The 72,089-nt window shown below is 41.7% G+C and overlaps 2 protein-coding genes across 2 annotated transcripts; one reads left to right on the forward strand and one right to left on the reverse strand.

Moving 5' to 3' along the window:
* The first annotated feature begins 31,271 nt into the window (after window positions 1-31,271).
* On the forward strand, window positions 31,272-39,438 carry LOC147856441 (protein kinase family protein / protein phosphatase 2C (PP2C) family protein). Its single transcript, XM_087329344.1, has 12 exons — window positions 31,272-31,451; window positions 34,662-34,779; window positions 34,881-35,047; window positions 35,169-35,236; window positions 35,322-35,545; window positions 36,014-36,065; window positions 36,139-36,655; window positions 37,247-37,319; window positions 37,518-37,737; window positions 37,840-37,944; window positions 38,955-39,050; window positions 39,171-39,438. The coding sequence occupies exons 1-12, from the start codon at window positions 31,346-31,348 to the stop codon at window positions 39,363-39,365; spliced, it is 1,941 nt and encodes a 646-aa protein (XP_087185470.1). The 5' UTR covers window positions 31,272-31,345; the 3' UTR covers window positions 39,366-39,438.
* A 1,126-nt stretch (window positions 39,439-40,564) lies between these two features.
* LOC147856442 (L-type lectin-domain containing receptor kinase S.4-like) lies at window positions 40,565-43,084 on the reverse strand. Its single transcript, XM_087329341.1, has one exon. The coding sequence runs from the start codon at window positions 42,907-42,909 to the stop codon at window positions 40,876-40,878; it is 2,034 nt and encodes a 677-aa protein (XP_087185467.1). The 5' UTR covers window positions 42,910-43,084; the 3' UTR covers window positions 40,565-40,875.
* Window positions 43,085-72,089: the final 29,005 nt, after the last annotated feature.

The following is a 72,089-nucleotide window of genomic DNA, read 5'->3' on the forward strand; positions in this document are numbered from 1 at the left end:
GAACCGGTCCGGATACAGATTGGCATACCGAATCCGGTTTGTCCGTTCACATCTCATAAACTACTTAATTATAATCTATTTCGAATAAACAATCCCTTTCACATTCTGGTCTTTAACTCCTTTGCCGGCCGGGTAACACTCCATGCCCTACAACATGGAGTAGTGTTGCCCCTTGAGACTTCGAGGTCTCCATATCCTGGAACTTATGTCTTTCACTATCACGAGCTTTTTGACGAAAGCTGTTATAGGTTTTAGGGTTAGGGTTAAGGACGATGATAATCATGATAAAGATAGACATGGTGGTTATGATGATGATGGAGAGTATGGGATTGATGGCGAGAGAGATCATGTGCATTGAGAAGCATTGCGGGGTGGGGGGTGGTGCCTAGAATGGCTCGACCCCCCTCCCAAGGGGATTCAACGTTGAGGGGGAGAGAGAGAGAAAGAGAGATGACAAGAGAGAGAGATTGAGAGAGAAAATGATTATTCATGTTTCATTCATTCCCCATAAGGGGTTAAATAGTACAAGAGGGGGTAGATACATAGGGGTGTAAGCCCCATTGAGCATTCATACTGTGTTGGGAGACAGGTCCCTCTGGATGGGAAGGGAGAAGAACAGTGCCGACCGAGTACCCGGTTACGGAGAGCCGGATGATACAGACCCGGTGAAGACCGGATGAGGAGTACCTGGCTACGGAGAGCCGGATGATACAGACCCGGTGAAGACCGGATGAGGAGTACCCGGCTACGGAGAGCCGGATGATACAGACTCGGTGAAGACAGGATGAGGAGTACCTAGCTACGGAGAGCCGGATGATATAGACCCGGTGAAGACCGGATGAGGAGTACCCGGCTACGGAGAGCCGGATTGTATAGACCCGGTGAAGAACCGGATGAAGAGACATATTCGTAAATATGTTTCTAAGAGTCCATCGAGGCTATATTTGTAAATAGCCAAAAAGTCATATTAGTATAAATATGACTTAGGGCAAACTTTTAGACTGTTGTTGTTGTTATTCTTGTTGGTGCAAGAATAGAGTGAGTGTGTAACAGTGTACAAAGAGAGAGAGAGAGAGCAAGAGGTCGTTGCCTCTGTTGTAACCGCCGCCTGTGGCGAGGATCGTGAGCACGAGGTCGTTGCCTCCGTGAACTCACTGTTGTACATTCTAGCATAGTGATAGTTTGCAGCCTGTGGGCTGCCGTGGTTTATTTCCCTCTTTGGGTTTTCCACGTAAACGTCCTGTGTACTCTTCTCCTCTTTGTGTCGTGCTTTCATTTCCCGTTTTTTCTGTGCATGAATCTAAGCTTGGTTGTGGCCGAGCGTTGCATATAGGGGAGCGTACAGTTCCTAACATATTGGACAGTCACTCACACCTCCTCGTATCCATCCACATGCACACACGTGTGCATGTGTTCACATACGTATAGACTCACAACTACATTTATGCCCCCTACACATACACAACAACATCATGATAACATTCGACCCTCGCTCATCACACTTGACTCTCCGTACATCTCGTATGGGGTAACACAATATGGCACACCCGTGGGAAAGTGCCTTGCACGTCGATCCCACATGCCTTGATGATGATATTTCTTCGACCGAAACTTCCATCGGTCCTTTCATTGATCGACTCCCTCGATTGGAGTGCTTGACTCGAACATCTTTGTCGGTCAGCAAAACTTCCGCGACAGGAACATTCTCGTTCTGTCGACTTATGAACTTCGTAAAATCATTGGGGTCGTCAAAAATATGTTGTATGTATGTGTGTTCTTCCGTTAATTTTTGTGTGGGTTGTCGTGGTCGATCACGTCCATTTCTTTAGGTGGATAAGTTTTTAAATTTAGGTATTTTTAGCCTGAAATTTTCTAAACGAATGACAATGCCCTTAGGTTTTGAAAACTGTATATGTACCCTTATGTTTTTATAAAATTATGTACCCTCAAGGTTTTTATAATTATATTCGATACCCCTATCTCCTTTTCCCCCCTCTCTTTTCTTTCTTTCTTCATTCCTTTTTTTTTTTCCTGTTTTGCCTCTCCCGCTCTTTTCTGTCTGTCCATCTTTTTCCTGTCTCTCTTCTTTCTCTTCCTGTATGCGGATCTCGTCTTGTCTCTATCAGAGACAGTTCTTGTTTCTCTCTCTTCTGCGTCCTTCTTGTTCACGATCCCTTCTCCTTCTCCTTCTTCTTCTTCTTCTTCTTCTTCTTCTTCTTCGCATTTCTCTTCTCTCTTCTTCTTCTGTGACCACCACTATTTCTTCGTTGTGTGTCCATTGCTTGTTCTACGTCTGTCCATTGTTCAACACATCCAATCACCGCCACTTCATCCGACAACCTTCTTACAATCGGACCGCCGGTTCGGCCGCTCTAGCTGTTGTCTGGCCGCCCCCTGTCGCCGTCTTTGTCACCGTCTTTGTCCAACATGTCTCTATTTCCGTCTCTAGCTCCATTGCCGTTGCCATCTCCATCTATTGTCGTTGGCTGACTTCTCTATCGTTGTTAACGGTCTTGTTGGCCGAGGTTCATTGCTTGGCTGCTCTATTCGGTCTTCATACGGATGACGTTAGACTGCCGTTGTGGTCGTTGTTGTCCGGCCATTCAGGCTCTCCGGCTCCTATCCGGCCGCTCCCGACCATTCTGTGCGCTCTGACTGTTGTCCGGTCAGTTTGGCCGCTTCGACTGTTATCCGGCCAATTTGGCCGCTCTTCGTTTTCCAATCCGGTAGTCCTATTTGGCCCATTTCGACGTGTCTATAGCCGTTGCTCATCCGTCTTTGTTCGGGCCTGTCTGGACACTCCGGTCGCTTCTCCATCTCTGTCTCGTGTCGCCATTCTAGTTGTTATCGATCGTTCTTCCACTCCTATCCGGCCACACCAGCTTCTCTTTTGCCGCTGTGCGGCCACATTGGCCACTTTTGTGCATTTCAGCCGCTCATCTGGATGTCTGTCCGTTGTCTTTTGGCTGTGCGTCTGGTCCGTCTTCTCGGTCATCTGTCCGGTTCTTTCCTACCCGTTTTGTTTTGATATTGGGTAGTCAGTCGTCTATGTCTTTTGGGCGTTGTCAGTTTTTCTGGCCGTCAATGTCTCGTCAACGACAACATCTCCTTCTCTGTCTACGTTGGCCCTTCTATGTTAACCAACTTTGGGTCTGGTTCCGATTCCGGTTCCGACTCTCTCTGTGTTGCTTTGTTTGGAACCATCTCTCGTGCATTCTCAGCACATTTTGCCGGCCTTCGCTCCACACACTACGCCTTCCACTGCAGTCTCCGGGTGGGCTTCTCTTTCCAGTCGTGCTGGCGCCGGTTCCCTCTGCGTCGTTGTTTGTCCAACCGTGCATCTTGCACCACGCATTCGAAACACACACATTGTCGCTAACTGCTTTCGGAACCATGCACATTGACACATTGACTCGCACAAAACGTTGTTTCTATTTCTCGTCCACTCGCACATACTTTCGCCGAACATTGTCGTCGTCATTTGCACATTTCTGCCATTTCTTGCACTTAGTCGCTATGGCTTGCCCATCCGTGTGTCATTCTTCGACTCCGTCTCCAAAGGGGGGTCGCCTTAGTGGTCGTCAAAAGGTGTTGTATGTTTTAGGGTTAGGGTTAAGGACGATGATAATCATGATAAAGATAGACATGGCGGTTATGATGATGATGGAGAGTATGGGATTGATGGCGAGAGAGATCATGTGCATTGAGAAGCATTGCGGGGTGGGGGGTGGTGCCTAGAATGGCTCCACCCCCCTCCCAAGGGGATTCAACGTTGAGGGGGAGAGAGAGAGAAAGAGAGATGACAAGAGAGAGAGAGATTGAGAGAGAAAATGATTATTCATGTTTCTTTCATTCCCCATAAGGGGTTAAATAGTACAAGAGGGGGTAGATACATAGGGGTGTAAGCCCCATTGAGCATTCATACTGGACAGTCACTCACACCTCCTCGTATCCATCCACATGCACACATGTGTGCATGTGTTCACATACGTATAGACTCACAACTACATTTATGCCCCCTACACATACACAACAACATCATGATAACATTCGACCCTCGCTCATCACACTTGACTCTCCGTAAATCTCGTACGGGGTAACAAAAGCAATTCTACTACCTCTCACTCTAGTTATAGCAGTGGCCACCATACTAGCTCATCCAACTCTCGTAACACTACTTCGACAAATTAGCAGCGTATTGATGTGGTACCATACTCCTTAGAGAACATTTGCTCGGATGCATGTCAATAAATAGTGGGTGAATGTGATGTGGACTTTAGAATCAAATTCTTTTGAGGGATAAGGATGAGTGAAGATGGTGTGGGGGGTGAAGCAGAATATTATGAGTAGGTGAAGAAATTATTTACACTAAATTTGTGTTGTCTATTATACAAGATGTTTGATGGAAATCGGTGAGATGGCAAGATGATTAACGAGTTTGAGTTGTTGCAGAAGATTTATGTTGATCATTACGATGACTGATGTTGGTGTGGTGGTAGGGATTGAAGCATATGGATTTTTTTGTGGGATAAGGATGAGTGAAGATGGTGTGGGGGGTTGAAGCATGTGAAGATGGTGTGGGGATAAAGATGAGTGAAGCTAGCACTTGCGTAGACATGCGAACATATGGAACATGGTGGTAATTGGCATGGTTGATGCGGACTTAATGAAGAAATGTTTTGTGAGATAAGGATGAGTGAAGATGGTGTGGGGGTCAAAGCACATTTTTTGAGGTTGTGATAAAGCAAACGTTGTCATGGCTAATGTCAATGTAAAAATAGCTCACAATAGATAATGGAAGGTACACAAAACATGGTTAAAAGCAAAGCCAGATGGGAATCAACACTTAGAAAGATTGGACTGTAAAAATAAAAAAATAAAAGAGAGAGAGAGAGAGAGAGAGAGAGGATTACATGAGAAAAGCCCTATTTAGGGAGTGTTTTGACTACTATATATGCCAAAGGTGGTGCACTAGAGAAGCCTATAAAGTGTTTATGGAGCTTCAAGTTCGAGATGTTGTCTCATGGTGTGCTATTATTTTGCTTTCATGGCTATGTATGCTAAATGTGGCGAATTCAGAAAAGCAGAAATAGTCCAGTATCAATTTCGCAAGGATGTTGAAATGTTTAGAAGTGATGCATTGTGACTACTTGTATTTGAAAGCATGTTGGGGAATCTCTAAGGGTTAACGAAGCCATGATGAGATAATTTGTAAAAGTTTATTGGAAGACAATGTTATGCTTGAGGGAATGCTGCTTTCGTTGACATGTATGCCAAATGTAACAATTTGGAAAAAACTCGCTTATTTTTTTTATGAACTTCATAGTCAAGATTTGGTCTCATGGTATTGGATATGTAGGCTAAATGTGATCAACTATGAAAAGTACATAGAGTGCTCAAGGGGCTTCTGGTTCAGGATGTATGTGGTTTCTTGGAATGCATCCCAACATAGATCTGGCCAGAAAGCATGGACTCTTTTTTAACACAAGGCAAAATGACGGTAAGCATGGATATGATAAGGAGACACTCATGTGCTATGAGAAAATGTGAGTTGAAGGTGTGCCATTGGATGATATTACACTGGCTTGTGTCTTGAAAGCTTGTGTTAGCAATGGAGACACTACGGATGTTTCATGAACATATGTTGAAATTATCCTCACAGGATTAGAAAAGGAGCTCCTTACCAGTGGTACTTTGGTAACTAATGTTTATGCTAAATATAGCCTACTTGCAGAAACTCAACATGTGTCTCTCAACTCACAAGTAAAGATGTAGTATTGTGGAATGCATTAATTTCAAGATTTATTGAATGTGGGGATGTTGAGAAGGTAATCTGTTGTAACAAAAAGGTGTTTCTCAAGTCATTATACCATTACTTTGCAACGTGAAATCATACAATAGTATAGTATTCATCAAGCAAATGCATGCTGCAATAATTAAGAAAGGATTCGACGCATATCTTCTTATTGGTAGTACATTGGTTGATATGTATGTTCAAATTGGATTGATTGAAGTAACACGTCAAGTTTTTGACAACTTGCTAGTCAAAGATATGATCCTATGGACTGCATTAATAATTGGTTATGTAGAATATGAGCATGGTGAGGAAGAACTAAACCTCATGAAGGAGATGCAAACACATAATATGCTGCCAAATACATGTGTGTTTGTTTCTGGCTTGAAAGTTTGTGGTGTTACTCAAGACATCAATCAATGTAGTGTAATACATGCCGAGATTGTGAAGAAAGGCTTACATACTGAGACCCTCATTGTCAATACCATAGTGGGTATGTAGGCCAAATGTGGTTTCCTCCAAACAACATAGGAATTTTTTATGTTTCTGTGAAAGATGCAATTTAGTGAGAGAGACAACACTTTCCTTTTTTTGAACAATGCATGCCATATATGGAGAGTTTGTAAAATCTCAGAAAGTGCTTCAACAGGTTCCTATTTGAGATACAGTCTCTTGGACTGCACTTATTGGAGTTCACACAAACAAGTGCCTTATTGAGAAGTATGCTTGAAGGTTAACAAGTCTTTGCCATAAGACAAGCAAGAAGTCTTTTTGTTGGGAATCGACGCTTCGATTCACCTTCTTCTCTCGGCCACAACCGAGTAATCGCGGATCAATGCAGTAGAAAATAGGAACCACACGGAGAAACAAAAAAACGCGCGAGTACACAGGAATTAACGTGGAAAACCCAGACGGGAAAAACCACGGGAGCACAAGACTCCAACCCAACACTATACAGAGAAGTATACAATGACGAGCCGCAAGGCGACGACCTTGAGCTCGCTGTCCTCGCCACAGGCGGCGGAAATACACAGAGGCGTCTACCTCTTCCTCTCTCGCGCTCTATCTCTCTCACGACTGCTCTCTCTTCACTCCTCTAAAGTGAAAAACCAGAAAAATAAGAAGCAACACAAAAACTATTTGCCCTAAGTCATATTTATACTTATATGACTTTGGGCTATTTACAACTGTAGCCTCAGGGGCCCATAGCGAACATATTCACGGATATGTCCCTGCATCCGGATCGCTCACCGGGTACATTCGTCATCCGGTACCGAAGCCGGGGTCTTCGTCATCCGGATCCGAAACCGAAACCGGGCTTGTCGGCATCCATCTCAGATATCCGACCATCCCATCCGAAAGGGACCGAAATCCCAACAAACTCCCCCTTCACTTCGGCATGGGATGTCTCTCCAATCCGATCCTCTTCCGGCATGCTTCCAGCTTGTCGGGTGTGAGCACCTTGGTCAGCATATCCGACCCGTTCTCGTCCGTGTGGATCTTCGTCAACACGAACTCCTTGTCTTCTATCCTTTCCCGGATCCAGTGATATCTTCGCTGGATGTGCTTCGTCCGGGAGTGATAGGCCGCGTTCTTCGCAAGGTGGATTGCACTCTGACTATCGCAGTAGAGTCGGTACTCCTCCTGTTGGATACCGAGCTCTCTAATGAAGTCCTTCATCCATATTATTTCCTTGCCGGCTTCAACAGCCGCCATGTACTCCGCCTCCGTGGTTGACAACGCAACCGTCTTCTGCAGCCTCGACTGCCAGGAAACAGCTCCCCCTGCATACGTCATCACATACCCTGATGTGGACCGGCTGGTATCTGCATCAGCCGACATATCCGAATCGGTGAAGCCGTCGAGTTCGGGCTTACCGGAGCCGAATCGGAGGCACACGTTCGCCGTGCCCTTCAGGTATCGGAGTATCCACTTGGCCGCGTTCCAATGCTCTTTGCCGGGATTGCTCATGTACCGGCTCACCACTCCGACTGCATATCCGATGTCCGGTCTCGTACACACCATGGCGTACATCAAGCTCCCGACGGCTGAGGCATACAACACTTTCATCATATCCTCCTTTTCAGCCTTTGTCTTGGGACTTTGCTTGCTGGACAGCTTGCAGTTTGCCGGGAGGGTCGATCCGACCGGTCTTGCTTCCGACATGTTGAACCGGTGAAGCACCTTCGTCACGTACTTCTCCTGTGACAGCCACAACTGCTTCTTCTTCCGGTCCCGGATGATGTGCATCCCTAGTATTTGCCTCGCCGGACCCAGGTCCTTCATTGAGAAGGTTCGGTGAAGAGCCTTCTTCAGCATCCGTATCTTGACCTGGTCCCGTCCGACGATCAACATGTCGTCCACGTACAGGAGGAGTATTAGAAAGTCTCCTCCTTCGAACTTCTTCACAAACACGCAGTGGTCGGACTGCGTTTTGAGGTACCCTTCGTCGGTCATGAAGGAGTCGAACTTCCGGTACCATTGCCGGGGAGCCTGCTTCAGTCCGTAAAGGCTCTTCTTCAGCCGGCATACCAGGTGCTCCTTCCCTTTCTTCTCGAATCCTTCCGGTTGCTGCATGTAGATCTCTTCTTCGAGGTCACCGTGAAGGAATGCCGTCTTCACGTCCATCTGTTCTACCTCGAGGTCCATGCTTGCCGCTATGCTCAGCACCGTCCGGATGGAGGTCATCTTCACTACCGGGGCAAATATCTCGTCGAAGTCGACGCCCTTCTTCTGCTGAAACCCCTTCACCACGATCCTGGCTTTGTATCTCGGGGGTTTTCCGGCATCTCCCGGTTTCAGCTTGAACACCCACTTGTTTCGAAGTGCCCGCTTTCCTTTCGGCAACTCCACAAGTTCATATGTGTGGTTCTCATGCAGGGAATCCATCTCGTCCTGCATGGCACTCAACCACCTGCGGCTCTGAGTGTCATGTTTTGCTTCTTCAAAGCTCTCCGGCTCCCCCTCGTCGGTTAGCAGCACGTGCTCTGGTTCCGGAAATCTCCGGGGGGCCCTTCTCTCTCTTAGAGGATATCTCCGTTCCGGAGCTTCGGTAATCGGTTCTTCCGATTCTTCTTCATCCGAATCCATTTCGGGATCGGGGCCGGTTCCGGTATCATTTTCATCTTCTTCGGTCGGTTCAGTTTCTTCACCGTCTTCGGCCGGATCCTCGAGTGCTAACCGGTCCCTTGCCGGTCGGGACTGCTCCTCGTAGAGTTGATCTTCACCGGTCGACTTGGAGCTCTTCATCTTCTTCTCCGACTCCCAGTCGGCGAGTGTCTTGTCCTCCATGAAGATGATATCTCGACTCCTGAATATCTTCTTGTCGACCGGGTCCCATACTCGGTAGCCGAACTCGTCATCGCCGTAACCGAGGAATATGCATGGCCGGGTCTTTGGATCTAGCTTTCCTCTCCGGTCCTTTGCCACATGCACGTATGCGAGACACCCGAACACCTTCAGATGCCGGTAGGATACTTCCCTACCGGTCCACACTCTCTGCGGCGTGTCTCCGCCCAAAGGTACTGAGGGTGATCTGTTTATCACGTATGTCGCCGTCGACATCGCCTCAGCCCAAAAACCCTTGGGTAATTCCGCATGCGCCAGCATACTCCGGACCCTCTCCATTATGGTCCGATTCATCCTCTCGGCCAGCCCGTTCAGTTCCGGCGTCTTCGGCACAGTAAACTCGAGCCGGATTCCCTTCGAGCGACAGTACTCCTGGAACTGTCCCCGGTATTCCCCTCCGTTATCCGCTCGTATCGCTTTCAGCTTCTTGCCGGATTCTCTTTCCACTCTCGCGTGGAGTTCTTTGAAGACGGACAACACTTGGTCCTTTGTCTTCATCGGTGCCGTCCACAGTCTTCGGCTATGATCATCTATGAAAGTTACGAAGTACTGGGCTCCGCCATGTGACTTCGTTTCTACCTGACACACATCGGTGTGCACCAACTCCAATGGTGCGCTACGTCTCGTCGGTGGCCTTGAGTGGAAGGAGGTTCGGTTCTGCTTACCGGCCAGGCAATCGGTGCACTTCTCCAGGTGCACGTGCTTCACTGGAATAAGGTTGTCTTCTGCAAGCCTCTTCATCCCCTTCTCACTCATGTGGCACAGTCTTTTGTGCCACAGCTCACCGGCAGTGTCGGCTGCCACATTCAGCTCTTCCGGACATAACCAGGCATTCATCAGGTACAGTGTGTTGACCTTCCGGGCCCGAGCCACTATCAAGCTCCCCTTGCTGAACTTCATGACACCGTTCCGGATGCTACCCGTGTAGCCTTCATCATCTAGCCTCCCGGCCGAAATCAGGTTCAGTCGGACCTCCGGAACGTGTCGGACATTCTTCAGCAGCATTTTTCATCCGGTCGGGGTTGTCAACCACACGTCTCCTATGCCGGCAATCCGGCACGTACCTTCGTTTCCCATCCGAACACAGCCATGCTCGCCGGCTGTGTAGGATGAGAAGTATCTTCTCTCCGGGGTCAGGTGGAACGATGCTCCGGAATCGACCACCCAGGTCGTCTCATCGCCGGCAATGTTTAGTTCACCTTCTTCGGTGATGAGCATGATCTCCTCTTCACTTGCCGCGAGTGCCGTCGTTCCTTTCCGGTCCTGTCCTCGCCGATCCGAACCATTTCGGTCCGTGGCTCCCCGGTATGCACCGTTTCTCTCCGGTGACTTCTTCGAATCGGTGTTGTCGGTTCCATTGTCCTTTCGGTAATGCCGACAATTCTTTCGGAAGTGCCCGGGCTTCCCACAGTGGAAGCATGTGGGCCTTCCTCTTGACTGCGACCGGGTCCCCGACTTCTCCCGTCTTTGCGGACTCCGGTTCCATTGTCTTCCCCGATCCGATTCGGTAAACAACATCTTCGGGTCGGAGGCCGGTTCCTTATCTCTCCGACGCGCTTCTTCATTCAAAATACTTGTCTTTACCGTTTGTAAGGACAAGTTATCTTCGGTGCAGGAGGTGCTGAGAGTCACCACCAAGTTCTCCCAGCTTTCCGGCAATGTACACATTAGGATGATGGCTTGCATTGCATCCTCCAATGGGAACTTGATCGCCGCAAGCTGATTCACGAATCCCATGAACGTGCTTACGTGTTCCACCATACTCTCGCCGTCCCGGTACTTGAGATTCACAATCTTCCTCATCAGGGAGGTCTGGTTCAGCGCATTCTTCCTCTCGTAGAGGCCCGACAGCTTCCACCACATCTCATATGCGTTGGTGTCGTTCGCCACATGTTGTAGGACGCTTACATCGACATATTGTCGGATCGTCGCCACGGCTTTCCGGTTCAGGAGCTTCCACTCCGACTCAAGTACCCCCTTCGGTATTTCCGACCTGTCAATCGGTTCGTACAGGTCCCGAACAATCAGAAGATCCTCCATCTTGATCTTCCAGTCGGCGTAATTCTGTGCATTCAGCACCATCATCATCGGCTGCCCGCTGCCGCCGCCTTCCATTTTCTGCAACAGTCGCTCTGATACCAGTTTGTTGGGAATCAACGCTTCGATTCACCTTCTTCTCTCGGCCACAACCGAGTAATCGCGGATCAATGCAGTAGAAAATAGGAACCACACGGAGAAACAAAAAAACGCGCGAGTACACAGGAATTAACGTGGAAAACCCAGACGGGAAAAACCACGGGAGCACAAGACTCCAACCCAACACTATACAGAGAAGTATACAATGACGAGCTGCAAGGCGACGACCTTGAGCTCGCTGTCCTCGCCACAGGCGGCGGAAATACACAGAGGCGTCTACCTCTTCCTCTCTCGCGCTCTATCTCTCTCACGGCTGCTCTCTCTTCACTCCTCTAAAGTGAAAAACCAGAAAAATAAGAAGCAACACAAAAACTATTTGCCCTAAGTCATATTTATACTTATATGACTTTGGGCTATTTACAACTGTAGCCTCAGGGGCCCATAGCGAACATATTCACGGATATGTCCCTGCATCCGGATCGCTCACCGGGTACATTCGTCATCCGGTACCGAAGCCGGGGTCTTCGTCATCCGGATCCGAAACCGAAACCGGGCTTGTGGGCATCCATCTCAGATATCCGACCATCCCATCCGAAAGGGACCGAAATCCCAACACTTTTTGAATGGTCTAGTTTAATTTCCAGATATGCTTGAACGGAGAAACTGTGCAGAAAACATTTAGCACAATTATGGTTTCAAATATCGTCTCATGGAATGCACTAAAAAGAGTCTATAGAGACTATGGATATGCCGAGGAGGGGTTGTATTAGTTTTGAATAGATGCAACACAATATATGTATATAGTTTTCCTTTAATTTTAATACCAATGGAGGATATTTTTTATGGAAAAAAAACATAGTGGTTGAATGCATGTTAATAAAGTATCTCCTTGTTTGTTTGTTTGCTTGCTTGCATTTTGTCATTAGAAGGAGAATAGATTCTCCTTGTACCCTTTAGGAAACTCCTCTGAAGGAAGAGAACATAATGTTTAACAATTAACAAATAGATCTTGTAAAGGATATGGGATCATGTGTCAAATACACAAGATCATGAACACACATTCATTAATAATGTTTGACGACATTGTGTTGAATACACATTGCTTAATAATGCATGGTTAATGTGGAGACATGGAGTAAAAACATTCCGTTGTGAGATATGTGTTGAGCTAATATTATTGCTCATACTTAAATTTCCTTGCATTAAACATAACGTTCAAAGACATTGTCATTTTCTCTTTCACTGCCTATATCTTCATTGCTCATGCCTTAATCTCATCAAAGACATTTTTATGTTCACCTTTGGGAAGTCGTTGATTTTGTACTCACACAACTATCATCTTTTCCCTTCAAGAAGGGACTAGTGTCACACCTGGCAATGCACGTTTTTTTGCGACACTCGGCGAGGAGAAAGAAGGCACATTGATAAGTTTTTTTGTTTGAAGTAGTTGGCAAAAGTGAGGTGAAAAAGAATTTTTTATTCTTATTTTTACTTTTGATCTCTAAAGACTCTATTTACCATATAGAATAGGTCAAATAGGGTGTAAAGCAGTCGGTTCCATAAAATGTGGACCAAATAGACTCTGAAAATGGGCACACTTGCATTGTGTTTGGGACTTTGTCCAACACTAGTCTGTGAAGGCCGCCAACGTGTTGCTCACGTCCGGCTTCGTGGCCATGTTGGGCGACTTTGGGCTGCTACGCCTCCTCAAGGACGACAAACACATGACCCAAACCATGACGGCCGCCGACACTCCCGGATACACCGCACACGAGGCCGTGTTCACACGCACGCCGACCGACAAAGTGGACGTGTATAGCTACAACGTTGTCGTGAAGAATTTCGGCAATGGTGTGAAAATCGCATAAAACATACGAAATCGAGTATAAATAATATAAAACAATAATAGTACAAAAAGATGGAGGTCTTCAAGAGCTTTCAAGTGCACTTTACTACATAAGAAATGGACATCTAAGTCTCAAGTTTTGTGGGTAAGAAGTTTGCAAAGGAAAATAGAAAGATAAAACTGTGAGATATCCCACATAGACAGGACAAATAAGGATCTCACCATATATAAGGCAGAGCAAAAGCTATTATCTTTATGTCTATGTGAGGAGCACACATGTTCCAGAGATTTGGGCAGTTGCAGAAAGCCAACGTGAGACCCAAGAGATGGACGGTGGTGATACCCATGTAGGACACTCCATCTAGAGACTTAGGCAATTACGTTGAGAACCAACATGGGACCCAAGAGACAGATGGAGTGTCCCACATGTTCCAGAGATTTGGACAGTTGCAGAAAGCCAACGTGAGACCCAAGAAATGGACGGTGGTGATACCCATGTAGGACACTCCATCTAGAGACTTGGGCAATTGCGTTGAGAACCAACGTGGGACCCAAGAGACAAATGGTAGGAAAGGAATGTAAAATTGAAAGGTAAAAAATTAGAATGTAAAAAAGGAGTGATGTATTAATCAAGAAATTAAAAGTAAGAGATTCGTTATCCAATTGATGTATGAATCTTGTTCTTCAAATCTAAAGTCAAGAGTTCAATCTTAATCTCTTGCAATCTAAAGTCAAGCGTTCTATCTTATCTCAATCTCTCTCTTTTTTTCAATCTATCTTAATTCCTTTCTCGCTAAAGCTAGTGCAAACTTCGAGTCCTTCCGATCCAGAACCCCGATGGTTCTGCCTCACGATCCGCACTTAGTGACGGATCTTCACGACAACGTGCTCGCCCTAGAGGCGGCGTGTGGCCGCCAGGTCATCGACCTAAGTTTCGATGTAATCGAGGAGGAGCGGATGCTTCTCAATTGGGCGTGGTCGAAGCGAGAGAGCGGTTACCCTAATGGACGTGTTGGATCCTCGGATGGAGATGATAGATAGGTGGGGAGGTGAACACCACAATTTGGAGGTGCATCCTACATGTCGAGCTCAAGTGTTGCCATCCGATCCTCGAGGCACGACCCGAAATGCAACAAGTGCTCCATACCTTACAAAATGGAGTAGTGTTGCCCCGTGAGACTTCACGGCCTCCATAGCCTGGTTCTTATGTCCTTCACTATCACGGGCTTTTTTATGAAAGCAATTCTACTACCTCTCTCTCTAGTTATAGTGGTCACTTCGGGCCACTATACCAGTTCGTCCAACGGCTCTCGTAACACTACCTCGATAAGCTAACAATGTATATTTTTGTACCTAAGGATGTAAGTGAGTCAAACTTAGGTCTATAGTTACATAATTACGTCTACTAGATGTGGTATTGTACTCCTCCCTGTAGAACATTTCCTTGGATGCATGTCCATAAATATGTCCCCTTGTTTGTTTGTTTGGTCAGTGACAAAAAAATGTCGTTTTTTTGTCACTGAGCTTTAAGGAGAATGGATTCTCCTCTTACTCTTTAGGACACTCCTCCCATGCAAGACAACTTAGTGTTAAAAAATTAACAAATAAATGTTGTGAAGGATATGGGATCATGTGTCAATTACACAAGATCATGGACACACATTCATTAACAATGCTTGATAGACATTGTGTTGAAAACACATTGATTGTTAATGAGGAGATACACGTAGGCAAAACATTCCATTATGAGGTATGTGTCGAGCTAATATTATTGTGCATAGCTAAATTGCATTGCATTAAACAAATCGTTGCTATTTTCTCACACTTTCTATATCTTTGTTGCGCATGTCTTAATCTCATAAAAGACATTTTTTTGCTCGCCTTTCACTTGGGAAGCCACTCATGTTGTACTCACACAACACACAACTATCATCTTTTCCATTCAAGAAGGGAATAAGGAAGTTATCCAACCTTCAACATGTAATTCTTTAATTTTATTTTCTAACCTCTTTTTCCTTCTTAACATTTAGGGAATGTTTTCTTAGCAAAAAATGTGCACATCACATGCACATAAAATGCACATATTTGAGATACATTATTAATATCTTACAAATTTTTATTATGTAATCCAAAGCTTCTCCATGATTCCATGGCCAACCATTTTAATCATCCTTTTCAGTTATGTTTGTTCCTATAATATATTAATGATGAATAACTAGGAAGGCTTGAAGGAGGTTATGTTTCCATTGACTCCATATCTAGGAGGAGTTTAGAAACATACCAATGTCGTTGATAAACATAAGAGAAAGAGGCATTAATGAGACATTATATTAATAGCCACACAAAAGTACATCTATAGCATTATGGAAAGACAAAGCACAAAGATAAACGAGGACGTAGATGAATTGGTGCACTTATTAAACTCTTCTCATAAAGAGTTTTATAAGTACTCAATTGTGGGGAAAAGAGAAACTCCCAACTATAGAGCTTCCTAGATGAAGGTGATGGCTATGTGGTAGAGTGTAGCCGTGGTCCAAATGTTATATTTTATTTGCCAATATATATTTAAAATATTGTCGTCCCTTTTCTCTTCATTCTTTTCAATAATATATTGGTTTGACTTCCAATAACCTTAGTGTTTGTAAAACTCCTCTATATTGTTTCATAACTCTCGATATTGCATAATTAGAAGAACATTATACAACGTTGTAACACCATTGCTTTGATTTCTAGTGATTGAATCAATACATTAAGAGGTTCCAATCTACTTTCTGTTTTGGATTTAATAGTTGATGACAACATGAGCTCCCTCACCATACATTTGACTTGGTAACAATAATGTAGGGGGGAAGGGGTTCAATGATATGTCATCAAAGTGTGGCTTGAGATCATGGAAGTTGTTTATGAGTTGCAACTAATGCAATCATCTGGGATGCCAATATGGATTTTCCCAATTCTCCCTTCGTATTGACAATCCAAATAGATACATTTATACTATATTCAAAAATTGCCAAGGATGAGGTAGGATTGCAACTAAAAGGTGAGCATAGGTATATTGATTGTGCAATGTTCCTCATGTTGGTGACGATGTTGATCAACATAAGCCCTATGGTGTCCTTGTAGCACCTCAAGATATAGCAAGTCCTCAAGTCAAGCTTTGGCCACGATGAGATGCACTGTCAAGCTAATATACCATATGTACATGACATCCCCATTTATGAATGGTTGTACGAAAGACGAGGTATATATGGAGCAAATATTAGGTTTCAAGCTACATGATTAAAGAAAACATGTTATTAAGGTTTGAAAAGCTCAACGTGGGTTGAAACAGGCACTACTAGCTTGTTATGAGAAATGTATGGATTCCTCACAAAAAGGCAAATTTAAGATGCTTCTAACAGATTCAACCCTCCACACAAAACCAAAGGTTCACATATATGCTATGTGTGTAACAATTTGGTCTTCTTGAGCAACATTGGCGCCAATCGTGATCGAACTAAGGAAAAATAGAGTTTCAAGTTCAAGACAACGGGTTTAGGTCTATTGTAGTTTAGTTTGGGGCCAAAAGTGTATCCAAGGGACACAGAGATGTTTGTTGCTCAAACCAAATATGCTTGCACTTAATTTTGAATTTAGCCTTCGAGGTGGAGGGTTCTAAATGAGCATCTACACCGAATTGACGTGAAATGAACCTGGATTAACCAAGCTAGATGGGAGCAGAAAACTGGAGGGAGTAGGCCAGGGTGGCAGTTTGGTCAACGATTGCTTGTATTTGTGGAGAATGAGATTGGAGAATTGATCATGAATGTGCTGGAAATGCGCTCAACAACCTTTATGATATGTTCCCCCAAGGAATATGTCCAGAACTGTTGAGAATCAAGCTCAACCTAGTCTAGTGTGTGAACACACCCTTGAGAGTGTGCACTCAAAGGTCAAAAGTCACCACTCTTATCCACACATTAACTATGTGTCATAGAATCATATTCTATGACACATAACTAATGTGCTTTCACATTCCCCATTACCATGAGCTTCGGTAGTTAATGAAGAGAGAGAGTGACTATATAAGGCACTCTCCTCCTACTTTGTAAGAAGTTTGGTTAATCTCCTTTGTAATATACATTGTCTTGAGTATTATATTCTTGTTCAAATCTATCTATCTTGTGTTTCTCTCTCTCTCTCTCTCTCTCTCTCTCATACACACACACTCACAACACATATCTCTAGTCTATTCCGCTGCACAAGAATCGCCACCGATTCTTTACATGGTATCAGAGCGGTTTGGTAGCTCCATCTAGCCCATCCGCGTGTGTTGAGCTCTACACCGACGTTCAAGAAGAACCGGCTCATCACTATCGTAGTGCGACTACATAGCTCATATTCAAGAGAGAAGAAGGAAGAAATTTACATCGAACACCATGAATACTCAAATGGGGAGCGCTCTCCCTAGCGAGAAGTTGGACCGAAACAACTTCACATCTTGGGAGTACAAGATACACCAATACCTTGTCGGCCAAGGCTATTGGGGTTACATCAAGGGAGCACAAGAAAGCCGACCCGACCCGGAAGACGCTGACTACTCAACATGGGAGCAAGCGGCGAGTCAAGTAATGTATTTCTTGGCGACATGTGTTCACGACCACATGCTCGGTTACATTCGAGAAGTCAAGATGCTGAAGGGAGCGTGGGAAAATCTACGAAAGATTTTCGCCGCCAACACGACTGCAAGGAAGCTTCAACTCCGCCAAGAGTTGAACAACATCCAACAACGGGACATGTCCATCACAAGCTACACATTGAGGATCAGGGAGCTTTGTGACTTGCTCGGCTCAATAAGCGTCAATGTGGATGATGATGAGATGGTGCAAATATGCCTCGACGGCCTTGCACCACGGTTCGGCTCGATGAGAACCGTCGTCCTAGCAAGGGAGAATCCTCCCTCTTTCTTTGATCTTCAATCTATGTTATTGGTCGAAGAGAATCATGTTCGAACAAGGAGCAACACCTCGGAAGGCCACATGCTCTACACACATTCGAATGGAGGAAGAGAACGTGGCCGAGCAAGAGGCCAATTCGGCCAAGGACGAGGCAGCGAACAAGGTTCAACGTACAACAACAACTCCCAAATTCGGCAACAAGACGGAAGCCATCGAGGAACCTTCAGAAGAAGGGGGAGCTTCCATTCCGGTTCGAGTCGACAAAACTCGATTGAATGCGATTATTGCGGAAAAATCAGCCACCATGAAGAAGAGTGCCGAAAGAAGAAGCGCGAGTCGGCTTCCACAAGCCGACAACTCACCAATTACGCCACCAACTCTAACTATGAAGATCATGGTGGAATGTTTGTAATGAGACATAAAGCAAATCCTATGTCGGCCTCTACTTCGACTAATGCCTCCAATCCGGAAGATGTATGGTTCGTCAACTTCGGTGTTTCGAACCATATGACGTCCCATCAAGAATGGTTCAAAGACCTTCGAGAGTCGGATCGACCCAGTTATGTCGAGACTGGAGACGACACCACTCATCTGATTCGGCATGTTGGCAATGTCCCATTCGGGAAAGAGGGTGAACAAACTTGCATAAAAAATGTCTTACATGTACCCACCATAAAGAAGAATTTGGTCTCGGTCGGCCAAATTGTGGAGCAAGGGATGCAAGTTCGATTCAACCTAGGAGGTTGCTTCATTGAGAAGGAAGGCCGACTAATTGCTCGTGGTCGAAGGGAAGGCCGAATGTTTATCCTCGAAGTGAACGAGGTAAAATCGGCCATGTTTGCAAAGGGCCTCAAACACAACACCGACATAGAGCTATGGCATAAAAGAATCGGCCATATCAATCTCAACAAACTCAAGACGGTGCAATTGAAAGGAGTCGTCATTGGGCTCCCAACCTTCAAAGAGAAAGAGATTGAAGGAGTATGTGAAGCATGCCAATTCGGCAAGCAACATTGACACCCGTTCCCGAAGGAGAGGAACGTGAGCAAAGGCCTATTGGACATAGTCCACTCGGATGGTGGGGACCGGCACAGACGGCTACGTTCAGAGGATGTCGGTACTATGTTACCTTCATCGACGACTTCTCTAGATACACATGGATCTTTCCCATGAGGATGAAGAGCGAAGTGTTTACACACTTCCAAAAATTCAAACGCGAAGTTGAAAAGACAACTGGGTGTCATGTACGATGACTTCGGTCAGACGGAGGAAAGGAATACTTCTCTGATGCGTTCACGGCATACCTTCGACAAGAAGGAATTTTGCGAGAATTCACTTGCCGACACACACCACAACAGAATGGTGTACCTGAACGCAAGAATCGGCACATCCTCGAAGTAGCAAGGGCCATGCTAAATGAGAAGCATATGCCCAAGTCATATTGGGCAGAAGCTACAAATACCGCCGTCTACCTCATGAACCGGTGCACAACATCCGGAGTGCATGAGGTTAGCCCGCAGGAGAAATACTATGGGAAGAAGCCGGATCTATCCCCTGTAAGGATATTCAGATCCATTGCATACGTGCACATTCCCAAAGCTTGACCCAAAATCAGAGAAGTGCATCCTCGTGGGGTACTCACAGGAGCAAAAAGGGTACAAGTGCTTCAACCCCTCTACTCGGAAGACTCGTGTATGTCGGGATGTCCTCTTTGACGAATCAACATCATGGTACAAACCCGAACCATCTACGAACGACCTCGACAACACAGAAGACGGTGATCAACTAAGGTCAATACTCGAAGAGAGTCCGATCTCAACTAGATTGAGCGAACCACAATAGCCTCCGAGCAACCAAAGCTCATCTCAGCCAAGTCCAAAGATGGACAAAGGGAAGGCCAAAATGCCGGAATATGAGGACGATCACTTCGATGGCAACGAATCGACTCATTCACTCGATAGTGAGTTCGATGGATTTGATGTGCCTCTTATGAGGTCACCCGGAGTTGAGAAAGCACTCACATCGGCAATTGAGAAACTCCATCACTCCACCCGAGAAAAGAATCAAGTTATCCGATTCGGCTACAACGACTATATGGCATACCACTATGCCTTTATGATGAAGGTGGCAGCAATTCGAGAACTGGAGAGCTTTGCCGAAGCCGCTAAAGATCCTCAAAGGGTCGAAGCGATGAACGAGGAGATGCAAGCTCTCAGCAAGAATGAGACATGGGATCTCGTCCCTCACTCACCGCACAAGAAGGCAATCGGCTGCAGATGGATATACAAAGTGAAGTATAATGTCGACGGTTCCGTCAACCGCTACAAAGCTCGACTTGTAGCAAAGGGCTACGCACAAACACAGGGTGTCGACTATGAAGAGACCTTTTCCCCGGTGGCAAAGATGACAACCGTGCGAACCGTGATAGTGCTTGTAGCAGCGAAAGGGTGGCACCTCCACCAGATGGATGTCAAGAACGCTTTTCTTCAAGGAGAATTAGAAGAGGAGGTGTACATGGTACAACCACCCGACTTCGAATCCAACATTCATCCGAAAGCCATCTGCCGACTCAAGAAGCCTCTCTACGGCCTTAAGCAAGCACCACGTGCTTGGCACTCAAAGATAACACAATATCTTCATCGAATCGACTTCCAAATGTCAAAATCCAACAATTCTCTCTATGTAAGAAACGATTCCAAAAGTTTGATCATCATCATCCATCCTATACGTGGATGATCTGGTCATTGGAGGTGAGCATCTAATCAACATCAACAAGGTCAAATCCCTCCTTTCCAACAAATTCGAGATGATGGACATGAAAGAGCTCCACTACTTCCTTGGCATCCAGGTAATTCAGACTCCAGCCGGGATTATGATCTCCCAACGGCACTACATTCTCAACTTGTTATACAAGTTCGGGATGACTGAGTGCAAGTCTATGGCAACACCTCTCGACCGAAACCTCAAACTAGATGTCAATTTTGGCACCACAGAGTGTGAGCCGACTCAGTATCGACAACTAATCGGTAGTCTTATCTACCTCACGATCACTCGACCAAACCTGAGCTATCCGGTCGGCCTTCTTAGCCAGTTCATGCAAACGCCACGAGATATCCATTTGGATTGTGCTAAGAGAGTGCTACGATACGTGAGTGGAACGATGGACTATGGCATTCTCTATAAGTCGACCACGCCAATTCAACTCGAGGGGTACACAGATGCTGACTGGGCAGGCTACAAAGCCGACCGACGATCAACCTTTGGTTTTGTCTTCTCCCTCGGAAGTGGAGCCATCTCCTGGAGTAGCAAGAAGCAACCAACCGTCTCTCTTTCGAGCATAGAGGCCGAATACAAGGGCGCGGCGGTGGCTGCATGTGAAGCCGTATGGCTCAAGAGGATATTAAAGGATCTAGGTGTTCCCATCAAAGATCCTATTCTCCTTTACTGCGACAACATGAGCAGTATTTATCTGGCTCGGAACCCAGTGTTCCACACACGCATGAAGCATATCGAAGTGCACTATCACTTCATTCGAGGCGTGTTCAGGCTGGCGATGTCGACCTTCAACATGTGTCTACAAATCTTCAGACAACCGACATCTTCACCAAAGCCCTAGGAGCCGACAAGCTTCGGCAATTCCTGTCAGACCTTGGGTTGACGATCCTTGACTTGCCAAGCTTGAGGGGGAGTACGAACCGGATGTACTGGATACCGTCCGAACCGGATACGAGCTGACGCAGACATCAACCGAAGTAGCTGACCAAATTTGAGCTTGAGGGGGCGTGTTGAGAATCAAACTCAACCTAGTCTAGTGTGTGAACACACCCTTGAGAGTGTGCACTCAAAGGTCAAAAGTCACCACTCTTATCCACACATTAACTACGTGTCATAGAATCATATTCTATGACACATAACTAATTAGCTTTCACATTCCCCATGACCCATGAGCTTCGGTAGTTAATGAAGAGAGAGAGTGACTATATAAAGCACTCTCCTCCTACTTTGTAAGAAGTTCGGTTAATCTCCTTTGTAATATACATTGTCTTGAGTATTCTATTCTTGTTCAAATCTATCTATCTTGTGTTTCTCTCTCTCTCTCTCTCTCCATACACACACACACACTCACAACACATATCTCTAGTCTATTCCGTTGCACAAGAATCACCACCGATTCCATATTAAAATTGCCTCCTACTAACCAACAATCTATTAACCCCAATATTCCACAAGAGACAGCCAAAAACTCGTCCTCATTGACACGGAGTTAGGAGCATAGATATTCATTAGGCCAACCTTCTGAGACCCTATTTTTATGATAAGAAATTGTGCCCATTTATTCATAACAGTACCTGCTAACAAGATAATAGATTGCAATTGTTGTCTAAGAGCTATACATAATCTAGCCTGACGACTATTTGGGCCAAAGGCAGGAATCCAAAAATGAGTCCACCGTCCTGGTAAAATGGATGAGACTTTTGAATCCTATCCCTGCACAAGTGATGCTCTTGCAAAATGAGGATATCTATGATGCCAATATTAGAAATACCTAAATCGGAACGTACGAGTCCTTTAAATCTACAAAAAGCCTGACCACCCAGACCTTGCACATTCCAGGAAAGAAGATGTAGGGCATCCATATTATATAGGGGTTAGTGATGTCCTTTTCTCAAGAAGAGCATCCTAGCGTCCTTTCTTGGCTCCCTCTTGAGCTCTCATTTGTCTTCCTACCACAAACTTTGGAAATGATGTATCAAACCGAATAGAATGTTGAACTATCTTCTGTGACGAAGAGTCTGACTTGAGTTTTTGAGGAGGATGGAATGATAAGGGACCCCCATTATTCAGTTCTTCTAAACTTTCCTCTTCCATTTGGAGAGCATTATATGTATTCTGCAAGGGAGGGAAATCTTGCATATTGTTTATTGGCACTTGTGTAAGTTTATTTAGAGATATACGTGGATGTGTCTTCGGTGTCTTCTTATGCTCCACTGTGGTCCAACCCTCAATTTTATTCTAAGATGGAACTATAGTTGTGCTAGGTGTATGTTTGTTAATGTCTTCCTTAAATTTCGGGCAATACTTTGCCAAATGGCCAAACCCAAAACAATGGAAACACTGGTTCAGCAAACCTCTATACAAGATTTTTTGAGAGTAAGGGGCCTATTGAGGATCAAGTAGATTGGGCAACAAAATGTTTGAGGGCAGCCTTGTAGACTTAGAAATCAAAAGCTTAGCAGATGCAGCCCCTAAAGACTTATCTTCGATCCGGTGTGGTCTTTCATAAATTTCTAGAACCGTACCAATAGTGCTAGCAATCACATGCATAGAAGGTAACCATTCTTTTCTTAAATTTGGAAAAACAACCACACATGTTTGATATGAATCAAAATCATGATGCACCTGATTTGTGGAAAAGTTGTGACTCCACTTGTGAAAAGAGATCCAACCTCCCTTGACTGCTACTGCTTTCTTCTCCAACAAAACTGGTGTCATACGTTCCGACTCGAACTATAACTGGTAGTAATTCCTGCCAAGTATCTGTACATCTATAATGTTGTCAAGGTCTTGTTTCAAAGCGGCTTGAAGCAACAAACGGAGGTCATCCCATGTCGGACGAAGACCCAAGACCTGCGCAATGACAGTCTTCTTTTCCAAACGTTGAATCTCTTGCACAATCCGTGTTCGATCTTGTTCCAATAGCTTGAGCTCTATTGCGTTGTTCGAAATGGGTGGAATATCTAGGTTAGCTGCATGGGAGCCCCGGTCAAATTGTTCGCAACGGCGTGGCAAGTGCTCTTGATTGGCGGATGTGGCGATGAAGGTTGAAGCAAGAGAGGATTCAACCGGAGATGATGCCTTGATTTCAGCAACCACGGATTTGTTCTCAGCTACTATGGTAGGCACAGGAACAGAGACTGGAAAGCCGACAGGTATGTGGCCGACAGTCAAGGCATATCCGGCGGTAGATGATCCAGCTGCGTTGGCGATGTGGGTGGCAGAAGATGTGGTTCTAGGCTGCGCGACTGTGTTCATCGTGTCCAATGAAAGTGACATTTTGCTTAAATGCTTGCCTTATGATATGTTCCCCCTTTTTTCAGTATTCAGTAAAGCTAGGAAGGTCATTACTAAGGTCTATGAATGTAATGACACCAACAACACAGAAACATTGGACTAACTGGGGTGTTTCAACGTTGCAATTGAAAACATATTGGAGATGGATATGGTCTTTCAAGGGGCCTTCTAAATTTATTCTTTTTAGATGGCTATTAGTGCATGCTGCATTACCAGTTGGCCAAACGTTAAAAGGGAATGTCGCACAGAATCTCAGGCAATGTGGATTATGCTATGCAACGCCGGAGACTACTAAGCATGCCCTCTGGTCTTGTCCCTTGGCTCAACAAGTATGGAATAAAGTTCTTTCTTTATTCCTAACAATCAATGTTGGTTGCTTGTTCTCATGGGTGTCTTGAAGACATCATGACATTCATCTTGGCGAACCAGGAATCGAACCCATAACCTCTTGGTTTACATATTGTACTTTAACCATTGTAATAACATATGTGAGATGTAATCATAATAATTATATGTTTAGTTATTACGAGATATTTAGAACATTCTAGATTATTCTAGAATGTTCTTGAATATTTCATGATTATATTTATTATTATTATTATTCATAAATATCTAAAATATTCTAGAACATTCTAGAATACTCCATAAGGGCCTATAAATAAGAGTCCATACACTCATCACAACACATTCGGTTCAACACCAGTCTTTAGCCCTTAGCCTACTCCTTGTAATCTTCTTTCTCATAATATAATCTCATTCCCATTTCTTATCTCTCACTTATACTTTTCTCTCTCTCGCACTCTCTCCCTTTTTCACTCTCTTTTGCTATCACTATCGCTATCTCTACCGCTCTCGCCATCTCTATCGTTATCGTTATCTCTATCGCCATCGCTCTCTCTCTGCTTCCTACTCAAGAGTCACGACAGTTTGAACCGAATATTTCTTTTCCCTTTCTCCAATAACCCTAGCAAGCTTTCTTCTTTATCCTTCTTTCTTTTTCCCCCGCGGTTATGGAGTCGGTCAGCAAGCAAGAGTATATGCGTGTCCTTTCGGAGCTCGATATGCTCACCACTAAGTTTGTGGCATTAGAGCAAGAAAATCAAAGGCTACTCGGGGATCTTCAACAAGTCAGTACTGAGAAAGCTCATCAATATGAGGAGTTATCACAACGGGTTCATCAACTTGAGGCTACTATATTAACATTACGAGAACAAGCGGCGGGGGTTCAAAACTCCCCAAGGGAACCAAAGATTAGCCTCCCTGCCAAGTTTGATGGTACCAGATCTCTCTTTCGAGGTTTCCTGAATCAAGTTCGTTTGGTGATTCAGTTACATCCCAATCGGTATCCAACTGATGCTGCCCGTGTGGGATTAATAGGAACCTTGCTAAGCGGTACAGCGTTAGCATGGTTTGCACCACTTCTTGAGAAGAAATCACCATTACTGGAGGATTTCGAGGCATTCGTTAAGGAGTTTCAAGCTAGTTTTGGAGATACGGATAGCACTAGGACTGCAATAAACAAGATTCGAAGACTCCGACAAGGAGATCGTCCCGCTTCAGCTTATGCCGCAGATTTCCGTCTCTTGGCATGCGACATCCCTTGGGATGAGGCAGCCTTAATGGATCAATTCCGTCAGGGTTTGCGTAACGATGTCAAAGATCTTCTTCTTACTTTCCATGAAGATCCAAAGTCTCTTACTGAAGCTATTAGCCGAGCTGTGCGATGTGATAATCGCCTATTTGAGCGACGTTCTGAACGTCAACAAATGTTACGCCGCCAACCGGAACAGACATACGCTTCTATAGTCGCCACACCGCCACAAGGTTCTAGACCCGTTACGAGGGATGGTCCCACTCCGATGGAAATAGAGTCGACACAACGTCGAGGGCCCTTATCAGATGCTGAGAAACAACGACGTCGGGCGCATCGCCTATGCCTCTACTGTGGTGGTCCGGGACATATAGCTGTGAATTGTCCACATAAACCCAGGCGTCAAGTTTACCAAGTAAGTGCACATGACAACCCTACATCAAGTTCTACTATCACTTCTAATAACTTAAGTACTAAGCCTAATAGCCCATGCCATGAGAATAGATTTGATGTCTTGAGCCAATTAGAGGATGTGTTAAACGAATAAGTCCGGCCAAAATAGGAGCCATTTGGTTGGACCATCCTAGTTATGTAGAGTCAGTACCTAGTTGTGGTTCCATTTCATCAAATCAAGTTAGTAGAGTTTTTTCTGCACAAGTCGAGCTTAGCACATCTACAGGTCATCGCGCCCTAGCCTCTGCCCTCCTAGATTCCGGAGCCAATTCTTGTTTCATGGATCGCGAGTTTGCATTGACTCAAAACATCATCTTGAAAAAACTCCCAAACCCAGTAGCTGTAGGAGTCATCGATGGTCGCCCTATAGCATCAGGAGATATAGTCGAAGAGTCTGAACCAATTCGTGTAGTCCTAGGTAATTTGGCTAGTGTCATCTCATTTAACATCATTAGTAGTCCGGAGCACTCTCTAGTTCTTGGTCTTCCTTGGTTTGAGTTACATAACCCAACCATTGATTGGAGAAAAAGAACTATTGAAGAGGTCACCGTACAATCCAAGTCTCTTGAAGCTCCAGGATCCCCCACAATTTCAACAATCTCTATACATCAATTACGAGAGGATGGAAGAAAGGAAGACATGATGGTATTTGCGGTTTTAGCAACTCCCTCATCTAGCTCACAAGAATTGGGGGTCCAACTACCAAAAAAGTACATAGAATTCTCCGATGTGTTCGATAAGGTGAAGGCTAATAGACTACCAGAGCATCGACCATATGATTGCCCAATTGATTTGCAGCCAGGAAAAGAGCCTCCATGGGGACCAATTTATAATCTTTCGCCCACGGAGTTAGAGGTTCTTCGAGAATATATCAATGAGAACTTGGCAAATGGTTTTATCCAACATTCAAAATCTCCTGCTGGTGCACCCATCTTTTTCGTTAAGAAGAAAGATGGTACGCTTCGTATGGTCGTGGATTATCGAGGCTTGAATAAAGTGACCGTTAGAAACCGATATGCTCTCCCATTGATCTCAAGCCTTCTAGAACGCCTCAGTGAAGCAAAGTATTTCACGAAGTTAGATCTTCGAGGTGCCTACAACCTTGTTCGAATTCGTCCTGGGGATGAATGGAAGACGGCGTTCCGCACTTGCTATGGTCATTTTGAGTACACAGTGATGCCTTTTGGCCTCACGAATGCACCAGCAGTCTTCCAACATATGGCGAATGATATTTTTCGAGACTTCCTCGATATCTTCATCATTGTTTACCTGGATGATATCTTGATCTACTCAAAAACTCAAGAAGAACATGATATACATGTTCGCCAAGTTTTGCAACGGCTACGAGAGTATGGTCTCTATGCAAAATTGGAGAAGTGTAGTTTCGACCAATGTCAAGTGGAGTTTTTGGGGTACATAGTCTCTTCAAATGGCATCTCTATGGATCCATCAAAGGTTCAAACAATTTTGGATTGGCAAACACCACAGTCCGTGCGAGATGTGCAATGTTTTTTGGGGTTCGCAAACTTTTATCGCAAGTTCATCAAAGATTATTCAAAAATTGTGTTGCCCCTCACTCAACTGACGCACAAGAATCGACCATTTGTATGGAGTATAGATGCGAACTCTGCATTTGAGGGTTTAAAGCAAGCATTTACATCCGCACCAATCTTAATCCATGTCGATCCAATGAGGCGCTTTATACTTGAAGCTGATGCATCGGATTTCGCACTCGGAAGTGTACTATCCCAAATTGGTGACGATGGTGAACTGCACCCGGTGGCTTTTCACTCACGAAAATTTGAAGCCGCAGAAATCAACTATGAGATTCACGACAAAGAGCTTCTTGCCATTGTGGATTCTTTTCAACAATGGCGTCATTTTCTGGAGGGTTCTTCTCAGCAGATTATTGTCTACAATGATCATAAAAATCTAACATACTTTCAAAGTGCTCGAGTCTTGAATCGACGACAAGCTCGTTGGGCGCAGTTCTTAACTCGTTTCGATTTTGTAATTCTATATCGCCCTGGGATGCAACAAGGAAAAGCAGATGCTTTATCTAGACGTTCGTATATGGAACTTCAACCTGGAGAGGCCGCATTTGAAAGCCAAAAGCAAATCCTCTTAGGTCCTGATCGTCTACGAATAATGGCAATGCATACCATCAACACACCGGGAGATTCAAGGCTTCTTGATTCCATTCGTGAGCAGATTGCGACTGATGCGTTCGCCCAAGAGGTTTTGAGCCATATTATCCCAAATCGTGCATCTAGCTCCCAAACTCAAAATCCTCGTCTAGACTACACCCAGTTTAGTTGGCATGATGGGTTACTTTTTCGACAAACTCTCTTGTATGTGCCTGACGGTCCTTCTCGACTCAAAGTCATGCAACAATGTCATGACACACCAATGGCGGGACACTTCGGCATCCACAAGACTTTTGAGTTGATTTCTCGCCGATATTGGTGGCCACGGCTTCGCCATTTTGTTACGGATTATGTTCGTAGCTGTGATACATGTTGCCGATCAAAAAAGCCTTGACATCATCCATATGGCTTATTACAGCCAATGCCTATTCCGGAGAGCCCATGGAAATCTATTTCCTTGGACTTTATTACGGATCTTCCACCTTCCAAGGGATTTGATTCGATTCTCACGGTTGTCGATCGTTTTACGAAGATGGCACATTTCCTTCCATGCACAAAGACCATTACTAGTCAAGAGACAGCTGATTTACTCATGCGGGAGGTGTTTCGCCATCATGGTCTTCCGGATGATATTATCAGTGATCGGGGTCCCCAATTCATCTCGAAATTTTGGCGGCACATGTTCAAACTCTTACATACTTCTTGTAAACTCTCTTCCGGCTACCATCCAGAGACTAATGGGTAGAGTGAGCGCACCAACCAAACAGTCGAGCAATATCTACGTTGTTTTGTCAACTATCAACAAGATGATTGGGTGGATTTACTACCTTTGGCAGAATTTGCTTATAACAACTCCGAGCATTCTTCTACTGGATATTCCCCATTTTTTGCAAACATTGGGTACCATCCTCGTTGGACGATGCTTGAACATCCTGAACTCCCAAAAAACCCAGCTGCTGAAGATCGGCTCACTCGACTCCAAGAAGTTCAGGATATGCTTTTGCATCATTTATGTGAAGCCCAAAACACTCAAAAGAAGATTGCTGACCGTCATCGGCGTGATTCATCGACTACATTTCAAGTAGGCGATCGTGTATGGCTCTTACAAGGTAGCATTAAAACGACCCGACCTTGCTACAAATTGGATTATCAACGTTTTGGCCCATATGTCATAAGTGGTAAGATCAATGATGTGACATTTCGTCTTGATCTTCCTCCTCATATGCGTCTTCACCCGGTCTTCCATGTTTCACTTTTGGAGCCCTACACAACGAGCTCTATTCCGGGTCGTGTTACACCTCCCCCACCTCCAATTGACGTTTCCAATGGCTCTGAATATGAGGTTGCCGCTATCCTCGACTCCAAGATCATTCGCAACAAACTATACTACTTGGTTGATTGGTTAGGCTATACACCTAATGATCGAACATGGGAGCCTGCCGAACATCTTGCCAATGCCTCCGACATGGTTGTTGCATTTCACAACCAATATCCTCATAAACCAAGTCTGAACTCTTTTCTTCCGACTCGTGCAACTCGTCATCGAAAAGGGGGGATAATGTCATGAAGACATCATGACATTCATCTTGGCGAACCAGGAATCGAACCCATAACCTCTTGGTTTACATATTGTACTTTAACCATTGTAATAACATATGTGAGATGTAATCATAATAATTATATGTTTAGTTATTACGAGATATTTAGAACATTCTAGATTATTCTAGAATGTTCTTGAATATTTCATGATTATATTTATTATTATTATTATTCATAAATATCTAAAATATTCTAGAACATTCTAGAATACTCCATAAGGGCCTATAAATAAGAGTCCATACACTCATCACAACTCATTCGGTTCAACACCAGTCTTTAGCCCTTAGCCTACTCCTTGTAATCTTCTTTCTCATAATATAATCTCATTCCCATTTCTTATCTCTCACTTATACTTTTCTCTCTCTCGCACTCTCTCCCTTTTTCACTCTCTTTTGCTATCACTATCGCTATCTCTACCGCTCTCGCCATCTCTATCGTTATCGTTATCTCTATCGCCATCGCTCTCTCTCTGCTTCCTACTCAAGAGTCACGACAATGGGGAGTAGTGGTGTGGGGAGTATTACACTCCAGCCTGATGTTGTATGAGGCAAATGATATGCAAGAGGCCATGATGGCATATAATAGAAGATTGATATCAGTTAGTTCGTTTCAGCAACCTCGAAAGCAAATGCGATCTATCGAGATCTGGAAAACTGTGACTACGATAACATTATGGGTATTATGGAAATGTAGATGCAATTGACTTTACTATGCCGCAAAGCTTGGCATTCCAGAGGTATTGCTTGAGATATGGGAAACATTGTTGACAGTAGTTCGTGGGTAGTATGATAACATGACTGGTTCTCCAGAAAATATTCATAAAAGAAGGATGAAGCTTCTTCACTTATGGAGGAAGGTGCCTCTCTTTGTAATGACAAACCAAAGACCTCAATTGAATTATCATCTTCCATGGACCTTTTCTTGATATAAAACCAACATGTTAATGTATCGTTTAAGGCTCAACAACCCTATATAAGTTGTTTTTGTATGTACAAGTTTAGGTGTACATACATTACGTTGTAAACCTACGGGCAGATAACTTTCACTTGTACTTTCTTGATGTTTTAATACCATTGAAGAAAATCTTTCAGGGAAAAAAAATAAAATGCACTCAACAAACCCGGGAGTGAAGATAAAGAGGCACGGGCAAGCTATGAGGCATACACAACAAGGAAGCAGGAGAGTGCGGGCGGATGGGCAAGGTTGGCCAAAGAGTGCCATCCGGACGGACAAAAGTTGGCCGAACGAGACGAGTGCCATTGCCGGTTGGCCGGCCTGCCGGTCTTTGGACAGGTCTTATGGTGTTGTATTCAGAGAGGTGTCCATCCATCATATTCTCTGTTTTCCTTTACATATTTCCAAGGAGATTGTGAAGGAGGAAGAACAGAGAAGAGGGTGGAAGGAAGGACCCAGAGCAGAGTGATGAGGGAAGAGACTTTCTGTTTCAGAGGATGCTGTTCCAGCGATCAAATCCCCATGGCCATCCTCCCCAAATCCTCCCTCACTATCCTCTCCGAAATCGCTAGAGGTATATGTAATCTCATCGTCTTCTCATCAATTCTCGTTTTACCTTGGTTCCCCTGTTCCCTAACCTCCAAGCTCAAAGCACGGAGAATTAGGGTTTTAATCCCATCTCTCAAGATGGTAAGTTGATTAAAAGTACCGCCTTTTCTCCAACGCTATCAAATGTATAGTGCGGTTCAATGAATCTATGCATCTCGAGAAAGAGAAAGAGAATTGAGGTGAAGTGAATTAGGGTTTTAATCACATCTCTCAAGAAGGTAAGTTGATTAAAAGTACTGCCTTTTCTCCAGCGCTATCAAATGTATAGTGCCGTTCAGTGGATCTATGCATCTCAAGAAAGAGAAAGAAATTGAGGTGAAGTGAAATGAGGTGACAAATCTGCATAGGTCATGTGTATACACATGTCCCACTACTGTGTGAAGAACATGTGATTCATTTCTCTATATACTTGGCTTGACTAATGAAAACATCTAACGACAATGATATCTTTCTCTGATCTAATAATAGACTGGGCAACGACATATATAATTCTCCTTGGATTCAACTTCTTGAGTGCAAAGATGGCAGAAGTAGTACTCTAAAGCTATTTGTGTTATGTGTATATCCTTTTCTATCCTTAGTTGGGTATATGGTTTTGGTGTGCACCTTATCGATGTATGAAGGGCATGTGATATTGTGTCTCCATATACTTGGCTAGAATGTTATAAGAAGCTGGAAATTTAACTGGGGAAAAATGACATGAAATGCTATATCAATGGCTTCAAAAGTCCGAAATATTGTATGAGACCCAAAGTTACATCCAGGTGAATCTTATAGAATGTTTGGTAATATAAAGAAAAATTCAAATTTCGATAAACGAGGTAGCTGACATATGTAACTAGGTTGCGAATCAGTACACACTATATTGGAGTGCATGTTACAACTAAGGGGGAGCATAGAATGTACATATAAATATATATTTGGGAGAGGTAGAACATGAGCCGATTAGCTTATGAACGCAAACCAGGCTGTCAATTGGGCATTACTAGTATGAAGTATCACCATCACTCACCAAAGGAATAAAGGATTCGGATGCCAACCTGATATATCTATGCTGAGGAAGCTCCCATGTACCATGATAAAGCATACTGACATGAAGAGCATTGGCAACCATTAATAGTGCAATCATCTCAGCCCGGATTATTCTGGAGACCACGTGAAGAGGTCTCTCCATCAGTCTCCACACATTAGAGATGCCTCCAGATTTGCAGCAATGTTTAAACTAGGCTCGGTAAGTAATTGCAAGGGTAGTAAGAGTTTTAAATAGGCACAAGTTAGTACTAGACTATTGGGATTGTGTTTGTAAGCACATATGCTTCTCTCGTCCTCCTAGTGCACCATTCCTTTTGTAAGTAAATCTTATGCTTCTCTCTTGAAGAAGATAGGTCCTTGAACACTACGTCAAGGCAGAGAGACAATGGAATGAATAAGTTTTATTAACTTCGATTAAGATACAATTCTAAAATACCATCACAACAGAATAAAAAAGGGCATCTAATTCACTCTCAGAACATATGATTGCATAGTCTTTTTAACTCTTATCTCATCCACATTTTTGTATGCATTATATATGTCCATATACATACATAGATACATACATATGAGCCCAAAATTGGCGTATGAGACAATTTATAATTATAAAAATGGGTGAATTCATGTCATCCATACTAAAACAAAAGTAAAAGCTCTAGGCTTCCTAATGCTCTATGATTGTGATCTTAATCTATGTGGTGGAAGGATTTTTGAGATGGTTCGTAAGTGAAAGAGAGAAGCAGAGAGTGCGATGTCTTTTAAGAGGCCAAAATGGCATATAAGACATGCATCTCACTCAGATGGCTTCACTCAAAGTAAGGCAGATCCTTGTCTTTATATCAAAGAACTGCTATGGTTGACTTGTACATCGTCTTCAGTTTTCTCCATACATGATGGCCATTAGTCAGCCTTTTATTTTTCCTAAAACTTCATCTGATGGTTAGGAAGTGTTTGCTATATTCTGTTACTTCGCTCACATCTTGAAGTTGTTTCAGACGAACTTCTTCTGCCATAACTTTTCCAGACATAGCGTCACCTGTGTCAACCATAGTTGTTTGTTCATCCATAGATCATGCATTGAAGTCTCCTAATAGTAACACATCCCCCACAGTAGCAAATCTTGTGATATTATAAGATAACGGAAGATATGGTGATTCTTCAAGAGATGCAAACCTTCACCTGAAAAGTAGAAAATTGTAACATATGGTTCTTCAAAATCCCGTCTTTTGATTTGTATCCTCATGGAGCTCCGTTTTGTGCAATACAGCCACTCCTTTGAAGCCTCTAGTTCTTCTTAGTATGTGTGGTTAGGACGATATACTAATTCCCATCTATATCCTTCTACATTGGGGATTTTAAAATGTGTTGGTGGGTGTTTGGATGCTTATCGATATCTATGTTCTTGAATGTATCTTCAAAATACATGGCATCTATCCTTACAGAGCCATTGCAATTCGATATAGTTAGGAGCCCAATTCTGTAGCCCTTGATTGACTTGTAGCTTTAGGAGTGATGGGGTGAAAGAACATTGTGAGGGAGGGAAGGGGGGCGATGGAAAGGAAGAGAGAAGGGAGAGGGGTTTTGCCAAATCAGAGTGCATTTGTGGTTAGACTTTGCTCCATTTTTCATCCATTGTTAGCTGACAATGTCTGAAGTGGATAAGTTCTGATGGTGACCAAGCTTCTAGGGTATCTTAAGCTGCTAATGGTGAAGAATGTTGAAGTAGTATCTGATGGTGCATGGTATGAAGAATAACTCTTTGGGATAAGTTCTGGCTGACCAAGCTTCCATTTGTTTCTCATTACTTTTTCAAATAATGGAATTATTATTAGGTTTGGAGTTTGGCTCTAGTGACATTAAAAAGTAGGAAATCAGAATAAAGATTTAGTAAAGGAGGGCAAGGCTACCTTCTTTTATGATTGCAAAGGAACACAGGATGTAATTTTAAATTCATTAATTTGGCAGTTGCTTAGAAGTGCATCTTTGGAAATCATTATTCATCATTTAAAGTTCCACTTTCATGATGAAAAGGAAAACATTATAAAGAAGGAGAGGACTTGGAGAAAAAAACCAATGCTGTATTTTGTTATTGCTTATTAAGATTTTTTACAATCTTTTGTTGAAAATATGCCTCCTTTCCCAGGGGCTGAGAGTGTTGTCTACGAATCAAGGCTCCATGGACAGTCTGTGGCAGCAAAAAAACCCCGACTTACGACATCAGAAGATATAGATCGATATCATAGGGAGTTGCAGTTATTGATGTAAATGTTGCCCACCATGATTTTAGGACATGTTGTCATCAACATTTTCTCACTTCATCTAACATATTATTAATATATCTTTATGCTGTTTTGGATTTTAGCAAAGTAGAGCACCCAAACATAATCAAATTGGTTGCTGCACATGCCCAACCACCAAATTATTCGTTTATTTTCCCATTATATGAACAAGGGAATCTATCTCATGCACTTCATGTCAGGGAGTGGATACCAACTTGGAAGGAAGTGGCTAAAATCTCCCTACAATTAGGTACACTCATTGATCGAAACTTATCATACAGTTTATGTATGATTTGTGTAAGCGCACTTCAGCATTGCATAATGGACACGTGAAAAGACTCGTAACATACCATCTCTATTCATCTTTCCAGCTAGTTCTATACATCATCTTCATAAGATGGGTATCATTCATAGAGATATCAAGCCTGCCAATATTCTTGTAAGTATCCTACTTAATCATTCCCATTAATTGATTTTCCTTGGGTGAGATATTTAATTTAGGCAGTTCTATTTGTTTAATTTAGTTGGACTCTGACTGGAATGCACATTTGGGAGACTTTGGGCTGGCAATGCCTATCAAGGATATTGAAGGAATCAGTGTGCAAAATTGGAAATCAAGTGGAAAACCAACAGGAGGATTTCATAAAAAGAACATGGTGGGAACTCTCTTGTATATGGCGCCAGAAGTGTTGAGGAAAGAAGTACATACCGAAAAAGCTGATATATATGGATTTGCAATCACCATCAAGTGAGGTTCTTTGAGAGAGGGAGAGGGAGAGGTACTAACATAATTTAATGAATATACCTGTTCATATATTGTAGTAAGTAAAAAGTAAAACAAACTGCAATACTGTGAGCACGCACCATCTACTTGGATATAGCTTTATCTTTATCTTAGAAGTTTCTACAGACCTTCCATCATCTTAGAGATACCTCGATTCTCTTGGAAAAAACTTAAAAGTTTGATACACCTGTATCACGATGTATGTATATGAGGTAAATAAAATCTTAGCATAAATCAATGCATCATGGCACAAAAATAAAATTGGAGGGAGAACAAAATAAGTACAACTTCAAAATTCAAGATATAAGGGGAGCTAGTTTATTTGATGGGATGTCTTTACAACATCGAAATGAAAAGACTACCTGTAATATCACACTCTTTGTGTCTCTAATCACGGCCCTTGAGCTATTCACACTCTTTGTGTTCGTGCAGTGAGTTAGCAACTGGGGTGGTTCCTTATACTGATCGAAGAACTGAAGCTCAGGTAAATCATTTCAGTCACTTAATTTCATAATGTTTCTTAATTTCTGCAGGTTATTAATGCTCATTGAATGCAGGCACATACTGTTCTGGAGATGAACTATACAGAACAACAGTTAACTGCATCTATCACTTCAGGATTACGCCCTGTACTTGCTGGGCCAGAATGTGGTATTCCATCAAGATTATCAGCGTTGATTGAGAGATGCTGGAATAATAACCCATATTTGAGGCCATATTTTACAGAAGTGATGTCAGAACTGCAAGAGATCTTCTCTACCTTGACTATAGATGACAAAAGAAATGTCAAAACAGATTCAGATGCAGTGTCTGAAAGCCTTAATTTAACAACCTTCAGTTATAATACGGTCTTGCCTGAAAATGCCATTTATGAAAAGAAGGAAATTCCATCTACATTAGGCCAAAACTGGTTAAAATCTTCTAATGACGGCACAAAATATGCTCCAACCCTCTCTTGGGGTTCTTTCGCTACACGTGGTGGTAGAGATACAATGGAAGACAGTTGCTTTCTCCTTCCACAGCTTGGAGGCTCAACACAAGTTCATCTGTTTGGCATATTAGATGGGCATCGAGGTCAGAATCTTGATGAATATATGTGATTCCGAACCCCATTAATTCTTCTTAATTACTTGATTCTTCAAGTAGATGTATGCGTATTCAATCATTGGAAAAAATGGGCAAATTGTTTTGCAGCTAACATTCATGCCCAAAGTGCATAGAAATATCCATCATGTTTGGATTAGAAAATATTGATTTGACTGAGGTCAAGATTCCAAGTGAAGGGAAGGTAGTTTATTTCATTGCTAACTTCAAATGTAGCTTTGTCATATTCCTGCTCAATCAGGACACATATTTCTCTATGAAACATTCAGAGCTCTTTGCTCATCACACGTATTTGGAGCTCTCCATGCTCATCATATGCAATTGGAGTTCTTCGTCCTCATGACATGTACATATTTGGAGCTCTTTGCACCCATCATCTGCACTTATAAACCATCATGGAGCTGCTTTTGAAACTGCTGGTTTAAATTTACTTATTTCTATCATAGAGTTCAGACCATATTTGTTCATCTACTAAGCCACGCATGTGCACACTAGAATTCCGACATCTCTGAATATTTAGATAATGTTGATGGGTATATATTCTTCATGCTGATTGGGCAGGGGGAGAGGCAGCCGAGTATGCAACTCATGCTATTCCGCACCATCTGATGGCTAGGTCATTCTTAGACTGCAGGTAATGCTGCTTTTCTATCTTTGAAACAGATTAAGTGATTGTTGCTATGTAATACTTATTTTTCATGGCAACACTTCGTGTTTTTATGTGAACATTTCTTAATAGAAAGATGGGAAAATTCCCCTAACGCTCTAATTTGCCACAAATTCCCAAATGCCCTAAGAAGATTTCATGGAAACAGTTTCCTGTTTTACACAGCCCATCGGAGGCACTTTCCGCAGCCTTCATCGAAACAGATAAGGCATTTCGGAAAGAGCTAGATTTCCAAAGACCCAAGAGAAAGGGTCAGGGAAAGAATTGGCATCCTGGATGTACAGCCATTTCAGCTTTGTTTGTCAACGATACGCTCATTGTAGCCAATGCAGGTGACTGCCGAACAATCTTATGTAGGAATGGGCAAGCCATTGCTCTTAGCAAGGTATTTTAAGTCAATAAAAGAGAGAGTATGTTAGCACGGTATATGCACTTATTTATTCACATATTGTTGATTGCTAAGTCAATCATGTTTTAAATACTGAAGGATCATATAGCGAGTTCACTGGAGGAGAGAGAACGTGTGATTAAACTAGGAGGGCAAGTTAAGTGGCAGGTAGATACTTGGCGTGTTGGTGCAGCTGCTCTTCAGGTAATTCCCTGCTGTTTTGTTTTGTTTGTCAAAGTTTGAAGGTGCACTCATGCTGTAGATTTGAAGTGTAAGGTAAGATTTTCACTTGAACTTTACATTCAATCATAATTTTTCAAATTTGAATACTCTTTAACTTTTTCTAATTAATATATTATCAATGCATTTGCACCTTTGGGTATTTATTTCAGTTTCAGTTTGCAACCTTTGTTGTTCCCCTGATTGACATAGCCATTCGTATCCCAAAACAATACTAAGGTGCTAGGAACCTTCATATATCCAAATTGAAGCAACCAAACAACGTGAAACATTTCATTAGATGTAGCAGAAAAAAACATTCGTCAGATGTTTTGTTAGACTTCCTAATATAAATAAATGGCTGTGCAAATTTATTGGATATGAAACTGAAAGTGTATAAATTAGGGATAATTTTTCAAATTTTTGCAATATTTAGCTTCTTTTGGCAAATGTTACTGATATTTTATTAATTTGTTTATGGTGAGCGAATCTTTCAACAATCATCATCATAAAAACAGCAAAAGGTGCTCAAGCTCCAAATGCTTAAATAATAGTTGTTGGGTGATAAATAGCCCCTAACTTTTTCCTTGGTTCAAAGCTCCTACATGTTACAAGTTATACTCTTCCTAGTGGATCAATCTATAAAAGGGATAAAATATGGCACAATTTCTCAATTCATTACACATTTATTTTCAGATTGTTGGAAACCCAGCACATTAGTTCCACATGAACTTTGAAAAGTGAACTGCTTCTTTGTGTCTTTTCACCAATCTGTGATGAGAAGAATGTGTATATAATACTGTGTGTAGACAGGCATCACTTCGTATGTTTTAGCTCTTCAGAATGTTGTAAATTCTTTTAGTTGTATATCGAGTTGTTGTTTGGTTTTAGGTTATTATTTTCCAGCCAAACAGCAGGGTTTTTAAAAGAAGATTGTGAGTAGAGAACTCCCTCTCTTGCAATATATCCAGTCATGCTTTCATCTCTTTTGCTAGGTGACACGCTCAATTGGTGATGATGATTTAAAGCCAGCCGTAACAGCCGAACCTGAGATGACGGAGACCACACTCACAGAAGATGATGAATTTCTGGTTAGTCGACATATTAATTAAATGGATTCTTCTTAATTTTTCTACTTGAAAGAATTGCAATGTAGTGTTAAGAGCATGTCCTTGAATGTCTAATGGAAAGCTTGTAATTGTGTTCCTTAGATCATTGCAAGTGATGGGCTTTGGGACAAAGTAAGCAATGAGGAAGCAATTCATTTTGTAAAAAATACAGTTAAGGAAGCAAGCATGTCTTCAAAGCGTCTAGCAACCGAAGCAGTGGAACGTGGTAGCAGGGACAATATCACTGTGATCATTGTATTTCTTCATCCGGTCTCCACATTGGAGCGTGTATACTAATCCCTATCAAACACAAGATGACAAGTTGATTGATTTCCATTGCCACATAATAATTGATTCAATTATTTTTAAACAAACTGGTAAAAGAGTTTTGAGTATATGTTTCCTTGGTTTTTCATTGACTCAAGGTGCATCCAGACTATAGAAAAAGATTTTGCTCTCAAACGGAAAAGATTGTAAACCAAGTTGTTGGGTCACAGAAATATAAACAGCAATAATAGATTATCAATTGACATTGTCCAGCTTGTGAGAACCATAATCATTAGGGTGTGGCCACAGACCTACAATTAGTATGATTCAGAAAGCAAGCCATTATAAGTGAAGGTGAAGTGGATTTTTTAAACCATGGAAGGATGCCATATTATTAGCAAATGCGTTCTTGTTAGTTGCATAGTGCACATTCTTTTGTATGAGTGATGTAGTGAGAGGTCAAATTGGTATACAGTCTTTGTATTGCATAGGAGCCTTGCGTATCAATGTATTCCACATGATTCTCACTGACCATTATTTGGTTTTTGGTAGATACCTATACGAAGGACCTAAGGGGTGGTGTTGGGTTGTAAGCACATTCTAATGTTATGTATCTAAATTTCCTTTCGATTCTTCAGAACCCAAACCAAAGGAGGCAGTGTTGGGTTGTATGCACTCTAATGTTATGTATCTAAGTTTCCTTTCAATTCTCTAGGATCAAAACTTTCATATATTCTTCAAACTACTGATTTGCACATGATTATTATTACAAATTTCTGCTCTCATTTCATTTATGATAGTCTCTTTGTAGTGCCATTGGATTTAGGATGTGTATTGAGGTGGATACAACTCTTGCTTGTTACAAATAGTCACTCCTCAGGATCTAGCGAAGGGACACAATCTATTACAAAAGGATTAGCTAGAGAAATTCTTCTTACTATGCTAAGTAATTTTTATCATGTTGTGGCAAGGATAATTCTTCCATTCCTTTAGATCTTTTCCTTTAGATCTTAGGGGTGACTTGAAACAAACATCCAACCCAATACTATGAAACTGCGGAACATGTCATGTAAGCTGCCACTTAACCCAAAATTGAATAAGCACATAGGGTTAATGGTTTCCGTCACTCAGACAAGTATGCAGCTTAAGCAACTGCGGAACCTGCTGCGTAAGCTGCCACTTAACCCGAAATTAAATAAGCACATAGGGGCACATGTAGGGATCAACAATTAACATAAAAAAGATGCACAATTTTGTCAATTTCATTCACTGGTAACAATACAAAGTAAGGGTTTGAGCCAACTGTAGCGTTGTGTGCAATTTTTAGTTGTCAGACATGTTTATGTTGATAGCATAATCCTCAATTGATACTGTTTTAAGTCATCCATCCATATGCAAGACCACAATGTGGTATTGAAATCCTTAAATGAAGGAATGTTAATATACATAATCTTTGCCAAATTTCCAGGTAAACCAATTCCGAATAAACCAATGAGGGGAGGTAATTTACAAGAGACCCAATTTCCTGATATCGAGGGTTTCAGTAGGTCTCAGAGCTGAAACTACTGGATGTGATGGAAACCACAGTGGATGCTTGGTAAGAATTGGACACTTCCTTAGGAGGAACACTATAAGGCGAAGATATAGATGGCGGCAACAATATGGGTGGCGCCTCCCCCGAGAGCACATGGAGGACATTTCGCATTGATGGACGCATGTCTGGCACCGCATAGCAACATGTGAGCCCCAATTCCAACACAGTAATTACCATGGCTTTATCTTCTTCACTCTCTATTGACAAGCTTGGGTCCACAGCCTCAATTAAGCGTTGATCTTTATGAAACCTCCAAAGCCACTCCATCAATGCACATTCCTCTTTTGCGATATAATCACTCACCTTCTTTCCAGTAACAACTTCCAATACTAGTACTCCGAAGCTAAAAACATCAGTTTTATCTGTCGATTTGCGCGTATAGAAGGACTCTGGTGCCATGTAGCCCCATGTTCCAGCAACGTTGGTTGTACCTGGTGCCACATCATGCCCATATAGACGAGCTAGTCCGAAATCACCAAGACGAGCATTCATATGAGCATCCAACATCACATTGCTGGCTTTGATATCACGATGAACGATTTTCTTCTCACATTCTTCATGGAGGTAATTTATGGCAGCAGATACCCCTTTCAGGATATGAAGTCGCATCGGCCATGTCAGTTTCCCTTGGTTGTTTCTTTGGAATAGGAAATGGTCTAAGCTTCCATTAGGCATAAGCTCATAGACTAGCATAAAACCCTTCTCTTGGCACCAACCAAGCAAAGGGGCCAAATTCCGATGCCGGAGTTGTCCAATCGTTGTCACTTCCGACACAAATTCTTTTACTCCTTGCTTCGATCCCTTGGAGATCCTCTTCACAGCAACATCCACAAGGGTGGAAGGAATCTTGCCTTTGTAAACGGACCCAAATCCACCGGTCCCTAAAAGGTTCTTCGCATGGAAGTTCTGTGTCGCTTTGCTTAGTTCACGGTAACTGTAACGCTGTGGCAAGTTTTGATCCAATGACAACCCTAGTTGCTCATCTGTGGCGGCTTCAAATGGATGGTTACGACACCTTGAATACATAAAAGCAGATGCTATTCCTAATGATAACAAGACCAAGGCACCTATTACTACCCCTACTATGAGGGCGATATGTCTCCAATTCTTTGTCGAGCCAGAAGGCATTGTGATGGGTGTCGAGTTTCCTTCATTGCTAAAACTCCAAGAATAGACATTATACAAGACGTCCTCCAAAGGCCCAGTGGCTGCAGTGAACCCGATGTACATGTTTTGGTTGAGCACCGATGACAAGTTAAGTGAAGTGTTAGAAATCAAAGCATATTGGGGTCGTGTTTGGCCTATAGTTCGACTAACTGAGACCTCAAGACGATTAGAGACAGAATCAAAATCAATCCATGCTTGGATACTAGATCCTTTTAGTTGGATGGAATATCCATCAGCAGCGGAGTTTATCGTCGATGAATTGCTAGTACGAAAAGCAGACGAAACAGAGAGCCACGAGAAGATACTATTAACATCAATTCCAACATGGTTTCCATCGATATCATTGAACTCTGGGTTCTTATAAGTATCAAACTCCACGCCGAGTGTTTGGGCGGTAGCATTTGTGGCATCAGTGGTGTTGGTATTGGTATCAGAGCTATTGAAGAGGCCCAGATAGCCTTGTGAGGAGCCATTAACTGGTTCCAGGGAAGGGGCGATCACAAACGCCATTCCATCGGCTTGATCTTCTGATCCTGGGGTTATCTTTAAGATGAATTGTGTGCTAAAAGAGACTGGCTTCCCAGAGTCGTCGAGGAACCGGATCGGCGAAGTGTAGAAGCATCGGCCCATGCCTTGGATCGCATCAGTCGCAGTGAGCTGGAGGGCAGAGCCCACCACGGAGGCGCCTTGTAAGCATCGGATCCCTGCTGAAGTAGCCTCTTGGAATCCGATGTATGTGAAGTTTGTAGCACCATGGGGGTCTGGAAAACAGAGGAGCAGTGAGAAGAGAAGGAGAAGAAGGAGAGAACGCATGGCTTCTTCACTGGTGCTTTCACGGCCTGTAGAAAATTAGGGTTTTGTTTCGTTTTTATTTTTCTTACAGGGGAGAATCAGGGGCTTATTTCAATAGTGGGAAAGTAGAGATGTCTTCCTAGAGAGGAGATGGAGGGTATTGTCATGGTGGGCAGATTAGGAAAGGAAAATCTTGGATTAGGGATGTGCAGAGGAGGAGAAGGAAGAGAAGGGAAGGAGATGGGGGAAGAAGAATTCTGAGAGACAAAAGCTTAACGGAATGAAGGAAGCAGACAAAGTCAAATTTACTTATTTAGGTATATATTCATTCCGCCATAGCATAATTATGTACATACATCTCTGCGCTATCTTATCTCTTACTTTCAAATTTTGACCTCTTTCATCTGTAACATCTCTCTGTTTCTCTTTATGCAGTCATCTGTGACATCTCTCTCTCTCTCCCTCTCTCTCTCTCTCTCTCTCTCTCTCTCTACTTCTCAGCTTTTAGCTTTTTTCTCATGTTGTTTTATACCTAATCTCTCTCTCTCTTATATGGTCCACAAATCTCAGCTTTTTTCTCATGTTCTTTTATACCTAATCTCTCTCTCTCTCTCTCTTATATGGTCCAGAAATGGAAGGAGAGCTTATCGATTATATGGAGACCCTAAATCTTTGTGCATCCGAACAGGCTGTCTTTAGACGAGTCTTCTCTACCATTGATCATGATTCATATATTCATTCTTAGATGCTTAATTGACCAAACAAAGGCCCACAAGAAGAAATTATATTGTTGTTTTTGTCGACTTTCGCAAAACCTTTGACACGGTCCCTAGCGAGCAGCTGTTTGATAGGCTTAAAAGCTTGAGGATACCAGATGACATGATTTGGGTCATCTACGCATTATATGAGCAAGTCTCCAGGTGCGTCCGATGCCCAGGTGGCCTATCCAATTCCTTCACTAGCACTATTGGTGTAAAACAAGGTTGCTCCTTATCACCGACTCTTTTTGGGATCTACATTGATGAGATCACAGGTTTTATTGCTCGTAAGGGAGGCAACATAGTAGTCCTTGGGGATACGCAGGTTCGTATCTTGCTCTATGCAGACGACATAGTTTTGCTCTCTGAATCCGAACACGACCTACAAAGGCACCTTAATGCCTTAGATGACTTTTGCAGCACACACCGAGGATTGGTAGTGAATCTAGGGAAAACTAAAATTCCTTATCTTCCACACATCGGCCCAAGTTAGAGCTAAATGTCACCTAACCATAGCCCATAGCCCAGTTGAGGTGGTTGGATCATATGTCTATCTTGGAGTCACTTCAGTGTCCGCTTAAGTAAATTTTCGATGACATAGGCAACGAATGATAGACTTAAGAGAGGACATGCATCCCTCTCACTCCTAGACAGACAATGCCACCAAACATACTTTCAAGAGCCACGGACTAAAGGGTGGCTCTTTGACTCATTGGTGACTCCCTCCCTCATGTATACATTAGTCGTTTGAGCCCTAGGGCTACCATCTTTCATGTTGATGCAATTAGAGAGACCATTAGTGATGATGTTATCATGCCAACTCCGACGCAAATCGACAGTACCACATGACATTATTAGAACGGAGTTCACTTTACCCCCGATGTTAGTAGAGGCACTTTTTCAACTTGTAGTCTTTATTCATAGGATACATAGCCAACCACATGATAGGATATTAATAGCCTACCTACCCTTAGGTACAACCATGCGATTGATAACACTTTAATCTCTCATGAGGATTGTAATAAAGTAATACGCCAAGAAATATGGAAAATTTACACTCGGTATAAATGAATCTCCCCACTAGAGCCAGTCCCATCTAAAATGTTGTATTATAAGGAACACTTTGACATGCACTTCTCTAAGTTAGGCTTTATTACATGACCAAAATATCTACATGCATTCTTACCAGATGCACTAAGGGTTGCCATTGGACAACTTAGAATATCATTTCACCAACTTGAGATGGAGAATGGTCGTACTAATGGAGTCCCTCGGGAGCAAAGGATATGAAGACTATGTCACATATAGATAGAGGATGAGTACCACTTTACATGCAAGTGTCCAACTTACGCCGAGATAAGGGCAAAATACCGAGACATACTCGATTCCTCCCCCACCCTCCCCAAACTATTAGATACTCTAGATATAAAGAATTTAGACAGATATATCCTAGAGCTAAAACAACACAGAGATAATAAACTACAAAATATTGACAATAATGTTTCTAATATTCACCAATATGTAACGAATGAAGTTTTTCAGGGACAAGGGGAGACACCAAATGTCGACACACCTGCACTACTCAGCCTCTTCCTTGATGAAGCAGCAAACCAAAGAAGAACCAAGCGCCCTCGGATGCCGGGTTTCAGAGCAACTCGATGGTGTAGCAATTAAGAAAATAAGGGAACGTGAGCTACACCGCCTAGAAGCCATGGTTGGGACACTCTCTACACCGGGACCACGGGTCACACCCACACCGAAACCCTTTGACCTCCCACTTCTTTTCAAGAGGCTTGGGTGGAAATGAACTTAGGCTTAGTGCTTCTATTTTTATTTTATTATTTTAGTTTTGATGATTGGATAAATACCCCATTTTGTTGTACACCAATTATCTCATAGGCCAATTTTGGCTTTAGAAGACTTTAATATATCTTTCTTTTCTCTCTCTCTCTCTCTCTCTCTCTCTCTCTCTCTCTCTCTCTCATAGATTAGGGATCATCGATAACGACCCACATCTAATGAGATCGAATACAAAGGATGGTGGTTGTGACCTTAGCGTCATACCTATTCGTTTATGTTTCCGTTATGTGCCCAATCCATTCCAAGCTAAAGATAACATATGGTGTGTACACATACACTTGCTTCAATCTAATGGATGGGCCTTTATGTATTCGTGTTTTAAAAAATATATGTATCTTGATCTTTCTGTCCACTTTGTATAGTAGACATTTCATTGTTGCAATACATATATCCTTGTTCTTTTGCTAGTGCCGTAGAGAAAGGTAAAATAGAGACACACAAAGTTAATCGCACTTATATTAAAAAAGAAAGAGAAAAGTAGAAACCTATTTGTCAACGTTCTTTGGTGCTTGTCTTATTCACATTGTTGATCCTTATCCATTGCTTTCTTAAAAAAAAACTTGCCTTCAAAACCATATTGCCATGTAATTATTTGAAGGACAACTGATTCATACACTCTCCGCCCAATTGTCCAAGAATATATAGTCATCCCCCTATATTGTTGTTTTATTCCTATGTTCTCACACACACGTGTTATACATTGGTTTCTAATCTTTTGAGCATATGTGCGCTTGTCATGTTTAGGTCTACCATAATCTTAGCAACTCTCTTCCTCTTCTATCAAAATTGGAATTCCGATTTTGTATATGTAATGGTGTAAGTTTAGGCGAGAATGTATCTAATTGTTTTGATGGATCATGTTCTAATTTCTGCAAATAGAATAATATGAAGAGGTCTTGAATTCAATGTTACTTCAAAATTATTAAAATGCAAAACATACCCACATGGTAGAAAGGCTAAAAGTCCTTGGGCTATTTTTTTCTCGTAGATATGAACCTCAACAAATATATATGATTGGAACCGTAAATATGTGCGTAATTTGATTGAATTCATTGAAGATACGAATAGTTATTGTTTTACTCTAGGAAATACCTGTATGGAACCTTTTACATGCCAAATACAATTCTGTACATTACGTTTCAACATGAACTATGAATAGAAAACTCTATACCATTGGCTTGCCTTTTTGTTGTTGATGAGGTATATGTTGCTCACACGTGTTGTTGGGTTTAGGTAATAGATAAATCTTTAGTGATTTCGTGGTGAATGTTTCTTGCTACTAAGAGAAACATGTGATTCTCTATTCTTTTCTTATGATGACCCCTATTTGATAGAGAAATTGGGACATTACATGTGTACTAGATGACATGAAAGCAAACTTGTGAATAAACTTGTTTGAAGTCATCTTTATATGAATTAATGAGACAAAAATCACAATTTCCTTTTTATGGTAATATATAGCCACGTGTTAAAATTTAAAAGTGATATAACACATTTGAAACCTGTTGCATAAGTGTCTCTTGTGAAGTCAATCCAATAGTGACCACATTTTCCTCAAAGTTGTTTTCTTACATTAACAAATCTTCTTATATTATGTATATTATGTCTAATATATATACTAGTCCGTTTGACAATGATCAATTCCACATTAGTGCCGTGTGTTTCAAATCTTATGCTTCATACTTTAAGAGTGGAAATCCAAATAGATCAAACCAACACGTCATGAAATACTCAGTGGTTGCTAGAGATTTTCATGTCTAATATATATACTAGTCAATTTGACAATGATCAATTCCACATTAGTGCCAAGTGTTTCAAATCTTATGCTTCATACTTTAAGAGCGGAAATCCAAATAGATCAAACCAACATGTCATGAAATACTCTAAGTTGCTAGAGATTTTCAGTCCAATAATGTGGAATTCTATTACCAAGGACTATTCAAGAATTTTATGTCTCATACTTAGACTTTGTTTCTTGGTTCAAACATGTGGCAACAATATTAAGGGAACAAGATACATAAACCCAAAACAGTCCTAGTTCATAGAACTTAATATGATAAATGAGAACTTATCATACTTCTAAAAATCTCTACTTCCATTTGGATAGAGACACCTTGGCGTGCACGGGTAAAAATAATGGTTTCATGAGAAATTGTTTGGGGTTGCCTCCATTCTATTTCTATAAAACATTAGTGTATCCTTTTTGAGAACTACCATTAGTGTTCCAAAGTTGGTTGCCCTTATGTTGACAAGAAGAATGTCAATGTTGACACCAGTGCCAATATTAGGCCTAGACAAGCACTTGGATGATTCCATCCACAACCCAACTTTGAAAATGATGAGCAGTTGTCTTGACCCAATAAAGTGAAGGCTATGTGTTTGGGTATGAAGGAAACTATCAAAGCTTCAATAACGAGGAAGTGCAATCGACTTGATAGGCATAACTGTACCAATTGATGGTGAATTCAATGTGCATGTCATCAGGAAACTTGGTGTCCAATGATTAGTTTGGTTTCCATGAGTACATAATACATTATTATAAATTTCACGATGAACATAGGAACGCCGTCACATCAAAATATGTCACAAAGATGATGTATGAAAAGAGTCAATATCTTTGTGACTATGAGAGGTGGGACCTTGTTTTGTCTATGCTAAACAAAAAAACTATCATTTATTGATGGGTCTACAAATTAAACCGTAACTCCTATTGACATGGTAAACCATAACTCATGTTGATGTAGTAAACCATTACAAAGCTCGTTCTATTGCCAAAAGTTATGCCCAAGCCTACGACATCCGAGTATCACAAAACCTTTGCCCCTACAACAAAGATGAAGACCATGTTAACTCTCATTGTGGAGAAGGGGTTAAAACCACCATCAAATGGATGTGAAGAAGGGGTCTACATGCAAGAACCACTTGGATTCACATCAAAATCACACCCATAGATGATATGTCATCTCAAGAAGCCATTATATATTTACTTAGTAATGTTTGTATACTTCATTTCTATACATATCTCACATTGTATTTTTATTACGACAAAATGTAGTGTCCCAAGTAATGGTGGAGTTACATTTTATATTAGCTTCACGAGATCTCTACATCGAAGATGCCCAATTACCCAATTGTTGTTTGCTATAATTACTCGTCCCTTGTTGGTGATGTTATCAAGGTTGGCAACTAATGGTGATGCACACGTTCCGTCTAGGCTAACAATTGGCAACGATTCAAATTGTGTCGAATTGAACTGCATAGATTGCGAATTAATGGTTGGGTTTGGAGGTTCAATGGTCCGGCTCAACTGAGCTCAAGCCTTTATCAACTTAATGGCTTGTAATTTAAACAATTTTAAACAACAATCTAATAGTTTAAATGATTTTAAACTACGGATTAATAGTTTAAACGTTTAATGATTTAGGGTTATGTCAATTTCTTGAATATTAAATTCGAATGATTCTTGAATATTTTCATATAAGGATTGTGAGTATGATTCCATGTAGGAGAAGGTGTGAAAACTCATAAAAGTGTTAGTGATAGAATTAAGTGCTTGTTCATAAAAATGTATCTTTGAAAACTTGAGTGTACAATCGCAAAGTTGTTGATAATTTGATGTACATCGAAACTCAAACTAAACTTCGAAACTACAACTTAATGGTTTGTAAATCGCTAGAACCGTTTGGTTTAAGCTCGAAACTCCTATAAGATTTCAGTTTGAATGGTTGTGTGGCATGGTTTTGTTTAAGTTTCAAAATTGAAAACAATTCGAGTTTGAGACTCCAAACTAAACCAAAATGTTTCCCATTGTAATATGTGGAACAATTGGTAGTGTAGGCTTTGGCATATTATTCTTTCATGTTTCCACAAGCCTCACCTAAGAATCTTGCAAAGAGGATGCACATATAACCAATTTGCATTTGCATTTGAATTGCATATTAATCGCAAGAAGTCTAGCCTCATCTCATATATTGAGAGGTATTTAAAATGTCTAGGATGGTAAGGATCATGGTTGGAAAAGGCTTTATTGTTTGACACTTCAGGTATCCATTGAGAGTGAATGTTACAAATGCCCTATTGATTGAATGGATGGATAACGCATTAAGAATTCAGCTCATGTATTGGAAATCATAATCTTGGCCATTTCATGTAGGCCTTAAGATTGTACAACATATTATGGAACCCATGACATTATATTTCTTGACATTACTACCATGAAGAAAGAAGGCTTTGCATCCCATTTTGTAGCATCAACTTTGTAGGTGTTACCTTTAGTGTATTACTCAACTCTTCGGCCCCTCTTAATGTATCCTCATAGCATTCACGAAGTATACGACATGTAGAGCACATAAAATGCAAGTGATATTTATGCTCTTCTAGCCTTTGCATACATTACAACCTTTATATTTGGCTAATTTTAAAGCCATAATTCAATTTCAATACCTAGGTTTTGTAATCAAGTGCAAAGAGTGTAGGGCTCTATGAGAGTTCATACTCATGTTAGCAATGAGGTAAGGTTGAATACAATCAATAGGCCTTCATGCCTTATATAGAACCCAACATTCAGAATTGACGTTTGTAAAGTAATATTCTAAATTTGTCCTTTTCGCATCTTTCCACTTCTTCATTAATGGTTCCATTAATTTTTCCTCAATAACTACATATTTTATATCATCGCCTGAGAGCTCTAAGAGAGATTCCACATCCATCTTTTAAACCATTTTTTTATGTAAACTAAATAACGAAATGAGAGAATCTTGCTTTTGTGATTCTTTTGTAGTTTACATCCAACATTCCAAGCAAGTTGTGATCATCTATGATTTGGCATATTCTTGACTTTTGTAATGTATCTATATAATCTCTATTGTGCCAATATCTCTATAGGTCAAACACCTGTTTCCAAGAGCATAACTCGATAAGAAGTGGTGGATTTAACTCCCAATTGTCTCCTTAAAACATCTCTTGAATCTTCTCAATCTCATTCCATGCATTAAGAGAGATAGGGCCTCCCCACACTTTTATTCCATAAAGCAAAACTTGTGTTACCATGGCATTAAATAACATTAGTTTCACTTCCCATCCATGAGTAGAGAGAGAGAGAGAGAGAGAGAGAGAGAGAGAGAGAGAGAGGTATCCACAAAGTAGCCTTGAGAGGTTAGATTATTTAGATAGAAAATAAGGAGCAACCATTACATAAGGGTGAACTTACTTCTCCTGCACTAAAAAATGATGGAGAAATGAGATGGATGCATGCATAAAGTATCTAATATAGAGAATATATTGCCTTACAATTACGACGAAGGTGGACTTTCACACTCATTTGATAACAATGCTCACACATGGTGTGGTTTAGCTTGACTTCTCAACACTATTGGTTCAGGTTATTTTCATTCTAATCTCATTGGCACTTTTAAGTTTTCCAATATCTTGATAGTTGACAAGAAGCATAGAACATTGTGTCTTAACTTTTCAATTTGCAAAGTTATCTCCAATCAAACTGTGTTATGATGCAACTTACAAAGCCCACTAAATCTATACATTCTTGGTCTTAGATAAATGATTGCTCTCCTCCCCTTCTAATATGCCATCACAATATCGAACACCAAATCTTGGTACAAATGACTCGTATTTGGCAATGACAATGGAGTATAGGTTGAGCTTGCATTGCTATATTTTGAAGTGTTTGCAATGTAGCAATGGTATAAACCCCAAAGCCTAATGCAAGCATCATATTCTCTTATAGACATCATGTAAAACCCAAAACAGTGGATCACACTTGGTTACATTTTCTTATGTTACTCTTACCCGATGCTTTCTCTTCCCTATCTCTAGATGAGTAGAGCCAAAAAACCACCAAATGCTTAAATTTGAACTTGTTCTCTCACATTTTCATTGACAATGATCAGCAAGAAAATCTAAATGCTTCTTTGATATGCCTATTGTAGGAATCATAAGGCAAATTGGTCTACTCCTAGGACAATAAGATAAATATAAGCTTAAAACCCACTCACCCAATCTCTCATCTTGAACTTGAAATATCTCATGAATCAAGTTATTCCAATAATCTTCCGATCTCTCACAAGAAACCAACTGATGTACCGAATACATACAAATAATTTGAATGCTATGTGGGAAATATAGAAATTGACACAATCAATACAATAATGATTTGAGGGTTGAGCAGCCATAATAAAGTCATCAAAGTCTAATGGAGGCAAAGAATTAAATGTAAATGAAAAGCCATCTTCAACGACTTGACATCCTGTCGCACACACACAATTCAATTTTGTACACGAATTATCATTGGGATCAGGCAAAACAATAGGGTACTATTGATCTCATCGAGTAAAAGACCTTATATTGAGCACCGGATTGACTGATCAATGGAATCAAGCCAAATATAAAATAAATAAACTTATTTTGAGCTCCAAATTTGTCAAATGGAAACCAAAAACCCTAGTTTGAGGGTCAGATTCATCAGATTCAAGCAAGCAACAAATCCTCATCATGGGCCATACAATGAATGTATCATGCATTCCATGGGGCCATTTGTATATATATTTATATATGTATTTTGAAACCTTCAATCTGCTCTGGAAGATGGGGGGGGGGAAAGAATGAATACATGAATTTGCGAGCTATTTAGCTCTGCTGAATTGCTGTATCGTCCACTCCATGGGCTGAATTTCGAGCTCATCCTGGTCCCATTCATGGCTCTCCAAGAGAGATTATTCCTGCCTCATTCAGGCGGTTTTCCTGGGTAGTTCCGCCCAAAAATGGATATAGTTTCTTCTGCATGACAACAGGACCTGCTTCATCACAAGGGGCATTTCGGATGTTTCTGGATTCCTGCTCCATCTGCCAAGTCCCAATCCCCAAGAGGTGTCTTTCGGGCTGCCGGAGATTGCGCCCTAACGGGTGCTTTGCATGGCACCGGATCGCAAAGCCGAGGGATCGGGCTATGCACCATCTTGATCCTTTCCCTACCAGACATTTCACATACAACCTGATCCCGCACCCTAAGGCCTGTTTGATGCACTGCCAGTTCCCGATCTGCGGAGGGATCAATCAGCCTTGCTTGACCTGCCTCTGCAACCGATCTTTCCCACACCGATGGATCCCTCTCCGAGAGCTCTATCTCTCTCCCAAGACGCCCGAGGTGTGAAGCCAAATCAGAAGACGAAGCCAGAGGAAGGTTGGGATCGGATTTCCATGGCGCCCAATTGAGGAAAGAGGCATACAGTTTCTCTCCTGCTTCATAGACCATGGAGAACACCTCTTCCACAATGTCGGGGACGTCTTCATCATCACCATCTCCATCTCCATCACTATCTTCTCTCTCTCCTCTGGTATGATTGACAGGGACGCCATTGACGGTGGATTCTAGGGTTTCAATTACCTCGTTGGAGGCACTCCAGTCCATTTTAGGGGGGGGGGGGGGGGGCAGACCTCTCTGTTTCTCTCTGTGCCTCTCTGTTTTATGTGGGTACCAATGAATGAATGAATGAATGAGAGCAAATCCTTGGTACATACTACATACAGATTATATGTACATACATATATGTTTGAAAGAGAAGAGAAGAAAGCTATGGGACCTTGTAAACCCTTGGTACACAAGACTATAGAGTATGCCGGACCTTCTTGTACGTTGGTTCACGATCTCGGCACCACAATGCACATGTCTACACGCCCCTCTCGGCGCTCACGCTACGCTCCATCTCCTCCTATCACCGATTTCCTGCCCTAGCCAGAAAGAGCATCCCGAAAGTCGCACGATGACCGCCTCCCCCCCCCCCCCCGGCCACCTCCCGATCACTTTCGCCCCTGCTAACTATCTGAAAACCTTTCCGCCCGCTCTTAGCGACAAGTTCCTATGTTCGGCCGAATGGCGACACTTCTGAACACTCTCGTTCGTACCAACACGTTTGGGCAACCAGAGCGTTTAACACATCCTTGTGCTCGTTCTTTGATTTCGTGCGCTCGGCTTTTAATCATTCGCAGAACTCAATTCCTTCCAAAATATGGTTCGACTCTCATGTCGGGATTCGGAAATGTATGGAAAGTACGAAAAGCTCAAATGTTGCTTATGGAAAGCAACAAGGAAAAGCTTACAAGAATAGAAGATGGGCATATTCATAAGAAAACCTACAACGGAAACCAACCTTCAATTGTAGTAATGGTAGATGTAAATAGGACACACTAGAGGGAAAGGCCAATCGGGGCCTTGTGTGAACCCATCAAGATGAAATGTAGATATAAGAAATTAGGAGTTGGGAGGAATCTAATACAATTGTCTCCACATAAATGAGTTTGATGGTATCATCCAAAGCTGAAGGTGTTTAAGGTGAACTTAAACTTAAAATTTTAACTTGAGATGCTCACATGCACATTGTTGAGCTCATGCAACAGTTTTCTCTTGGTCCTAAATTGGAGTGCATCTGACAACATACTCCCTCACACCTTCTATTCAACACTTCTCACCAAGGAGATATGTTGAGTGTCAATAATTGGCACAAAACTAAAGGCCTTGCCATGGATGATAATAACATTGTTGCAATTCGAGACTTAGAGATCCAAATTTTCTTAAAGAAAATTCCAAAATTCCACGGCTAATTTACTTGGAACATGACAACAATCTTGCAACCGTTCATAGACTTTATATACAAAAGTCAACCTTTTGTTGGACTTAGAGATCCCAACTGACTTTCAAGTATCTCAAACATGCCTTCCCGACAATTCCTATCCTCATCTACATAACTAGACCAAACCCTTCATTGTTGATGTTGATGCATCTAATTTTATCATCATCGCCTTCCTATCCCAACTAAAAAACTGAGGCCTCCTACACCCTCCTACATTTTGTTCCCACGTTACACCTATGAAAATCAATTATTAGAGATATGTTAAGAAATGAGGGATATCATCTTTGCATTTGATGAAGACATCCTTGCCTACTAAATAATCGAGGCCTCCTACACCCTCCTGGATTTTGTTCCCATGTTACACCTTTGAAAATCAACTCTTATAGATATGGTAAAGGGTTATCATCTTTGCATTTGAGGAAGACATCCTTGTCTATGTCACCACCATCTACACCTTGATTGTCTACAAGATCATTGGGCCAAATCCCTTACGAATTATGATTTTGAAGGTGCCTTCTAAAGTTGAACCACATCAAGTTTGCAAACTATGTACTCCCTTAGCGAAGGAAATTCAAGAAAAAGTGCCATTTCCACTAAAGAAATGTTGCACAAAGATATGGAAATTCTTGCATTTGAGGATGGGTTCCTTTCGACAATGTTCCAGACTACCCCTACCAGATCAAAATCTTGTTAGGATGCCATGACCACACAATGATAGGGTGCTTTGGTGCCATGAAGACCCTTGAGCTAGTATCACGAAAAATATTGGTGGCCCCAAGAATAGAAGTTGATTACGGAATTTGGCAAGACATGTGATATATATGCTTTCCCCAAAGCCCCCCATTAATGACCTTATGGTTGTCTACAACCGTTTCCAATTCTTTTACGTCCTTAGAGCTTGATTTCAACAAACATCATCTTGGACCTCCTCTTAGTTAAGGGGCGCAATTCCACGTTATTCATGGTGAACCAATTTACCAATATGGCTTATTTATTTTATCCCTTGATCTAAAGCCACTTTAGGGACATAAATAGTTGGTTTTATAGTAGAGAATGTTCTTCGATTACACAAGCTTTAAGATCACATAGTTTCAAATACTCCATTTTTAGAAATGATTGTTTAAACTCTTTAAGACCTCAATTGAATTGTCATTGACATTATAAGCTCAAAACTTAAAATTCATGGGAAACAAATTAGATCCTTGAACAATATTGTCTGTGTATAATGAGTTATCAACCAAAAGATTGGGTTCAATTCTTACCACTTGTCAAGCTCGCCTACAACACTATACATTCTTTAATAAACACAATGTCATTCTTTCTTTGTTATGGTTTCCATCCATGGATTAGTGCGATGGTCCATGGATATCCCCCCCTACTTGAATGTATCATTCAATAGAGGAACATGCACAATCTTGTCTTCCTATCTTGTTCCTCTACTTCATAGTCTTTTCTCTTCTAGATTTGATCTTTTGTCTAGTATGTTGTATTCTCCAGTTGATGTCCAAACTCATGGTACATGCCCATAAAGTGAGAAACAGAGTTCTCACAACACCAAATGTATATGCCTACCCTAGCGATTGTAGATAAAGCCACATGTAGTTTGTAGATGTAATTACTTTCTTACATGTATTTGCAAGAACTTTGTAAGGTCTAGGTTGTGTTTTGGTATTTGCAAGGAGGTTGATATAAAGAAGAGACACTAGGACACTAGAGGGACAAATTTGGGTTGTCATAGTGTGAATTCTCCAAGATTGTTTGTGTGTATGTGTGCGTGTAATGGACTTGCATCTTGGAACGAAGAAATTTTTGACTAGTGTGTTTAGATCATAACTTTTCTTGAGTGTGAGAGAGGGAACTCTTGTATATGATCTTCTACTTATTAATATGAATAGTGGTTTGAATTGAATTATATTCTCAATATAGTGTTGTGTTAATTGTCATCATCTTGGCATAAGTTTTGCATTTTTTCTTGCCGATATATTGTAGTATCTATTAGATCTTGAGGGTTAAACCTAGGAGTTACCCTAAATTCAGCAACAACGAGGACAAGTATGTCAACAAGATGACAATGGCTAATTATAATGGTGGTGGTCAAGTTGTTGACAAATGATGGGAATCATAGGTGATGGTTGGAAACAAGAAGCAAAGGGTGAGAAAGTTACACGTTTGTGATAGGGTAAAGGTGAAACTCTCCTTTTTGTGTGAGTGAAAATTCAATGCTGAAAATCAAATAATTTTCCCCAAACACATAAAACTTAGAGCCGTCGACCAACTCTAATAGACATTATCATGGATACGTAATTTGAATCACTACAATTTTTGTCAATAGGTAATCTCCCAAGTCCCAACCATCCAAAAATAGTCAAGTACCCCTTGCCCCACCCCAACTTTATTCTTAAGTTTTACACATTGTACTACACATTGACCCTTAAATTTTCATACATGACAATTATAAATTTGGAACTAAAATAGTCCTCACAATATATCCGTCTAGGCCTAGATTATGGAAGTTCAAATGGTCAAACATGAGTTAAGAACTCTCTCTTTCACCATATTGACTCCTCTAATGCAAACTTTTACTTATGTGTATTGTCTCTTCCTAAAAGTTTTGACTTTATTCAATTTGTGATGGGCCCTCCATACCATAGAATATATAGTCACATAAGGTCCACATGTGCGGCCAACCGCCACACACATGCTAAGACATTATTGCCTTTGAAGGGAAGTAAATGTAGGGCTTATAGCACCTTGACAAGGATACTGGCCAACAAAGTTTGGATCCATCAAAAAATCAATCAAGTATGGGGATGACTAACCTATAAATCATTCATATGCACTTGATGGAATTAACATCCCATGTCTCTCCCATGATAGAGCTGATCTATGTGTGGAATTATTATTTCTTATACTTACAGGTATCTCTTTGGATCTGGCCTATTTAAAGGGGCCTCATACAATAGTGTTCAATCATGGATCACCTTAGTGCATATCATATAATTCTACTACTTGTCTCCTTAAAATTCAATCTCTCCATATCTCACAATATCAGTAGTGTAATATTAAATGTGAATGGTTGAATGGCATAACGTTGGCTAGGAGTCATAAATTTGAGCATACCGGGGCTTGCACCTTGGAGGTCAAAATATATAAATATAAAATGTACATTTGGTGTTAGAGACATGAACTAATGTAAGCATTAGATAAGGATAGAATATAGATAGATAGATAGATAGATAGATAGAAAGGAGAGAGGGAGAGAAAGAAGGGTGTCGATCCACCTGACCACCCCCGAGCAAAGGGATTGAGACGGACTCGAGCCTCGATCGGCGTCTCATACCATCGCCGTGGCGTCGAGTTGTACCTGGTGCTGGCGCACTCGCTACAAGAGTTGACCCACCACAAGACAAAGTCTCGACGTAGTCAACAAGATGATGAAAGACTGATGAAATGAGGGTAGCTAGGCCTCTTATTTATAACGATACCCAAGGCCCCCAGGCAAGTTCACACTTGGCCTAATGGGTTGTCTCAATCCCGAGCATTAAAAGTAATCCTCCCCTTCTTTACACTCTCGTTTAACCCTCACACTTATCCACGTGTATAGAATACTACGGTAAATTCTCACCACGGGATATTATATGGTCATGCCAGTAACATACTCCCCCTCTTTAAAACATTGCACTCTTGCAATGGAAAGTTAGGGAAGTTAGTTCTGAGAGTATTTTCGCGTTCCCATGTGGCATCTTTTATTGATTTATCCATCCATTTTATTTTAAAGTCTCGGATTTCTTTAGTACGTAATTTTTTTGTTTTAACATCGAGAATTCTTTCTAGTACATGTGGTTTAGAAGATAATTCTTCAGAAGTAACCAGAGTTTCAGTTGTAACTGTATTGTCGATAGAACCTAGAAGTTCTTTTAGACGACTCACATGAAAAACTGGATGAATTTCAACACCATTGGGAAGAGCGGGACGATAGGCTGATGACCCAATGCATTTGAGGACTGTAAAAGGTCCACAAAACCGTGGGGCTAACTTAGCGCACTTACCCTTAGACAATGTCTTAGAATTGTGTGGTACACATAAAAATACTTTTTGTCCAGGGTTGAATACACAAGGTTGCCTATTATGATTGGCATAAAAACGCGCTCTATCTTGAGCTGTTTTTATATTATCTCGTGCAATATGCAACATATCTTCCATATCCCAAAGAAAGTTTTGCATACTTCGCAACTCATCAGGATGTATATTAATATCAATCGACGATCGTGGTTGAAAACCATACATCAACATAAAAGGACTATATCCCGTCGATGTATGCTTGGAGCTGTTATAAGCAAACTCCAAAATTGGGAGATAATGTTCCCATTTTGTTGGTTTTGTACCAACGTATGCTCGAAGCATGTCCTCAATAATTTGATTTACTCATTTTGTTTGTCCATCGGATTGAGGATGATCCGTGGAGCTCATGCTCAACGTAGTTTCTAACTTCTTAAAGACTTGCGTCCAGAAGTCACTAGTAAATTTTGGATCTCGATCACTCATGATAGCCATTGGTAACCCATAAAACGATTTAATAACTCATCAACGAATTGGTAAGTCAATTTAGGAGCTGTTACCGTGGTTTTAGTAGCAATAAATCTAGCCATTTTAGTTAGTCTATCAACCACAACCCAGATGACATCATGGCCTTTTTGGGTGCGAGGAAGGCTAACAATAAAATCCATGGATATACTTTCCCACTTGTTATTGGGAATGTCCAAGGGATGTAAAAGTCCCACGGCTTTAAGTCGCTCGGCTTTGTTAACCTGACATTGGTGACATTTAGTCACATAGCTATGTATGTCAGGGCGCATCCTAGGCCAATAGAATTGAGTGGAGATGAGAACGAGTGTACGATGTATTCCAGGGTGCCCTGTTGAGGCTGCATCATGGCATTCAAAAAGAATTCTCTTTTTGACCTCAAGCAAATCTAGAACACAAACCTTCCCATTACGGTAGAGCAGACCGTTAGCAATGTGGAAGTATTCCTTCGAGGATGTGGTGGTGTCTATTCCAGACTCAACTCTTGCCCAATATTTTGCAAAATAACTGTCATCAAGATACTTTCCTCGAAGGTGATCATAAAGATCTGATGATATTTCAGTGAAGCTAAGCATGTTAACTTCACGGATGCGACTTAGTACATCAACGATAGTGTTCATGGAACTTTTACGATATCGTATAGAAAAATCAAAGTCTTGGATGAAATCAGCCCATCGTGCCTTACGACCTTTCAGGTCTTGTTGGTCACAAAAATATTTCAAAGACTCGTGGTCCGTAGTTACCACAAAGCGATTTCCATAAAGATAATGGCGCCATGTTTTGAGCGCATGTATAACTGCAAATAATTCATTTTCTTGAATGGTATACCGACATTGAGCAGAATCAAGTTTCTTATTCTCGAATGCTATTGGTTTACCATCTTGATATAAGACATCACCTATAGCATAATCACTTGCATCGGTTTCAACCTCAAAAGGTTTCGAAGGATCAGGTAAAAGAAGTGAAGGAGCCTTGCACACCAGGTCCTTGAGTTCCTTAAAGGCGAGGTCTAGTGTAGCATTCCAGACAATAGGTTTTGTAGACTTATGTTGTCGTAGTGTATTTCGTACACTACATGAAAAACTTATAAAGTAACATTTTAGTAAATATAAAGAAATAGAAGAAAATCTCAAAATAAATAATACATGCATAGGGCAAGGTTCAAACCTTGCACCTACATGTTAATAATGTGAAACCTTACCATTACACTAGCATTTCATTAGTGTTGAAAAGTAGATGTCCCACATAGAAAGGTAAGTTCAACTAGGATAAACTTTAGTTAAAAGAAAAAGGCATGCTAAAAGAAAAAGCTACGCATGCACATCTAGCATGCATAAACGCTATAGTCGATAAAAAACACACAAGTTAGAAAAAGCATGATCACTTTAGATAAAGCATATAGTCTATCTATAGGAAAAGCATGGAGTTTATAGTTAGAAAAAAAGCATGGATTACTTAGACTCCCTCATCACTACATAAGGATGGGGAACACAATGTAAAAGGGGTATAGAATATTTGAAAATTGGATATATTTCCTAAAACACCAATTAATATATTCATGGGATTCACAAAATAAACTATACTCGTGGGATTCACGAGATTTCTATATCCTTCTCTTTTAATCCAAATTTATATTCTTATATATATATATATATATTGATTAATAAAATTCATTATACTTGTGGGATTCACAAGTTTTCTATATCTCTTTCTTATAATCTATTCATATTGACAACTAAATTCGTCTCAAATTCTTCCTCCTCCTAGTCCAAAACCCCGGCGGTTCCCACCCGACTCACGCAAACGATCCGGCGCCGAAAGGCACGACAATGTGTTTGACCTTTTAGAAGATCAGTAAACGTCGTTGTCAACGGGGAGTAATTACGAGGGGATTTTCACAAAAACACGACAAAACCAAGGAATGATCGAACTTCTCGAATATTCTGAAGAGTGGGCCAAAGCTTGATTTTCTCGATGCGAGAAGGATCAATTTCAACTCCTTGTTCGGTTATGAGATGTCCAAGATAAGCAATTGATTTTTTGAAGAACTCATATTTTGAGGTCTTCGCATAAAACTGTTTGTCACGCGATGTTTGTAAAACAAAGCGGACATGTTTAACATGTTCTTGTAATGTATGGCTATAGAGTAAAATATCATCCAAGAAAATAACGACAAATTTTCCAAGTTGTTCTCGGAAAATATGATTCATTTCTTGTTGAAATGTAGCCGGAGTATTGGTCAAACCAAAAGGCATAACCAAAAACTCATAATGGCCATAGCGCGTTGTCGTGCCTTTCGGCTCCGGATCGTTGCGTGAGTCGGGTGGGAACCGCTGAGGTTTTGGACTAGGAGGAGGAAGAATTTGAGGCTAATCTAGTTATGAATATGAATAGATTATAAGAAAGAGATATAGAAACTTGTGAATCCCACAAGTATAATTGTTTTAGTTTATCTAAATCGTAGTAATAAATTGAAATAATTTAGAATAGATTAGAGTAGATTGAGAAAAGAGATCAAACCTTGTGAATCCCACAAGTATTACATTAATCAATATTTATGTAAGAATATGAATTTAGATTGAAAGAGATAGATTATCTTAAACTTCGTGAATCCCACGAGTATATTTTATTGATTGTTGGTGTTTTAGGAAATATATCCAATTTCCCAAATATTTTTCACACACCTATTACATTGTGCTCCCCATCCTTATGTAGTGATGGGAGAGACTAAGCATAGCTACATGCTTTTTTTTTCTAATATGTTCATGCACACTAAATGTGCATGTGATGCTTTTCTAATCCTTGCTTTTATTTGCTAAATATAGTGCTCATGCACGCTAGATGTGCATGAGTCACTTTTTAGTCGCTTGCGTTTTTCTATAAAATATTCACGCACTCTAAAAATACATGATTTACCTTTTAATAAAGGTAGGCGCAAATAAAGCACTTATAGTTATTAAATCTATTTATAGAACACTAAAGATAAGGTAGCATAATGGTAAAGTTGAGGTTTGGCTACGTGGAGGTATAGGGTTCGAATCCTGCCCTATGCACGTGATAAATATCTTGATATTCTTATTTTATTTATTTATATGTAATTAAATCGGTTATATTATTTTTTACTTTTTCACGTAGTGTACGAAATACACTACGGCACTCGCCCCCTCCGAACCCGCACATCCTCCGGTATGTGCCGAAGTTGCCGATGCTCGTTGTCTCCCCTTCATCCTCCGTTTGTCCCGCTATGTCAACTTTGTCTCTCCATTTTGAGTAGACCCATTCTTTCCACCCGAACCATTGTCGCCATCCGATCCACCATATTCTTTGTTCATTCTTTGCATTGCCATGAGTGGTTGTCATGGTCCCTTGTGGTACTCTTGAGCATCTCGGTGTGTTGTCTCTCTCCACTCCGCGCTTGTCCTCCGTAGGTTCTACCCACGCGTCGATGTCGACCTCCGAATACGCGCTCGCTGTTAGGTCCTTGTGCGGCTTTAATGCATGCTTTATTTCTCGATGTTGCGCATGCGTCGTATTAGGCCGTAGCGCATGCTTCGTATTCCATCGTAGTGCATGCGTCGTATTACCCCGTAGTGCATGCTTATTTTTGCACCGTAGCGCGTGCTTCTTTTTGCGCCGTAGCGTGTGCTTCTCTTTACGCCGTAGCACGTGCTTCTTTTGGTGCCGTAGTGCGTGCTCCGTATTACATGCTTCTCCCATCGTAGACCCGACCTTCGCGTTGTCATGCTTTTGTTTACATCGGAATTTCAGACGGATCATCTTCCATCCGAACTGGCTTCCGACTTTACCTTCCTTGTTGCCACCTCCCGTCTCTCCGGTCTCACGTTGGTTCTCGGACACAACCGCCGAAGTCTCTAGAATTAGTGGGTAGGAATCCTCGGTATTATCATCTTTCGTAGTTTCACCCATAGCCATGTTCTCCTTGGCTATCTCTCCTTCGTATGCATCGGCTTCGACCTTCGTTTCGTTGCCGCCACTTTCCTTATCTTCGGTGTTATGTCGACACCCGGGCTCCAGTACCGAAGTCTCCGAAACAATGGTGAAGGAATCCCTTCGTTCGTGCTCATTTACTTTGTCTTCCTCGTTGCCCTTCCGGTCCTCCACTTTTCCACCGACACATTCCGTCTCTCCGGTCTCACGTTGGTGCACGGGCACAGCCGCCGAAGTCTCTGGAACCGGTGTGGGGATACCCTTTCGTCCTCGATCTTCCTCCTCCTCGTCCTTTGTTGGCCTCGACTTTGGTTCGGTTTTAAGCTCCCCTTCAATGTCGACTTGCGACTTTTCATGCATCTCCGAACCCTTCCGCATCAAGCTCTCCTTCGGTGGTAGTCGGTGGCCGCTTTTCACCCACTGTTGACCGCCGTTCGTGGACCATGTCCTCGTCCGCTTCGGTCTTAGATAGTCATATGTGTCTCGTATAGCTTCTTCAAAGGACTCCCACATCGGGCTTTGTTGTCGTATCTCGTGGATTCTCTCTTGAAGCTCATCCGTAGCCACCCGGTTGAAAGATAACACTTGCAATCTTTCTGAGATACCATATCGCAACATCTCCATTTTGTAGTCACGTAGATAGCGTGACACGTCCTTTCCATCGAATTGCCCGTTCTGTTGCACGAGCCGTTGTACTACTGTCGTGATCTCCGACATCTCGCGTTGTTCTTGTAGCATTCTCTCGAACATCATCATCATCATGTTCATCGCCTCTTGTTGATTCTCCATCTCCTTGCCACCCGCCTTCACGTCGGGTTCACCAACTGTGTCGTGCCTTTCGGCTCCGGATCGTTGCATGAGTCGGGTGGGAACCGCTGAGGTTTTGGACTAGGAGGAGGAAGAATTTGAGGCTAATCTAGTTATGAATATGAATAGATTATAAGAAAGAGATATAGAAACTTGTGAATCCCACAAGTATAATTGTTTTAGTTTATCTAAATCGTAGTAATAAATTGAAATAATTTAGAATAGATTAGAGTAGATTGAGAAAAGAGATCAAACCTTGTGAATCCCACAAGTATTACATTAATCAATATTTATGTAAGAATATGAATTTAGATTGAAAGAGATAGATTATCTTAAACTTCGTGAATCCCACGAGTATATTTTATTGATTGTTGGTGTTTTAGGAAATATATCCAATTTCCCAAATATTTTTCACACACCTATTACATTGTGCTCCCCATCCTTATGTAGTGATGGGAGAGACTAAGCATAGCTACATGCTTTTTTTTTCTAATATGTTCATGCACACTAAATGTGCATGTGATGCTTTTCTAATCCTTGCTTTTATTTGCTAAATATAGTGCTCATGCACGCTAGATGTGCATGAGTCACTTTTTAGTCGCTTGCGTTTTTCTATAAAATATTCACGCACTCTAAAAATACATGATTTACCTTTTAATAAAGGTAGGCGCAAATAAAGCACTTATAGTTATTAAATCTATTTATAGAACACTAAAGATAAGGTAGCATAATGGTAAAGTTGAGGTTTGGCTATGTGGAGGTATAGGGTTCGAATCCTGCCCTATGCACGTGATAAATATCTTGATATTCTTATTTTATTTATTTATATGTAATTAAATCGGTTATATTATTTTTTACTTTTTCACGTAGTGTACGAAATACACTACGACAGCGTACGCAATGCCGTTTTAGGAACATCGTCCTCACTTATACGAATTTGATGGTAGCAAGTACGGAGATCAAGTTTCGTAAAATACCGAGCTCCTTGGAGACGGTGTCGTAGTGTATTTCGTACACTACGTGAAAAACTTATAAAGTACTGATTTAATAAATATGAATAAATAGTAGAAAATATTAAAATATATATAACATGCATGGGCAAGATTCGAACCTTGCACCTCCATGTTAATAATGTGAAACCTTACCATTACACTAGCATTTCATTACTATTAAAAAGTAAATGTCCCATATAGAAAGGTAAGTTCACCTAGGATAAACTTTAGTTAAAAGAAAAACAATGCTAAAAGAAAAAGCTACGCATGCACATCTAGCGTGCATGAACGCTATAGTCAATAAAAAACGCACAAGTTTGAAAAAAGCATGATCACTTTAGATAAAGCATATAGTCTATCTATAAGAAAAGCATGGAGTCTATAGTTAGAAAAAAAAGCATGGATTACTTAGACTCCCTCATCACTACATAAGGATAGGGGAGCACAATGTAAAAGGGTGGGGGTGAAATACTTGGAAATTGGATATATTTCTGAAAACACCAACCAATTAATATAATCGTGGGATTCACGAAAATAATATAATCTATACTTGTGGGATTCACAAGTTTCTTATATCTTTCTTTCAATCTAAATACATATTCTTATCTAAATACTAATTAATAAAATATATTATACTTGTGGGATTCGCAAGTTTATAATAATCTATTCATAATTAAAATCGCCTCAAATTCTTCCTCTTCCTAGTCCAAAACCCCAGCGGTTCCCACCCGACTCACGCAAACGATCTGGCGCCGAAAGGCACAACAACGGTCAATTAGATCGTCAGCCTAGGGTAATGGATACGAATTCTTGATTGTCACTTTATTCAAGCGTCAGTAATTAATACACATATGCCATGTGCCCTCTTTCTTTTTAACCAAGAGAACCGGTGCACCCCATGGAGATTTACTATAACATATATAACCCATTCGTAAATAGTCCTTGAGTTGCTTAGATACCTCATCCTCTTCGGATCGACTTAAGCGATAAGGATGTATACTTATTGGTGCAACGCCAAGTACAATATCTATACGATGGTCTATATTACTTTTAGGAGGTAACCCATCTGGTAGTTCACTCGGAAAAACATCACGAAAATCATTTAAGATTTCATCAAGTTGTTGTTGTTCAAAATACGTTAATTGAACCGAGACATTATCGATATTGTAAACGTGAATGTTCGGATCAAGTACACAATAAAATAGAGTAGAACAAGACAAGTCGGATATTGATGGAGAGGAAACAATTGAGAAGGATTTTTTTTTTACACATTGAATAAAATGAGTACAATCGTTCAATACAAAAGTTATTGAATGATGAGCCCAATCAATAGTTAAAGAAGAGTTTTTATTATAGAACCAGGGATAACCTAGTATTACATCAGTGGTACAAAGATTCATTACATGGAAGTCTACTTCCTCTATATAAGTATCAATAGAAATTCCTAATGAATGAATCGCCCCGTTGATGTATTGTACTCTTCCATCAGCCAAGTGCATCGTATAGGTGTGATCACTTACGGTGGGTTGGATTCCCCATATCTAAACCAAACGATCATTCACAAAGTTGTGTGAGCTTCCCGAATCAAACAAAAATTGTACGGGAGATCCATTGATATACCCGTTTGCACTTAGTAAATCATTGGGACCCAATACATAGTGAGGGAAAGAACATTGACAATTACTTAAATGATGTGTGTAGACCCGAAGGACATTAGGAATCTGACCTTTATGGTCTGCAACTTTAGCTTTGTTGTCGTGCTCTTTCTGTTGGGGCTTTTGACATTACTCTTATGTACGACCCTTCTTTTTGCAGAATACGCAAAAAGGATGTTGTCGCTTACAATTGTGATCCATGAATTCGTTGGGTATCTTGCGTTTCCCAGCGAATTGTGACTGCTTAGTCCCAGGTGCTTCGTTGGGTTTGTTGTGGTCCTTCTTCAAAGTGCGTTGATAGCGAAGAACTATTTCAACGGCCTCTTCGAAGGATTTTGGATCCTTATCGTGCACTATCCAGTGATAGTCCGAATTAGGGATGCCATTGACAAAACAAGCTATTAACCAATTGTCCCCTTCTAGACCCGATTTTTGGATTTGGGTTCTAGCATGGTGGACGTAGTCTTCTAGCGAAGAAAATTTCCTGCTAGAGAGGTTCATTAAAACTTGAGCTACCTCGGTTCGAGAGGGAGGTTGTAAAAATTGGCCCTTAAAAACTGTGACAAAATCTGTCTAGTTATCGGGCAATTTCCCCAAAGTTCGGAGCCCACGCCACCAGGCGGCGGCCTTACCCCCTAGTTCTCGGCCGACATATGCAATCTTCGTACTATCTAGCGGGGGATAGAGCTCAAAATGAGACTCCCATCGGCCCAGCCACGTGCAGATTGCTTCTTCGGTTCTTTCCTTTTTTTCTCCCGTAAATGGCTTAACGACAAACGATGGTTCACCCTATCACTCATTAGGTCTATTAGTCTCACATTGTAAACTAATGACATGTGCCTCGAGAGTACTTTGAGATTGCCGAAGTTCGGTCATTTGTTGAGCGGTGAAACTAAGGTATTGGGTTATTTGCGAAAAATACATCTCAATGGACATTTGTCCAGGAGGATTTCCTTGAGTTCCTTCCGCTTGAGCAGATGACATCGGGTCGTTATTTTGAGCCATTGAATGGTTATTTCTGGCAAAGAAATAGGATAAGGTCAGACAAATAATCATAACATCATGTCATGATGTAAACATATCATCGACAAACATTAATCGATATCATGATCTCACGTCAATACCCCTCTAAACGTATGAGATGAGGTTCAAGATCAGGTTACTATGGTAGCACAAAGGTGTTTTAAAAACCATGGGGTTGACAAATTAATGTCTTTCCCTGATCTCTATATCGATTTTTTCATGGCGGCTCCCCGAGGCTCAACCATGTATGTTCGCGTCATGAGTAGTTTATACACAAAAAAAATGTTAACAATAAACTATGTTTCAGTGCCCACATATATGGTTTCAGCTCTTTAAGCCCTATTACGAGGACCCCGAAGTGCAGTTAGACCTCAAGTCTAAACATGTGTTATAGTGATATGTATCAACAATGTTATATGGTCTTGGTTATATTTGAACTCGAGACCTCGAGAACAAATGCATTAAACACTTGAGCCAACCAAGTAGGTTACTCTTCTTGAATGTTTAATGCTTCATTCATATAAGAGATATGCGAGGCATTTGCCCATATATGTTTTTTTAAAAGAAATATATATGTCAAGAGTCCTTATTTCCCCCTCGTTTACTACAAAATATGTTGGTACGTTGTCGTGAAGATTTTCGGCAATAGTGTGAAAATCCCATAAAACGTACAAAATCGAGTATGAATCACATAATACAATAATTGTGAAGATAACATTTTAAATAAATTTAATATCTAAGTACAAAATGATGGAGGTTTCGAATGCACTTTATTACACGAGAAACGAACAACTAAATGTCAAGATATGAGGGTATAAAGTTTGTGAAAGGAAAAGAGAAAATTGTGAGATTATCCCACATAGGCACGACAAATACGGCTCTCATCATATATAAGGTAGAGCAAAAGATATTATCTTTGTGTCTATGTGTGGAGCATAGAGAGTTCAAGGTATCTTGAACTAAGAGTGGAGGTGGGCTAGCTACTCGTAAAGGGTTTTGGCCAACCAAAACCGAACCGGAAGAGTGGAGGTGGGCTAGCTCGTAAAGGGTTTTGGCCAACCAAAACCGGACCGGCGATGGAGCCGGTGGCAAACCGGTATCCGGTGGGGCACCGGTAACCGACGACATCCGACGACTAGATAAATAAATATATAAATATATACATATACAAAGAGGGCAAGTAAGGATTCGAACCTTGCACCTCCAAGTTAAGAGTCAATTGGCTTACCATTAAGCCATGCCATTTAGTTGAATTTATATTTCTATCATTGTACTTTTACATGTAAATTCTTATACATGAGAACTAAAATGAGTGACATGGTTATCATGCACCACATGTAATACATAAGCGCCAAATGGCAAACATGCAATTTATGCATGTCTTGTACCCTCACATGCATCATATGCATGAGAGCATCTATAAAAGAAGGAAGGGGGAGGAGAAAAAACACGTTTTTTTTATTATGAAAATTAAGAAGAAGAAATTCGTTATCAAATTGATGGTGTAACTTGTTTCTTAAATCCAAAGATAAAAGTTCAATCAATCTCTCTCAATCGTTTAATCTCAACTTCTCTCTTTCCCAATCTATCTTAAGTACTTTCTCGCCAAAGCTTGTACCGACTTTGAATCCTTCCGGTCCAGAATCCCGGCGGTTCCGCCTCATGATCCGCGCGTAGTGACGGATCTTCACGATAACGTTACCTAACCTCAAGTCTCCATACGCCGGGCATACGCCAGTGCAACCTAATGGTCAAGCCAAATGAGCCCTCTTTTTGTAGTAGGCCCACGTGGCCCATCACATGGTTACGTTGTCGTAGTGTATTTCGTACACTACGTGGAAAAGTAAAAATAATATAAACGATTTAATTACATATAAATAAATAAAATAAGAATATCAAGATAAATACTCATGCACATCTAGCACTATATTTAGCAAATAAAAGTAAGGATTAGAAAAGCATCACATGCACATTTAGTGTGCATGAACATATGAGAAAAAGCATGTAGCTATGCTTAGTCTCTCCCATCACTATATAAGGATGGGGAGCACATTGTAGTTTTTGTTGATTATTTTTCTATTATGATCAATCAATCTAAAATATTCGTGGGATTCACGAATTTGCTAAAATAATTCTCTCTTACTACCTAAATATTGACTAAATATACTAAACTCGTGGGATTCACGAGATTCTTATCTTATAACTCTTTATACCTATTCTTTACTAGCCTTATTTGTATTTTTCTTTCTCCTAGTCCAAAACCTCGGCGGTTCCCACCCGACTCATGCAACGATCCGAAGCCGAAAGGCACGACAACGTCATTACGAATGCCTCTCGTAAGAATGATCTCATGGTGGAATCGTATCCATGTAACGAGGGAGGGATGTTGGATATGTGTGTCATAGGAGAGACCTCACATGAAGTGGGTCAAGCCCTACGTTCTTAACATCATTGTGGCTATAGGCATTTCTTTACGTAATAAAATCGAAGTCACCGACGGGAATGTCAACAATAAAAAATTGTTGAAAAAAGGGATGGTGACAACGCCATTCTCACAAAAATGTGAGGACGGCCACCAAGATCCTTTCCCTGAAAAGGAAAACATTCGATATAAAGATCACGTAATATCAAATATACACATATGTTTATTTATCACATATATACAATTAAATACGTATACACGTGGCCACATATGCATATATTTAAAAAAATCGTAACATCAAATAGCCAACATATGATGAAATCGAGACACGTAATCGAGGCATGTAGCCTCTACGCACACGAAGCATCCAAAAATAAGGGTTAATCGTAATACGCAATTGAGGTATTGACTGCATACGCATACGACACCAAACACATATCATTTACAACGAAATCAAGGTATTGACCTCATATGCATACGTAACATATGTATGTGAGCGTAATACGCAATTGAGGTATTCACCTCATACGCTGTCACGTTACTACGCGCGTGCGTGGAGAAACGAGGTGGGACCACCGGGGTCTTGAACCGAAGAGCAGGTGATAGAAGGGGAAAGAGAAAGAGAGAGACGCCCAGTTACGTATGAGCAAAGAAACACAGGGACACGGCCCGTCAACGCGGAAGACACGAATGGACACAGAGACAGAGAGACACGAATGTTTGTATATTAAGGAATGACAAATAAACAACAGAGCATGCGAGCGGTTACAACCGAACAGGCCGGCGAACAAATGCCGATGCCTGCTCGTCTGCGCACAAAAGGGGATAGGATGGAGGTGCTGCCGGAATCACACAGGCGTTCCTCGAAGCAGCGCGAGCCTCCCGAAAACCTACAGAGAAGAGCGATGGAGAACGAACAGAGGAGAAGCGTTCGGTTTCAGTCCGATAGCACTTCGTCCTCCTCAATGCCCGGTCCCCTCTCCCCGCGTCTCCCTCTCTTTTATAGCTTCAAGAAGGGAGCCGTTTCCCTCATTAACTTCCTACCTACCGAATCTAACTACCTAGGATATACCTTTGTACCTAATTCTCTATTATATACATTAAAGGGCGCGCACGCGTGAAGAGCTGGTTCACGCGCGCTATGCACCGATTGCGCTAAGGGACGGTTTTCTTCACGACATCCGCCCCCACCTAACCGCGCATCCACCGGTATGCACCAAATTTGGGTTCTGGTTGGAGAAAACCGGTCCGGGTTCCGGTTCCCCGTCCATCGGTTCGTCCTCCGTTTCGGACTGTTCGTCGTTGCTGTCCAGGCCTCTTAGATCCGGTTCACCGTCGTGGCGCTTCTTGAACGCTTTGATCCGCTTCCCTGCTACCAGTATCGCCATCCTCGTACCGTCGAGTTCCGCCAGGTGATACGTCCCGTTGTCGTTGGCGCTCGTTACCACGTAAGGCCCAAACCACCGCTTTGCAAACTTCCATGTTGCCCGGTGCTGGTTGTCGAGGCTGCTGTCGTAGACTAGCACCCAGTCGCCTTCCTCGATTTTCTTTGGTCGGAGCTGGTGCGTTCGGTCGAACCGGGCTTTGTTCCTCATCCTCGTCGTCCGAAGTCTCTCCGCCGCTCGTTCCACGTCCTCTGGCCTCCGCTCGAGCTGCTGTATACGCGCCGCTAGCAGTTCTTCCCGGCTCATCTCGCCTCTCCAGTCCATTGTCGCCCAAGAGGAGATTGTCCGTTCCATCGGCATGATCGGCTTCTGTCCAAACATGAGCTCTGATGGAATGAACCCGGTTACCGAACTGTGCGTTGTCTGGTCTGCCCACAAGGCATAAGGTAACAGTCGTGGCCAGTTCCCGACCTGGCCTCCGCACGCCCGGACTAGCGCTTTGACGATCGGTCCGTGTCCGCGCTCCACCTTCCCATTCGCCTCTAGATTGTACGCTGTGGTGAGCGAGAGCTTGACCCCTAACCGGTCGAACAACTCCTCAGCCTCTTCGGCGTCCAACTCCCCGCGGTCAGCCACGATCTTCCCGACGCACCTGTACCGGCATATCACGTCCTCGATCAAGAACCGACACATGGCTGCGGTCGTTTTGTTCTGCAGGGTTCGGCCTTCCACCTGGTTCGTCAGGTCCTCCCGGGCCAGTACCAGATATCGCATCTGCCCTACGCCCATCGGCATCATCACCAAATCTACCATCCATTTGAAGTGGATGGCCGGAGGGTATGTAGGGTGAAGCTCGTCCCGATGTCGGACTATGGAGTGTATCTGACAGCTCTCACAAGTTGTCACGAACCGATGCACGTCCCGGTACAGTCCCGGCCACCAGTACTTCTCCTTTAGTTTCTCGAACGTGGCCCACGTCCCACGGTGTCCAGCCCAGGGGCTGTCGTGGTAGGCCTTCAGCAACTCCTGTTCCTCCTCCATCGCCACTACTCGGAGCGGGATGCCGTTTGTCTTCTTCGGGTGCTTCCACAAGTATCTGTCCCGGAGAAAGAATCGGTACGCTTT

This window comes from Azolla caroliniana, unplaced genomic scaffold (genome assembly GCF_043228905.1).
Source record: "Azolla caroliniana isolate FFs.n. ecotype wild unplaced genomic scaffold, voAzoCaro1.0.p SCAF_13, whole genome shotgun sequence".
NCBI classification, from domain to species: Eukaryota; Viridiplantae; Streptophyta; class Polypodiopsida; order Salviniales; family Salviniaceae; genus Azolla; species Azolla caroliniana.

Excerpts from the sequence above, each read along its gene's own strand:
- LOC147856441 (XM_087329344.1), top strand. The coding sequence starts at position 31,346 with ATGAGGGAAGAGACTTTCTGTTTCAGAGGATGCTGTTCCAGCGATCAA. Across the intron at positions 34,780-34,880 it reads AGGGAGTTGCAGTTATTGAT|CAAAGTAGAGCACCCAAACA; the intron begins GTAAATGTTGCC and ends TTTGGATTTTAG. Across the intron at positions 35,237-35,321 it reads TCAAGCCTGCCAATATTCTT|TTGGACTCTGACTGGAATGC; the intron begins GTAAGTATCCTA and ends TGTTTAATTTAG.
- LOC147856442 (XM_087329341.1), bottom strand. The coding sequence starts at position 42,909 with ATGCGTTCTCTCCTTCTTCTCCTTCTCTTCTCACTGCTCCTCTGTTTT.